Source organism: Podarcis cretensis, assembly GCF_951804945.1.
Source record: "Podarcis cretensis genome assembly, chromosome: 7".
NCBI lineage: Eukaryota > Metazoa > Chordata > Lepidosauria > Squamata > Lacertidae > Podarcis > Podarcis cretensis.
In genome coordinates this window covers 38226309-38298215 of record NC_137176.1, presented here as the reverse complement: position 1 = coordinate 38298215, position 71907 = coordinate 38226309, and the positions used below count along the sequence as shown (strand labels likewise).

Genomic DNA, 71907 nt, shown 5'->3' with positions numbered 1-71907 from the left:
CATGGAACACTTGGAATATTGGAACTTAAAAGAAACAAGAAATATGACTGGGGCTTCCTCTTTGAGCATGGGAGATCAGTTGGCTTGTTGCAGCAGCTGTTACCAAGTATTTTGGATGGAAGAAAATTTGATGAGACTGTGCCAGAGCTCCTTCGAGAACTGAGGACCAACAAAGAGGGCTACCAACAAAACCGGCAGAGAGAGACTGACAGAGACTTGAAGGCCTCTGATGTGAGGAATCCAGGCTAAGAACTGTTTTGTGGACACTTATTTGGGAAGGGACAGAAACCGGGGTAGGGAGGGAGGGGAGAACAGAATTTTAAAACTTTTATGACTTTTGTGTTTGGCTATTATGACCTACATTTAATATAAAAAGGGGGAAATTCGTGGAAGGGAATTTGGGTCGACCTTAGAAAAGGACTTAATATTTATAAGAAAATTGGGTAAGTAAAATTTGGCCAAGTAATAAGAATTAATTTTAAAAATAACAATAATATGTTAAAGAAGAGAGATAAGAACCTGCTGAGCTAATTATTGGATTTGGGATGTATGAAGGGGGGGTGGGGGGAAGTCAGGGAGGGGGGTTAAGAAAGTAAGGTTATGAAATTATACATGTTTTATTTTTGTTTTGATCTGTGTGTTTTTTTAAAAATGTGAAAACCCAATAAAAATTACTTTAAAAAAAAAAAGGACTGCTGAGGAAGTGATTATTTCACTCTTATTACATACTTAGCACCAGCTATTATTTCACTACTAATTACCTAATTAGAAGAACTGTATGAGCTGAGCAGTGCATTGACCTCTTGTGGAGAGCTCAGGAGGGGCTCAAATTTGAGGACAAGCTCCATGCTGTTGTCTCCCTTTCAAGTGGCCAAGAGCAGCATAGTTGTTGCTTCATAGAATATCATTTAGAAATATAATTTCATTTTCGCAGGTGCTACTGAAGTAGACCATGCCACTACTAAACTTAACATTTTTAAATGACCCATACTTTTAGTTAGCCTGTAAAAGGTAGGAAGGTGTAGTAATGAGGGAGGGGGTTCATCTTCATTAAAAGTGGAGAATAGACTCAATTAAAATACCTGGAGGCAAAAGCACTGCAAGATCTCTTGCTTGGGTAGTGAGGTTTGCTTTGCTCGTTTATTTTAGACATATCAACAATGATGCATCGGGAAAACTCATCTTCTCTAATTTGACCCATTCCAAATGACGTAGATAAGGGCTAGTAATATTTTGGCCCTACAATGTTGTTGCACTCAGCCAGCATGGCTAATGGTCAAGGATGGTGGATTACTATCTGATTGAAGTAAAGTAATTTCGCACTGCACAGAATAGGGTTAATGGTGGACCCAATAATGGGATTTCCCAATAAAAGGAAATAGTTGTTGCCCAATAAATAGTGGTTGATCCGATAAAGGAACTGCCCAGAAGTGCACTATGTAGCAGGGTGTTATGGGCCAATGTATTTTATTCCACATGGACATGAGACTTTATCCTCTAAAGGAACATTCCTTCATACTGCTAGGTAAAGCTACCGAATTTGGCTCCTTTGATTGTATTAAAACTGCCTAGTTTCTGTTTATTTCTGTGTGTTTTGCCTTAGGATAGAGTCATACTTAAGGAACAGCTGTCCTTGATGGTTGCAAAGATGCGGAATTGACCGCTGGGAAATAAATAATTTGATTCAAACCTGGAAATAGTGGGAAAGGGCTGGAGACCCTCCCCAGAAGCCAAAGAAGACATAAGTGAGAGTGGAGGAAGCCCTGAAGAGACCTGAGGTGCAGCAGGGATTTGTTTAGGCTGCTCCGCCTCCCCACCTAACAGCTGATGCACTTGGTAGTGCAGCAGCAGCCTTTTCCACACATCCGCCAGCTTCCAGCTAGCCCCAGAGCTTCAATTCCAGTTGTGGATATTTTTGGATACAGTATTTTTGGTCTGGATTGGAGAGGGAGCAGCAGAGGGGGCATATAAAGGGTGTTCCCCATTTACCCAATTTTCACTTATGCATGAAGGGACCCAGAACATAATCCCCATGTAGGTTGGGGGGGGACACACCTGTACGTCACATACATTATAGGAAAATACACTTGGGTCATTTCCGTAAGTTATGTTTGCAAATGTATGTGTTAAAAACATGATGTATGGATCATCCTTTAGACACTTCTAAAGGCCTGACTGCTATGTACCCTGAACCCAAGTGTTCAAATGCAGGCATGCAGATGCCTACCAGAGCAAGCAACAAACAGTAGGTAATGCATCGTTCCAGCATTGCCTATTCCATGCAGTGCTGGCCACCGTCAGAAACACAGCAGTGTGGACAGAATGGTCCATTGCTCTGAATCACAGTGACAGATCTTATGGCCACATGAGTGCCTGCCAACAAAAGATTCTAGGTGGAGATGGTTGCAGCTCTGCATAAAACACAACAAATGACTCTTATGTTGCCTCAAGGTGCTCTGCACAGTGAGAGAAAGAGAAAACGCCAGAACCAAAAACATCTGAGCATGGATAGGGGAGAAACTATTTATTAGCTCTCAAACAAAAGTTTGGAAAAGCTACTCAATAAAGGTCTGGAGGATTCAGCTAATAGAGTGGTGCATCCACTATACTAAAAGGAGAGGAATTTCCTGTGTTCTGCTTCAGAAAAGGAAACCCCAATCAGTTCAAATGAGATGATGTGTGCAGGGAAAGAGGGTTCTCAACTAATTAAGCGTAAGGCATCTGAAGGAAACAAGAGTTCATCCATATATTGCTAGCATAGGTGCCAACTCCCTGGGGCCCTGGGTGCCCAAACACCCACAAAATTCCCCATGAAGGGCCCGGACACTCACAAATTTTGGTGCCAGGGCCATGCACGCTGCCGCAGGCATCCAGGGTCATGGGGTCAAGCTGACACTCCTGATTGCCTGAGAATCTTACCAATCTGCATAAAGGCTTATTCGGTCAGGCATTGAGGCATATTCAAAAGTATATTAGAGCAAAATCAGTAGAAGAGCTGATGTCAGAATCAGGCCCTGCTATCTATTTCAACCAATTATGCTTTTTTCTCCAGCATATAAGAGCTGCCATTTCAAAAGCATTCCTAAGAATTGTATTAAACCATAGTTACTGCGAACATAACGAAAGAAAGTGGTGGTTTTGTACTGCCTACATAGGTTTTACAGTATTCAATGTATGTTCAAGATGTGGGTTCAAATGTGTGCATTAATTAGTTTAAGATTTAGCTTATTAATTAGTTCAGGGAAATTTGAATCTGTAAGAGCAAATTTTACTTGGTGGGGCTAACGATTAAAAAGGTAGAAACTACTTTGGTTCTAGTGTGTTATTAATATAGGAAATTTTGCATCTGACTAGACTTGCAAAGCAACTTGGGAGGGGGAGAAAAGGGTTAGATTCCCTTGTCTGGTGCCATAGCCCTGATCCAAATCCCTTCCCTTCCATAGATGCTTTTAGTTTAAAAAAAAAAGTCAGGAGAAGTAGCTACCTATTTCCGGTATCACTTCTTTGCTCATGTTTGCCAAATGCAACCTGAGTTTACTAGTATTTTATATTCCAGATGAAATACCGGGGAAAATAACAGCCTGTCTTTCCGAAATTGAGGAGTAGAATTTGTTTATTAAATTGTTATGTTTTCATGCTTAAAAGAATTACATCCTTCCTCAAAGGGGCTTCTGCATTGCAACTTTGGGGAATAAGCAAATTTATGTTTAATTGATTAAGCAGCTAACAGCCCTTAATCAGTAAACAGCCCTGCTAATTAGAGCTTCCTTTGACTGAATTGAATAATTTGTTTTGCACATCCTAAAACCTACCACAACAGAGAACTTCAAAGGAAAATGTCATGTGTGGATTTCCTTTACATCTAACAATGCTGAATACATCTTCAGCACTGTGGAGTTGCAGTTATAGGTTTCTTCTTCTTTAATTTTTGCCGGTCTTCAAATTAACCAACACACTATGATAGATATTCTCACATATGTAAACATAATTTATATTTCAACTTTGGGGACTGATTACTCCAATGTAAAGTCCACAAGAAATTCAAAACTGAACACCGTGTCCCTTGTATCAGAACTGAGATCCATAATCCATTGGGCAGTGACAAAGGGTTTTTTTAAATTTTAATTTCCCACTTGCAACAGAAAGTGAGTGGTTATAAACCTAGCATTTTCCATAGGCTCACATATTAGTGAAATGCAGTCAGTTGCCTAATTTATGGGTTTATCTGATATTGTTCTGACCCAGACAGACTTAAATCCTCTGTCTGATCAAGACATTTGCCTCAACAGTGAAAAGTAATTTCCTCAGCCACAAATACACACACAGTCCTAAATTGATTTGATCGTTCATTTCAAAGTCCCTATCAAGCGCTGGAATAATTTTACAAATTCCACCATCTACTGGCAAGTCTTTGTAATTGCTTCAGTGGATTCAGCACAAAGCCCCTTGACAATCTGCCACCAGCATCACAATATTGCTTATAGCTGATAAGTTAACCTGTAGAGCTCATACTTCTGCAGGTCACACAAGCGCAAAGTGGCAGAGGAACTGCCCTGAGCAACAAAGGTATGGAAAGCTGCAAATCAATCCAAAAGCAAGCACACATCAATAGCTGTTGCCATGGTAACAGGGAGGCACAAGCAGAATATTATTTCTATTCATTTACAACCTGGCTCATCATTCCTAGAAAGAGATAGCAACAAGCATGAAACATGCCAATTTGCTAACGCCACTCCAGCCATTGTTTATTCAATGCCTACAATCAATCATTTTATACACACACACACACACACACACACACACACACACAAAGGAAGACAGTAAGAATACTGCCCTGGCGATATCATTGATGCTCAGGATACCTAGTGCAGCAAGCGGTCATTGTACTTCCAATTTGGGGAAGCTTTTTGAAAAGCCAATCAGAGTGGTCAGTGCCGAGTGAGGCAAGCCAAGCAATTAGGGTGGAGAAACATGCAGCTTCCAAACCTTAAGGCTGAGGTGGAAGAACTTGGGCAACCTTCCAAAGGCTACCTGCCAGTTGTGGGTGGGGCCAGGGGTAAAAGTAGGTGGAGCAACAGATGCGATTCTTAACCTTCATACAGTAAGCAATTTTCCAACCATACAAAAGACAGAAGTTCTGGGCACATACCTCTATCCAGGAAAGCTCAGTCAGTTACAGTGTGATGCTTGTTATGTATTGAAGTTCTCACCTTGGCCACCAGGGGTATTGTGTATATAAAGGTAAAGGGACCCCTGCCCACTAGGTCCAGCCGTGGCCAACTCTGGGGTTGCGGCACTCATCTTGCTTTATTGGCCGAGGGAGCCAGCATACAGCTTCCGGGTCATGTGGCCAGCATGACTAAGCCGCTTCTGGCAAACCAGAGCAGCGCGCGGAAACGCCGTTTACCTTCCCGCCAGAGCAGTACCTATTTATCTACTTGCACTTTGACGTGCTTTCGAACCGCTAGGTTGGCAGGAGCTGGGACCAAGCAAAGGGAGCTCACCCCGTCGCGGATATTCAAACCGCCGACCTTCTGATCGGCAAGTCCTAGGCTCTGTGGTTTAACCCACAGCGCAACCCATATAGTTTTCACCCAGGTCCACGCAAGTTAACTTAGGCAGGAAACCCTGGGTAGTTGTTGTTACAATGTTGACAGCCGGCTGCCTATAAAAGCAGGCCGGCTGAGCTGTTCAGTTCATTTTCAGTTCCAGCTTATTATAAAGAACCACTTGGAGAAATCTCAGTGTCGTCTGCTATGTCCACTCACAACTTAATAGCGCTGGTAATGCCAAGGTTGCAGGTTTGAGCCCTGTAAGGGACAGCTGCATATTCCTGCATTGGACTAGATGATCCTCAGCTATGCTTTCTTTCTAGAAAAATAAGTGCCGGAACTCACCATGAAGCTGTTACAGTAAGTGGCACAACAACAAAAAGAGGTGCCAGTACTATGTACCCTTGCATACCCCCCTGGGAAAAAAACACTGATTCTCAGGATGCCTTCTACCTTCTACATCTATGATTCTTTGATTCTACAATCTCTGTATTAAGGGCAAGATTATAAGAGAGAAGAACATAGAGAAATGTTATGAAGATGGGGGCAATGAAAACAGGAGAAACTGGAACAGCAGTAAGGAAAGCCAGTAGCAGACAAATGTAGAAAATCCACATCCATTTGTTTATCAATGAGTGGGAAGAATAATTTCCCTTAGGACATGAACTTGTCGGAAACCAGCACAGCTATCAATTACAAGCCAATGCTTCAGAGCTCAGAAGTACTTTTTAAAAACCTTAAGCATTTTTCCTTGTGCTCCCCCTCCTGTACCAAAGCGGAACAAGTCTAGCTTGATTGTCATCTCTTGTGAGAGAAATGTTTGAAGAGGCCTGTGAGGAGTTCCGCCTGTTTCTCTCAATAGCTCCGAATGGGCCTGCTCTTCCCAGTACCCTTACACTGACACAACAAATAGTGGGTGAGTAAGTCATGAGAGACACACACTGGTCTTCCACGAGGACCATATTCATAGGCTGCACATCAGAGCAAAGCCAATGTACCGACCAAGCTTCATCAATCACATGGGGAGATTTCACTTCCATGAAAAAGCAATGCATGGCTGATCCCCACAAAAGCACTGGAGGAAGCACATCTTCATTTATATTCGAGAGTAGCAGTGTACATTTGTTATACTTATGCAAAGAGAACAGCTTATGTTCTGCAAAGATTCATTAAAAATAGATCACTGCAGACAATTAAAAACAACACTTCATGTGGCCTTTTCTTTGCCTCCAGGCAAGGCTTTACAATCTATTTATAGGACAGGAAATGTTAATTAGATATCATTTAGTGAAGTCCCATGGATGCAGCAGTCATTTTTTATGGAGATGAACTGCATGCTTCCCCTTCTCCCTTCCTCTTTTAAGAAACATTTTCTTGATATTAATACAAAGCAGCTAAACCTAACAAAAGCACAAGCGAGATAGAAAGCATTTTCATGTACAACAGAAGCAGAAGCCACCAGCCCAAGTGAAGTTTTGGTAGTGAAGCGTTGGGGAACCTCCAGTCCACCGCTTTCATGTGCTCCCTGCCTAGGCTTTTCTATCTATCCCTTGGAACTCTCCCAAGCTATGTACTTCAGTTTTCCCTGGCTTGAAAGCGTCACTGACTTGTGATCATCCTTCTGGATTGGCAAGATGTAGGGTTGAGAGCAGCAGGCAGGTAGGCAAACATAGAAGCTGCTGTGTGGCTGGAAAGTCACCATTGCTTCTGGCCCTGTCCACCATTGACATGTGGGCCCAGGATGTGGCACACAAATGCAGCCCTCAGCTGGAAAAAGGTTCCCCATCCCTATGATAGAAGAGGGGGAATAGAAATAAAACCGTGCACAATTACTTCACACGCCAGGTAAGAGAGTCTCTTCAAAAGGACAAGCGTGGCAGCAATGGGCAGATTAAAACCTGCAACCTGCATGTGTTGCGCTTTCTATGAGCAGTTACTTGCACTAGCTTAAAAAAACAACAGCTACTTAGTGCAATCCCCAGTCCTGCTCCACCCCCTCGTGTTTTGCCTGTCTGGAATGTGTCCATGAACTATAAGGAAGCCTCTTCTTTGTCTGATTGGAGGGTGGAGAAAGGTATGGATGAGAGAGAGAGAGGAAGCTTCTAGATTGTGCATGGCTGAAACGAAGCCTGCTGTACAAAGGTAAAAATCACATCCACTGCTCACTCACTTTTGCCTCTGGCCTCATCACAGGCATGTGTTTCCCTATGCAAGAGCGTGGTCCTCAGATTGAAAGCATTCCCCACCCCTGCAATGTAAAAACTGAAATGCAACTGTCCTCCCAAACTGCCACTGTCCTTATCCAGATTTTGTGATCCAGTTTCCCAACAACAACAAAACTCATCTAAAAAGTTATGCAAGCAAAAATGTATGCAAGCAAAAATGGGCAGAAAAATTGCTGAGGACAAAAAAAAAAAAAAGAATTTGCAAGTAGGTATGAAAATGCAGCAAACTAAACTGAAGATTTGAGAAAATCTTTGCAGATTCAACCATCCCTGTCCCCAACCTGTTTTCTCATAAACTTCCTTTTTTATTCTGTGGGACTTTGTCACTAGTAATTGGCTTTGGAAGGTTGAACCTAAGTTTGTAAAGCTTATGAAGGTACAAATAACTTTTAACTGTAATGATCCCTGACATGAAAGTGCTGTTCCATTAAATGAGACAATCCCCTCTAACCCTTTTTAATTAACTCTCTTTTTTCTGAAGTGCAACAAAGAAATTAGGGGAGGGGGGATGCAGTCTTCCTGGTCCTGCTTAAATGGGAACACCATTTTGAAATGTTAATCTCCAAGTGGCATTAATGCTTGCATGATCTCATTTGCTTTCTCCAGTGGTCTAAGGAAACAGGTGCTCAGTCTTTCTTCTGCTTGGTTGGCTAGATTAAAATACATAAAATGCAATGAAGAGATTAAAATTACTGCATCTCACTCAAAGCCATATATAGCTAAAATTGTCCAGTTCAGCAGGCACATGCCATTCCCCACAGATCAATCTGGCATTGACATGTGGCAAGGATTTTTCCAAGCACATCTGAAAAATACCAAGCAATGTAAAAATGAGATTAGGTGGAAGCCTCCGTTGGTAACCATTTCTTTAAATTAATGTACTCCAGTGCCCAAGCAGTAATAATAGGGAGATGCTAATGCTTTTAAAAAAAAAAAAAAAGACTCCACTTTAGTCAACTGTGGTCTATTTAAGGCTATAGAGAAAGAGGTGCATAAAACAAACCTTTTCTTTTATGGTCCAATAAGTGGTGCTGTGTTTCTAACACATGGTGATTATGAAGGCATTAGAACAGTTTCTTCCAAATCACCCCTCAATCTCTTAGATGCTTTGAAGCTGGGCTAAATGTGAGCTTAACTGTGTGAATACAATCATGGTGCACATTTGTTATGTAAAGAGCAGCACCACGGAAGCCTGAGGAGCCTCTCCAGTGCTGCAGTTTGCATTTCAAGGAAAACTTCCCTAAGTTGGCGCCAATGGAAGCTTCCCCTGAAATGCAAAAAAGCAGCCATGGAGAGGCAATGTTTGCAGGATGAGAAAACTTTCCTTTACCCCCATGGTCCTGAAGTCGCTCCGGCTTTCCCTTGGGTTCCGTTCACATAACAAAATACTTACATGTTTGACTGCATCTAGCTCGCCCGTTTTGCTTCTACATTTCTGAAGAAGAAGAAGAAGAAGAGTTTGGATTTGATATCCCACTTTATCAGTACCCTAGGGAGTCTCAAAGCGGCTAACAATCTCCTTTCTCTTCCTCTCTCCCACAACTAACACTCTGTGAGGTGAGTGGGGCTGAGAGAAGTGTGACTGGTGCAAGGTCACCCAGCAGCTGCATGTGGAGAAGCGGAGAATCAAACCCGGTTCACCAGATTACAAGTCCACCGCTCTTAACCACTACACCACACTGGCATATCTCCTCACCTTCCTCCAGTTTAACCTGGAGCAAATTTTGTGCTTTGTAAAGCACAAAGAGGGAAATGAAAAATAATTTTAGCTATTCTGACTATTGATACGACTTCTCTTTGCGGGGGAGCGTGTTAAACGTATGAAGTGTGTCCCACTGTGTTTCAAGGTTTCTCAGTGAAAAAAGGCTCTCTAGGTGAGAAGGGAAAGGCTTCCTGCCTCATTGTATGTGTTTACTCTGCCTGAGGAAAAAAATGAAAGGGTCAAAGGGTCAAAGAAGCAAACAGTAATACTAGTCATGTCTTCTGTAGATATTTGGAGACTTGCAATATTGGTGTCTCTTATTTCGAACGGAAAGATTTGATGGGGCAAAAGAATTGCAGGCGACAAGATGGATGAAACGCACAACTCAAGGTCACTTGACTCTTGGCAAAACAGATAATAGCTGATTCTTTGGGGAATGATAACTCACCTGGACACGAAGGAACATATTTCAGCTCAAATTTCCCTCTCCCCCCCCCTCCCCCTCATCTGACGATGTACTGTAATCGTATTATTTAAAAAATAAAAAAAAACCAGCAGAGTTATCTCTAAAAGGGGAAACTCATAGCTCTATAGCAATAATAAAGAACACACATTTGCTCCAAGATAGTTTGTAAGGGAAATGACTTAAACACATGTAACAGCGATGCAGAAGCGTTTCAGGAAAATGGAAATTGGCATATTTAGTGAATAAGATTAAAAGTCTGCAGGAAGAATGAACAGAAAATAGAATGCTTCCATTAGGCTACCTTAAGATCCCATGAGTTTCCCTAGAGGTGCTGCCAACCTCTCTTAAAAGTCCCACGGCTCCCAGAGTGTATGCAGCTATAGCATCTCTCATCCCACTGCTCCCTTCGCTTAACACATTCCCCCATTTCCCATAGCAAAACAGGATTCTAATAGTGCCTTAGTGTCGAGAGACATGGAGGGAATAGATTGTTTGTGATGCCATAAGTCTCTGTCCTAGTATTCAGTGAATCATTTCACTTCAGCTTAAAATGAATTTTGTAAATTCCTGCTGCCCTTAAAACAGTCTGCCTGGTATTATTTGCTTCATTGTTGAACCATTGCCTATGATGTTACAGAAATTGTAAGAGAGAGAAAATGAGAATATGAACTGAAATCGAAATCATTTCAATTATGGAAGAGTCATTCCACTCTAACTTCTCACTTAGAAACCCACAGTACTTTGAACTCTCAGCCCACCTCTGTTAAATGCTTAAAATATGATTAGGCCTGCTTCTCACTTTTGCATTCCTATTAATGTATGGCAGGTATGGTAAACCTTCAGCTCTCCTGATACTGCTAAACTGCAACTCCCATCAGCTCCAGCAAGCATGGATGGCCAATGGAGAGGGATAATGGGAACTGTAGTTCAGCAACATCTGGAGGGCCACAGATTTTCCATACCTGACGGACAGTTCCTTAAAATAGTAGAAATCAGGTGGAAGTGAATTTCCAGGAAAAGCTTTGCCACTTGATTTTGAAAACTGTATAAAATGAAGGAGACATAGACTGCAGCTGTAAGGTGCAATACAACAGAAACCTGTTCCTCTAAGTAAAATATGACCCTCAAAAAAACCAAAATACCAGCCACTAGCCATGTACTGTGTGTTATGGGCTTGAGGAAGATTGAAGAGGCATCTACAGGGCTTGCTTCTGCCACTGGGCACAAATGAGCTACTGGTTCCTTTCACTTTCATGCTTCTATGACTTGAAGTAGCCTCTTTTGTTTTGCTTTCATAAACACTGGTAAAGAAATGGAATCATTGGCTTGGATCCTGCATAAAAAACAGTAATATTTTTTGGCTTGGATTTCTGCTTATGCAATGTACCTTTCCTATTTCCACCACTGCACACAGCACATTCCACATGCTTCTAGTTTTTCTGCAGAGCCGGCTCACCCATAAGGTGGGGTGCAGCAGCCACCTCAGGCAGTGGAAGCACAAGAAGCAGCATCCCACCCGCCCGACCACTTCTATTACCAGTGGAACACTTGACAAGTTTCGATGAAAGAGGGCTTTCTGCCACAGAAGAAGAGGAAGAAGAAGAAGAAGAAGAAGAAGAAGAAGAAGAAGAAGAAGAAGAAGAGGAGTTTGGATTTGCTATCCCGCCTTTCACTCCCTTTAAGGAGTCTCAAAGCGGTTAACATTCTCCTTTCCCTTCTTCCCCAAAAACAAACACTCTGTGAGGTGAGTGGAGCTGAGAGACTTCAAGGAAGTGTGACTGGCCCAAGGTCACCCAGCAGCTGCAGGTGGAGGAGCAGAGACGGGAACCCGGTTCCCCAGATTACAAGACTACCGCTCTCAACCACTACAACACACTGGCTCTCACACTGGAGGAAGTGGTGGGGCAGGCAAGGGGCAGCACAGGGGGTAACAAAATGGGATGAGTCACCCCTGAGACTGTCCCCCCAACCCACCCACGCAAGTGGTTGTGGGGGGGTTACTGGGGAGGAGGGACAGGAAAGAGCCACACACACTACATCAACAGAGTGATGCTCATACCTTTCTAGATCCAGCCCAACCTTATTTCCATTTTTATATAAAAATACAAAAGCATTCTAAAGCGGAAGCGAAATGGATGGTTTTAAAGCCCTGCAAAGGAGATTACAACTATGCAGCTGGAGCTGCATAGAAAGGAATTATTATCAAATTATAATATTCCCTTCCATTCTTCTCCAAACATTCATGCATCACAGTACTCTCCTACTCTGTGGCACAAATTTAATCACAGAACATTTTAATCCATTTTATACAATGCAGAGAGATATGTGCCTGCCTTATTGATCAAAGACGCTGTGGATTTCTTATTTTTATTTTATTTTAATTTTTTAGATTAAAAGGGTTGAGTTGCACAAAGAAATAAATGTGAGCGGATTTAGACAGTCAGTGCTCTTCAGTAATACAGCATGCGCTTACCATTGTCAGTAAATCATGAACTCCAGCCAGATCCTCATACATTGCCAGGGTGGGGGTACAGGTTCTCTGCAGAAGCTGCTTAAAAGTTTTCAAGGCAATGTATACAACTCAGTGGGGAGGCAGACTTAATTAGCCTTCTGTTATATCAACCCCTGAGTTCCTCCAGCCTGATTTGCAACTGCAAGAAACTACAGAGAAATTATTTTATACTGCACTTAATCATGCACTGACATACTGATGGTCACCCCAGTACACAAGAGGTTGGCAACCTGTGGCTGAATTTCACGTGGCCTTCCATGAAATTTGCAAGGAGGGTAGAGGAAATGGCACAGAGAGGGAGGGGGAGGGGGAATTGATGCCCCGCCCCCTTCCAGTTCTGGCTCCACCCACTGCCATCATGCAGCTCCCCACAGGGAACAACAAAATGTTCCCCACCTCAGCCTTACAGTTATAGAACAGTTATACAGTTACAGAGACTACTACTATTAATTCCACCCTAACATAATAACCCATGCTATTGTCTACATTTCAGAAGAATGTTCTATCATTTGGATCACAGCATCCAAGTTTAGAGTTGCAGATGGACAACCTGGATGTAATTTATTGCTTACGAAAAGAACCATGATGCCTCTCTTGGAGTAATGGCTAGACTCTGCTTGTTCAGCAGATACCAATAGCAGTTAAAGCTCCAGTCCTTTAATTAGTCACTAGCTATGCAGTCACAGTTCACAGAATACAAAAACATTCATCGGTGGCCATTCTTTCTGATGTCAATCTGCCAGCAAGCTAGGATATGAATAAATTTCTGATGTAGCAGTTAAGGTTTTAATTAAAAGCACTGTAATGGCATCTGTTCACACAGCGAGCTCAAGGCAATGAAAAGTATCATTGAAGTTTGAAATGCAAAGGGGGAAAAATATTTTGGAGTAATGTAAGTGGAATTCAAAGCAATAGGAAGGAAGAAGGCACTAAATATTGCTACAGCTATTGCAAGAGGAAGACACCCTCTCCTGAGGCCTACTTATTCAATCAGCTTCCCTGGAAAAAGATAGCAGCTCTTTAAGGATCAAGTCTTACATTATGAAAACAGAATGGATCTGCACTCACCCTGTGGCCACCTCCTTCCACATTACATCAGCAGCAGTAAAAGATAGCAAAAAAATTGTCTACAAGGAGTCCAGCAACATTGTTATTTCACACTAGATTCTCCCTACTGAGTTCCCACTTCTTACTTTATGAATTATGCAGGTGTCCCAAGTAAAAAGCATGAGCCAATGTTTAAAGCAAGGATTAATGTCCTGTTAAACAGGGCAAGCTCAAGATATTTTGCTGCCTGAAACAAAAGACAGTCCCAACACATTCCCCCAAGTTGGTGTGGCTCGTCTGACGTCAACACAAAATGGAGCCTTCACTGTTATTGGCTCATTCCTGGGAAATTTTCTTCTAACAGAGATTCAGCAGCCTCCTTCTAGATCAACCTCAAAACGTTTGAAGAAGACTTTTGGTTGCCACCAGGCTTAGATGGTTTAGGTTAACTACCGTATTGGCCTGAATATATGCCTCACTTTTCCCCCAAATTCTGACCGTGAAAAGTTAAAGTGCGGCTTATATTCGCAACCTTACAGTATGCAGCCAGGAGCGCAGGGCAACAGTGCCAGGAATGCGGCAAAGTGGTGCCCCATGCGTAGTCCCCCATCCTCTCCCCCAAGGCCAGGAAGGGAGAGAGTGAGGAAGGGGAAAGGTCACTGCAGACAACACAGCTCCCCCCTCCCCCCAAGTATGCAGCCAGGAGTAGCGAGGAATGGAGTGGCTTATATTCGGGTATTTTTTCTTTTTTTCTTTCCCCCCTCCAATTTTAAAGATGCAGTTTATATTCGGGTGCGGCTTATATTCGGGCCAATACGGTATATAAAACACTGGTATTGTTTTCTCATTAATGTCAACAGCAATGAAACGCTGAAATGAAATGCAAGCATAATAAAAAAAATAAAGAGCCACCTTGCCAAATATGTAAAGCAGATAACAACAAACACATTTCCATTTACATCTGTGTTATATGGGGACATTTGCCTGATTGACTGCAGTTCTTAGTTGAAAGTACACTTAGCCACAAACACAGGGTTACATCTGCATGATGTGGGAAAGAAGGCCCTGAATGATATGAGACTGTTAGCAAGGATGTGTGACTAACACTTACTTTGCACACTGATATGCCTTTTCCAGAAGGAATACTAATCCTATGGGGGGAAAGTCACAGGCACCACAACAGAGAAGTTCCTTTAGCCAGACACATAGGCTTGTATGCCACACACCCTGCAGAATTTCCCTTCTCCTTCTCCTTTTTTCTAAACTAAAAAGACCCAAATGACCTTTCTTTACAGCACAGTTTATTCGACCCCCTTAATCAATCCAATTGACAGTATCCTTTTTTAGGTGAGGCAACCAGAACACTACACAGTCGCCCAAGCATGGTCTATCTATATGTTTGTATAATGGCCTTATGATAATGACAATGTCATTTCCTGTTCCTTTCCTAATCATGCCTAAAGAGATTTGCCTTTTTCACAGCAACTGCACACTACTCAACATGGAGCTATCTAGAAGTCCTTTTGGCTAAATAGAAGCCCTCAGTTGCAGCTGAAACATCATCTTTGCTCAAACAAGTGTCTTTGGGGAAGAGGAACCTTAATCTAATGAATAGAATTCAAGTATTGCCATCACCATAGCTTAACTAATTTGTGCCTGACACCCACACTCACCCAACTTTCATTGTATTATCGCTATTGTTATGTACAGGTAGGATTTATTAACTTCCTCAGGAATTTGTCTATCAAAACAGCTAGGAATAGGACAGATAAATCCAAGCCGTCAATTAATAAACCAGATGATTTTTTCCCTTTTTAAGAGACAGAACAGTGTACTGTTATTTTTAGAAGTGTGAAGATAAAAGGCCCTGCCATCATTAAGGGTTCATTGCTGCTGGTTATGTTAATAGCAGAAAATAACCCCAAGCTCTTGGTGGTGCATTAAAAATCATAATTAAATTTTGGAATCAGGGAGGAGGGTGTTAAACATTAATCTGCTGCAATTTTTCACCACCGAAAATGAGCTTTGAAGGAACGCACATGAAAATATTTCAGACTGCATTCAACATAATGCTATGTGAGCATTCCATCCGTGCAATGATTTCTACTTGCTCTCCTCCTCCAGCACAACCACAAATGTGTTCTAGGGGCTCCACCCATTATTATGACAAACTGCTGCAAGTAAAGGTCTACACTTACACTTTCTTGTCCTGGCCTGGGCACCTAAGCTTTTGTTTCACGTGCTTCGTTGGGCATCCTGGAGATTTTGGAGAAGGAGCCATGGGCATGAATAAAACAACAGTGAGGCTGAGTGTCAGGGAACTGCCATCGGCTCAGGGGCGAGAGGGGAAAAGCCGGATGGATTACAGAGAGCCCCCAAAGATTGTGGGAAGCAGCACCTCCTCAGCAGAGGAGAGCAACCACGCCTCCAGTGGAGAGGAGCTTCAGGGCTCAGAGGAGGCAAGACAGAGCAAAGCGGGGAGGAGAGAGGTCCTCCATTACCCACACCCTCCCTGCACAGTAGGCTTCCGCGCAGAGAGGGGAAGCGCAGACTGGGCATCAAGAAATTACTCTGCTGGGGAAGGTTTAAGGACTGCCCACTCACAGATTCTGCCAGTGAATGAGCCAGCCACAGAATAGTGGAGCTCTGCATGGTGAAGGTTTTTCGGCACAAATAACGAGGCTTTACAGCCGACCAGGGCGGCATTTGCCTGATTGCTCTTGAGTAACCCCCTGATATCCTTACACTCAGGTTCTCAGTTACAACCTTCCCAGGTGCAGGAAGAGCAGTTGGGAGATCTGGCCCCAAACCAGGCTAGCTTCTGTACCACAGATCCAGACAGACAGCTTTCACTGACTAAGGTAGTGCAGCAGGAACGCAGAACCCCTTCCATGCTGTGCTGCAGAAATGTTTGAATGACACCTGGAGAGGTTTTCAAAAAGGGCACAGCACCAAGGGAGATTTTTATGTTCTTGCTTTAGCATGCTGCCATTGGTTTTGCTGTTGCCTGGCTGCAGGTGTAAAGAAATAAAGAAGCCATAATCACCCAATGATGCTTCCAGGGCAGAGAAAGAAAAATCAATACAAACTTCCTCAGTACCGTACTTAGCTGTGTGGAGAATCATGTGCTGGGAGCCATCAGAAGCTGTAATGTCAGCATCGCTTATTACCAAGTAATAAGGTGGCCAACGACTGAATGCGGATATTCTGACAGCTATTCATTGTTTACTTTTTCCGTTCGCCCCATAATCAAACACACACACGCAGGGGTGAGCCTACAGGCTTCATTGTGAGAGACTAACATTGCTGGTGGTTGTTTTCACTTAACACACAATACTACTGGACAGCAAATCCTTTCAGAAGAAAGCCAGGCTAGTCAGCTTCCCTCGGAAAACACTTATTCTTTTATCTCACAGTGCCAAAGCAATTTCCCAGGGTTTCTGTTTAGCACAAAGCATTATTATTTTCGTCTTCCAACAGCTCTTACCCAAGCAATAGGGCAAGTAAGATTTCTTATCACACTTGTTTACACAAACAGAAAAAACCTCAGTTTGCGGCAAAAATCACAAGCTTGCTATTGCTATGCTGAATATGCAGCCTTCTAACGCATACAGGTAATCCCAGGGTGTTTTTAACAGCACAACACTTTCTTTCTAGTTGCCACATCTTCCTGCATATTTTTAAAATGAAATTTGAATCAAAATGGCTTTGTTACCTATAAAATAAGGTTACCAGATTTTTTTCAATGAATCCAGGGACACTTTTCAACTTCAATAGATTTTGTATGGGGACTGATTTGTAAATCCGGGGACTGTCCCCGGGAATGGGGATGTCTGGTAACCTTACTATAAAAGGCCTGAAGATCTTCTGCATTGTTGCCTGAAGGACACCTATTTGCCTGTTGCCACTGTCTCAGAAAGGAGGCAGGTAGAATTAGCAGACCCATGTTGGCTAAGGGTGGTGGTGATGGTGAATACATACTTTGTCCTCCCCAGCTTATTTCTGCTGCACCTGCAGAACAGCAGACTGTTGGAGAAGACAGACAGGGCAGCCAGCAAGCCCTACCCATGAAAAGCAAAAACTTTGCCATAGATGTAGCTAGATTCCTGGGAGAAGCCTATTTCTTTGGAGGCAACTGTTGGCAGTGAGCCAGCCCAGGTGGTGTGTCCCCGTGTATCACAAAAAGAGGAGTCACCCCTTTGGGTCATTGTCCTCCAGGATCTAATGAGGGTGAGAGGTTGTGGATGAGAGACTGGAGAAGTCAATGTGCATGAATTAACCTGGTTTCCAGATGAGAGATGCAATGATGGAGAGCTGCATCTGTGGTGACAGCATGCATGCAGCCCACATATGCACATCCAGTGTGATTGGTGAACATTTTGTGATTGTACTATTTTATCTTCTTTTGAAATTACTTTTGTCTTGTTTGGGGGGCTTTTTAATATTAATATGCTGTTCACTGCTTTGGAGGTATTTGGCCCAGAAAGTGGTACATTGATAAGCCATAACCTAACTAAATTAGTTCTAAGCTTAAAGACCCGAAGTGTCTAAATGATGGTGATGATGATGTTGATGATGATGATGAATGGTGATGATAATGAAAACACGTAAGAGAATGAACTTGAATTTGAACTGGAAATGACTCCAAGTTCTACCTTAAAGCCAACTTCATTCACTTTCAGTTCACTGTCAATTATGGGAACTACTTTCAGGTGTACCTTAGATATCTTTGAACTAATTCTGTTAACCTCATTAAATTAGTTCATTCCCAGCAATGCTCAGTGTACATATATGTTCTTGCCCTTCCCATTCTGAGATTCAGCATAATAGAATATAAGAAATAATATTCAAATATTTTCAAAATGTAATCAATTGATCATGAATTGATTAACTGGATACAAGCCAGTTGATCAATCAACCAAAAAAAAAAATTGAGCCAACCCTATTAATAAAAATTTAGCCTCACATTAATATTCAGTGTTTTCAATATTTTTGTGTTGCAGAGAAAATATATCTTCTTTAAGCTGCTGTCACAGAGTGGTAAACATGCTGCTTGGACCATCAGATACTACTTTTACCGGATTCAGTATAGCAGAAATGAAAACAGAAGATTAATTTTCTGGCCCACAGTCATAGCATCCCTCTGCTTTTCATTTCCCTTCTTTCTCCCTGAGTTTCAAACATGGTTAGGAGAAAAAGGTACAACAAAACCCTCCTCTGCAAAGTTAAAGGACTAAAAACCACCCCTCTGGCTTGGGCTGAATCAACTAATTTCTAGGCAATCCCAAGGTGATGTACTATAATTCTGATAATCAGTGATGGCTGGTGTCCATTGCAACAGGTAGGGTGGAAGGCAAGGAAGCCAACAGTAGGTGGAGCCAGACCCAACTGACACATGTAGTCAACTGAGTCTAGATTTATCCTCATCCTCCTTCCTGCTGAGTTTTACAAGGACAAAACTGGGACTAAAGAGAAAGAAGCAGGCAGCCAGGGCTGCCCTCTAGACTCATCGTAAGAAAGCAGGGGGAGTTGGCTGAGGTTGGTAGGGCAATGCCTCCTTGGACCTAATGGACCAGCCTCTATTGGTGATCATCACCTCTCTGATAGCGCCATAGAATTAGAGTTGTAAGCTTCCAAAAGGTAATTATTATCGAAATACCCATCTAAAAGATAGACTGTTAATTTATAAAGGTTGTCTAGCTCTTTGGGAGTGCTGATGGGTAAACTGTCATAAATTCTCTCATGCAGAGAGTGGGTAGGTGTGGCGCAGAAGGTGCCTGCAGAGGGAATGGCTCCAAATGGCTGAAATCCATACCACCCAATATCAGAGTGAGGAAATTGGGGCATGACCTTGACGGAGGCTGAGCCCCCTCTCATTCTGGCCCTGCCTCCCTCTTACTCTGGCCCTTCCCCCTCAGCTTCCTCCCACCTTTGCCCACCACCTCTGCCACCGCAGTCACCACAGCCGCAGTCTCCGCCACCACCATACTTCCAGAAGCCAATGGCACTTCTGGAAGTGCTGCCTCAGTTTCCAGAAGTAAGTTGGCTGGAAAACCACAACAGAAGGATGAAGAAGAGTGGGGGAAGTGCTAAGACAAGGCAAGTTGGCACATCTTTTGGTTCTGCACTCTGGTACAATCCATCTGGCTTGTGCCACAGCACAGGACCAAAAAATGCATGTCTTTTGATCCCACAATCTAGTGCAGTCAGAGCACAGGAGCCAAAATTCAGGATTGGGATCAGAAGCTGGGGCAGCTTTTGTAATTCTGGGGTGTCCTGCTTAAAACAGGACAGATGTGCAGTTTGGAAGTCATAGAACCTTGCCATGTGCTTTGGAGAATACATATAGAACATCATGCCACATGCTATTGAGTAGAAATATATCCACAATTTCTAGCATATTTGATTGGAGAGAGGGAAATGTGTCCAAACTGCAGCAGGCCAGTCAAGGCCCAGGTATGAATAAAATCCACCTAAAATCTTCTCAATATATCACCAAGGTCATCCATGAAGCCTGAACAGGTAGGTGGAAAAGTACAATAATACAACTGCTTAAGCTCTGAAGTGTGTTCAGTTTTCAAATTAGGAATTATTTGTGGGTATTCTAACAAAACACCATGAATGTGTACTCTTATGAAAAACACGATTACTATCATTCTTTATCAAAGTTCTAGACACAGCCTGATCACATGCCTGATTGCTCAAAAACTAGCCCAGCTTTTGTTTAATGAGATTTACTTCAAAAGAAAACAGGTATGAGACTGCAGCTTCAGCTTTCAAGCAAGTGATATCGCCTGCTTACTATCCTTGCTTGCACACAGTGCTGTGTACACATTAACAACTTAAAATACAGCTAAATCATTCTTTTTCTCAATTTGCATAAAAACTGGCTTGAGAGAAAATGCATCAAAATGCAGTATTTCATAAGAAATGACAGGATAGATTCAGGATAAATACGATTTTTGGCTAATGTCTTGTGAACACCTCTTCCCAAACCAGAGGGATGCAGAGTAGATGGGAGTGAGTGGATAGCCCAGAAAAAGCCAACACAGAAATCTGTTTCTTGTCAATAAAAGACAGAAATACTTCCGCAGTGCACATGAGTGGAATGCCGAAAGCTAGGATTATGCTTCTAGTTTGAGTAAATGTTCTAGTTAGGTGCATAACACTATGTTTGAATTGTTAGAGCAACCAGTTAGTATTGCATTCTTGTTCAGGAGATATATTAATTTCAAAATGGGAAATTTGATGTGCATCGGTGATTTAAATTGGTCTCTTTTTTTCCCTTGGTGATTTAAACAGCATTGATTTAAATCAAGTCACTCGAGCAAGCAGGCTTAGAAGGCCACAGGAAAAGCATACATATAGCCAGGAGACTTCCTGAAGCATATCACAAGAGTCAAAAGTGAATTATGGAAGGGAATAAAAGCCATAAAGCTACGCAGCGTAAAACCATAATTCTGCATCCAGAAGTAACTTCAGCCAGTTGCAAAATATTTTATTTCCCTTATGCCTCAGCCCCAGATGGTCACAGCTGCCTATCAATCAATGGGGACACTCTTTTAGTACTTCACAAACAACATTTTTTGAGCCGAGCAGCATTAGATTGCATGCAGCTGAATCGCTTAGCAGAAGTTGCAGCCTCCATGTCAGGAAAACACCACATTTGAAGAAAAGGACAAGAGAATAAAATGCAATATATAAGTTGTCGTCCAAAGTAGGGATATAGAGCATCTACCTTTGGATGCTGGGTTGATAGAGCATGATTTCATGTCCTCTGGCAGGAACTTCTGCCATCGCACCCCAGCTGCGACCAAGTTTCAGCCTCTGGTTTCATGCTGGTTCCTGCACTGGAGGCTAAAGCTAGTCACCTACTTAGCTTTACAAAGGCAACTGCACAGTTCCACTGGCCATCTTTTGAAGCGAGTGCTTTAATGTAAAGGACAATTGTGCAGCTACAGAGCACAAATGGACCTGACACCCACAGCAGTTCTTTTACATTATTTTTCTGGCACAGCATGTCTTGGATCAAGACCAACTCTGACTGAGTTGAACTATACATGAAGTTGAAGCCACTATAAATTACATGAAAGCTAAGCTTCAAAAGTACTTCAGTACTCTGAATTTTTTATAACTGATCAGAGCAGTTAACCAAAGCAGCAGCAAGTGTTCTGGTACAAAACTCCTTGAGCAAATTGCTCTGTTCTTCATGACCAGTCGTGTTGCCCTAAAGCAAATCACATTAAGGACAAACACAGCGTATTTATTACCACATCACCATATCAGTCCCAGGCCTTGCCCCACTTGAGAATGCGAGAACGTTGGTAAAAGTTAGTGGAGAAGTTGCAGGTGGCATGGGTTCTTGTAGCACCACCAATTTGGAAATATGGCTGGAAAGGATTTGAGAAAAGTGCAGGAGTTTGGTGCTGGGTTTCCCCAGATAGGGGAAAGAAATGTGAGATGACACAGTAAGCTGCCTTAGACTGAGTCTGACCATTGGGCCATCAAGGTCTGTAACATCTAAAGCCAGCAGGAGTTACCAAGCTCTTTGGGGCCTGTGGGCACACTTGCAAACATGGGAAAGTGTTGTGCGCACCAGACACATACCGCAACCTATTATATTGACTACAATACAATGCTTCTTCCAAGCCCAATTTCAGCAGGGGAAGTGATGGACAGAAGGGACCTGCAGGGGCTATGTCAGTGACCCCGGTCTACTCAGCAACTCTCCAGAGTTTTAGACAGGAGTCTTCCACAGTACTACCAGGAAATGCCAAAGTTTGAACCTGGGGTCTTTTGTATGGAATACAAGTGTTCTTCCATTGTGCTACAGGGGACCTGCAAAAAAGGGGGGCACCCATGCTGTCATGGACTGGCTGGATGCAAAGGGGTGGTGGGAGGCACCAGCTGGGGAACCCCCAAAGGAACTCCCAGGAAGAAGGCTCAGAGCCTGGGGATTGGTTGTGGGATGACAATGAGCGGTCAGAGGGAGAAGATGGAGCAGACTGGGAGGAGGAGGTGTCAGACGCTGAAGAGGTAACAGGGTTTAGTCAGCAGGAAGAGGATCACCACAATCCATGCCATAAAACCAAAGCAGAAGATATAATGATTCCATATTAGCAGTGTTCTTAAAACCAGCCACATCTGTGGCATCTCTGAGGGGACACACACACACACACACACACACACACACACACTTGTTTTAATGGTTTTGTCATCATATTTTGCATTGGGACAGGGAATCACATTATATATACTTCATTATTTGTACCTAAAAAGAGAAAATGACATTTGTTTCAGGGTTATTCTTTTAAATGCAATACATATTTTACACTAAGGTAAAGGTAAAGGTACCCCTGCCCATACGGGCCAGTCGTGTCTGACTCTAGGGTTGTGCGCCCATCTCACTTAAGAGGCCAAGGGCCAGCACTGTCCGGAGACACTTCCGGGTCACGTCGCCAGTGTGACGAAGCTGCTCTGGCGAGCCGGCACCAGCGCAGCACACGGAAACGCCGTTTACCTTCCCGCTATAAAGCGGTACCTATTTATCTACTTGCACTTAGGGGTGCTTTCGAACTGCTAGGTGGGCAGGAGCTGGGACCGAAAGACGGGAGCTCACCCTGCCGCGGGGATTCGAACCGCCGACCATGCGATCGGCAAGCCCTAGGCGCTGAGGTTTTACCCACAGCGCCACCCGCGTCCCTGATTTTACACTAAAATCTAATTATACTACTGGTCCCTAGTTAGTCCCTTTCAAATCTCTGGTTCTTTGGAGGGGCTATTCTACATGAGCAGGAACTGGATGAGGTGACCTCTGAGTTCTCTTTCAACTCTGATTCCACTCTGTAACTTCCAGAAGTTTTCAAACAATGTGTGCAGCATGAACCCACGTAACTCAAGGGCAGATGTATTTTCATCTCTGGCCTGTTTGCAAACCTCAAGGAGGCATTTAGGGGAAACTCAGGTATGTCGTCTGCTCTACAAACTGAGTGGATCATTTGTTGTGTGTAAAAATGACTTACTCCCTTGTCACTTCCTCAGAGTCATACTGCATCTCTGGGACTGGGCTACTTCATAGAGGCCAACAAGCTAAGTAAATCAGACAAGACCTGATAGACTGCCAAAGCTGAATGCAGAACAAGCCATTTCTTCGGGGGGCTGTACTGCACAGCCGAGCGCCAACTCTTTCCAAAGGGGAGGAACACACAATTGCAAACCTATCCGACGATGAAGAGTCCTTTTAATAAAAACTATAAACTGCCTGCAGAAATATAATGCAGGAATTCACAGTTAGCAAGACGGTGTTTTGAAAATAAAATCACTAAGGGGAGACAAATGAATCATGCTGATAGCTTATTTAGAACTGAGTAGACATGTTTAGAACTGTACTGTAGAGATGCTGGGTTATATATAAAGTTATACAAAGGTTAAATATAAAGTTATAAGAACCTTGCAAATTGGCTTAGAGTAACTCAGGTCATTGGGTTCATCTAATGAAGCATTATCTGACCAGCAGCAATCCTCCAGGTTTTCACGTAGAGGTTTTTCCTACTCTTACCTGAAGATACCAAGAACTGAACCTGGGACTCCCTGCATATTACTACTTATTCAGGGCAATGCCCCTTTGTATCAACTATTTTTAAACCAGAAATCAACAGGACTACCTGAAGTTCAGCATTTACCTTACTGACTTCTGGCCCACTTCATTAATATTATATATCAGGATTTTTCAACTGAAAGCATTACACGCCCCAATTCAAACATCAAAAGGCAACTAATTAATTTCGAATATTGAATAAAATAGATGAAATGTATTGCACTGAGCGTTATCCTGCCTAAGTTTTCTCCCAAACCTTGTTCAAGGAACTGTAAGCTTTTGAACTTCCAAATTGCGGCACAGCAGATTATTTTAAATACCCAAAGCTTTAAAGTGTTTTAAATATATATTTAAAAAGCATCGGCTCCAGTGGTGGCATATACAGCATAAGCAGAATGTCCAATGAGTGTCAGCATTTTCACAGCACCAACCCTGGGTCCCCCCAGGACACTATTTCAACCTTCCTGAATATGGTACCCTCCGGAAGTTTGGGGCTACAACTTCGAAAACAGCTGTGAACAGGGATGATGGGAAGTGTAGCCCAAAACATCGGAGGGCACCATACTGAGGAAGGATGCACTGTTTCATGCTGTCATGTGGATGGAGTTTCTTTGGAAAATGAGGGAGCTTATATGAAACACATTGTCCCCACCCACACTTACCAGCTCTCCTGTGACATTGTTGTCATGCGTTACATGGGTGCTTCCATAGCTCAGAGCACCTCTCCCAGTATGAACCTACCAGACCCTATAGTCTTCATATGAAGCCCTTCTCCACCTGCCTCTGAGGGAGGTACAGAGAGTAGTGACAAGGGACTCCCGCTTGTGGAATGCTCTCCCTAGTGAGGTCTGCCTGGCACCATCATTAACCACCTTTCAGTGCCAAGTAAAAACATGTATCTTCTCCCCTGGGCATTTGACAGATGTTTTGTGCTGATAAAAACTTGCTGTTTTGCCGAGTCTCTTCATGGGCCATTGTAATAATTGTGTTGTACTGTTTTTTGTTTATATGCTTTACCTTTGACTCTTACAATTTTTTTTGCTCAGTCAAATAAATTGAAGTATCATCATCAGTGGTCTCTAGACAATATGGCTGGAAAAATTGCCTCACATTCTCTAGCCTATTTCCATATTTCCAGGAATCCCTATTAATTAAAACAAATATTTTTAATTTATCATTTTAATTTATCAATACTAGTTTGCATAAGGATGAAAAATGTTTGATCCAAAGTAACGTAGCCTGATTATAATAATAATAATAATAATAATTTATTATTTGTACCCCGCCCATCTGGCTGGGTTTCCCCAGCCACTCTGGGCGGCTTCCAACAGAGATGAAAAATACACTAAAATATCACATATTAAAAACTTCCCTGAACAGGGCTGCCTTCAGATGTTTTCTGAATGTCAGGTAGTTGTCCATCGCCTTGACATCCGATGGGAGGGCATTCCACAGGGCGGGCGCCACCACCGAGAAGGCCCTCTGCCTGGTTCCCTGTAGCTTTGCTTCTCGCAGGGAGGGAACCGCCAGAAGGCCCTCGGAGCTGGACCTCAGTGTCCGGGCAGACCGATGGGGGAGGAGACGCTCCTTCAGATATACTGGACCGAGGCCATTTAGGGCTTTAAAGGTCAGCACCAACACTTTGAATTGTGCTCGGAAACGTACTGGGAGCCAATGTAGGTCTTTCAAGACCGGTGTTATATGGTCTCGGCGGCCGCTCCCAGTCACCAGTCTAGCTGCCGCATTCTGGATTAGTTGTAGTTTCCGGGTCACCTTCAAAGGTAGCCCCACGTAGAGCGCATTGCAGTAGTCCAAGCGGGAGATAACCAGAGCATGTACCACTCTGGCGAGACAGTCTGCAGGCAGATAGGGTCTCAGCCTACGTACCAGATGGAGCTGGTAAACAGCTGCCCTGGATACAGATTTGACCTGTGCCTCCATGGACAGCTGTGAGTCCAAAATGACCCCCAGGCTGCGCACCTGGTCCTTCAGGGGCACAGTTACCCCATTCAGGACCAGGGAATCCTCCACACCTGCCCGCCTCCTGTCCCCCAAAAACAGCACAGCAGCAATTTAAATAGAAGAGGACACCCAGAACCCTCTGAAAAAAAATAGATTTTTATAGACAGCTTAAATCCCACTTGCTAAATATATTGAACTGTTCACCCTACTGAACATATTCACTGCTTTGTTAGAAAAAGAATTGGAATGCATAGAGCCAGTTGGACAGAATTATGCAGATCGCTATAAAATTCAAATTGGTCTTTTTATGGAAATGGATACAAAACCCCTTTCATATTATATTTTAGCGGGCTGTTTATGGCACACCTGGGGACATGTTTTCATTATCTGACTGCCCTGGTCAGAATTTTACTAAACTGTCCATAAATCCATGCCCAATATTTATAATAACTGCTCATCTAATTCATATCTCAGATGGTGGGGTGCAGGCATTTTAAACACAAAACAACAACAAATAGAATTAGCTCAATCCAAAGTCCATAAACCATATTGGTTGAAGCAAAATTCATTTTTAATCAGGTGTATCCAACAGAGAAGCATAAATGAGAAATGTGTGTTCTTTACAAGCCTTCTGTTTTACTGGGAAAATCAGCCTGCCTGCCTGCCTGCCTGCCTGCCTGCCTGCCTGTGAAGAACAGGCTATATCAGAAAGGAGAAAGTAAGGTAAGGTGGGTTTTTTAAATAAAAAAAAGGCTTGCAATAACAGCTACCTGTGGCATAATTGGTACAATCTAAGGTACTAGTTCAACCATAATCAGTCTAATTGGCTTGCAGCCCACATATCTCATGACATCTCCTTTGATCTGCCATTTATTTACTTATTACCTTTAAATCCCACCGTTCCTCCAAGGAGCTCAATGTTGAACACCCAACAGGGAACTTCAACAAGTCATGGCTCTCTGCTGTGTGTATCTCATGTTTACAACAGGGGTGGGCGACCTGCGGCCCTTGTGCTAAATGTGGCACTTGGCCTAATTTTATGCAGCCCTCAGCATACAATCAGTTCAGATGAGAAAGAGTGGCCTGTCCCTCTGCTGGCAGCTTGTCTGTCAGGGTGAAAGAGGGAGAGGGAGAAAGAGGGAGAGGGAGAAAGATGGCGGTGATGGAGACAAAGAAAGGGGGAGAGAGAAGGGTAAGGGACCACCCTACCCACTCGCAGCTTTGGCCCTACCAAAAATCAGTCCAGAGCTAGAAAACCACAGCAGTTAGACTTGCTTCCTGTGTTGAGTCCAAAGCTATGGCTTTGGAGAACTCCCTGGCAGTGCTATTTTTTCTAGAAAAAGAGGTGCCGGAATTCACCATGAATGCCTCCCTTGTTCTCTTATAATGGCAATGGCGCCCACCTGAGAGGTGTCAGAACTGAGTTCCGGCTGGGGGAAAAACCCCTGCTCCCTGGGAACCTAATACGGAAGCAAAAACTGTTGGAGTGTTAATGGTGTGAGCCCTTCCACCTGATGTTCAGCCTGTGTGTGTTTGCGTGTATATAACATTATATATCACAAAGACAACACAGTCTCCACTTACCTTCATTCCATGGAAATCAAACCCAAGGCTTATGCTGGAACCCCTCTGTTTCTTGTTGCTTGGAGACTGGCGTGCACATAACAATATAATGTGTGGAGTGTCAGGAGTGCATGCAGGAGCCAGGCCCTGTGACCAGTAGGGCTTCACAGGACTGGGGCCTTCCTCAGTTTGATCTGAAGAGGCAAGGCGCGGCCACACAGGTGAGGCCGCTTGGTAACTCACTACACCTGGTGGCAAGAGCCAGGAAGGGATATAAGGTCAGCATTTCCCTTCGGCTCTTTGCCACAGCAACACGCTTCCTGCCTTGCTGTGTTTGGCTTCTTGTTTCCTGATCCTTGGACCCCGGCTTCTTGATCCTTGGACCCTTGACTTCTTGACTCCTTACTTCCTGAACCTCAGACTCCTGGCTTCTGGACTCTGGTTCCTGTTCCTACTCCACCATCTTGCCCCTGGTCCTGACGTCCTCAGCCAGGACTTCGATCGCCCGCAGACCGGACCGTGACATGGAGTGCTGCCTGAAACACAACAAACTGTTCTACATGTCACTCTGTACATTTGAATTGACTCCACATGTTGGTGGAGGTGAGAGAAGCACACACTTGTTTCTGTAGCTCCAGTAGCTCCTTTCTATGTGCACAGGGAAATATCGATTAAAAGTTTTTTAATGCTACACTTGAATCATTCATACCGGCTGGTCTCCAAAAGCAGTATGTCAGGCCAACACTATCTACGAGTGGAAAGCAATCTGAATAATGATAAATGAATGGGTGACAGCAATAAGCTAGGCAAATTCATTTATAGCCTCATAAGTGAGAATAATTTAATTTTTTTCTGGAAAATTAGCATGTGGTGCTGGAGAAGAAATCAAATTGAATTTCTCCTCAGCTGTAGAGCAACAGCTTATATTTAGGAGTGCATGCATTTGGGTAAATTATTATGTAATCACATGAAAGTATCTATTTTCTTTACTGTTCAGGGTAGGCATTTAATTTCATCTTAGATATTAAACTCTTCAGTGGCAAAGAAGTCTTCGCTCCAGTTAAAGATGTCATTACATGCACTGTAAAGTGAGAACAAAAAGCCGATTTATTCCACCAGATGAAATAGCTTCCTTTCCTAACCTTGAGAAAATCTTTAGCAGGAATCAGCTTGCTAACTTGATAATATTGCCTAGAAGACTCAATTTTTAACCCTACCTTCCTTTGTTAAGTCCATAGGTTCTGCATCATTTCTATGATGGTCTTTTTAATTTGTTGTATAAGGCCTCTTAGGTAGTCCTACATTTAATCAGGAACATAGGATATAAGTACTTTAAAGAGCTCAATCTCACACTGAGGAAACACCAACTGGGGGACATACAGAATTTGGTGGAAGCCGGAATATGCCAACAGAATGTCAGATATTTGATTTGATTTAATATTTATATTCCCGCTTTTCCAACAGCATGTGTCGAGCTCAAAGTGACTCACTATAATTGCAATAACATTTTAAAAAAAGATATACCACTGCCATGTTAGATCCACCAACAGAACACTTTGGATACACCAATGTTTCAGCCACCAAAAGCTTCAATGAGGCGGGCAAAGAACTGAGGGGAAAGCTGTTCCCCATGTCGACTACTGCCTCTCCCATACTGAGAGCAAAGGATGTGGTGTAGCCCAGCACCCAATTACAGCACACCAGCACCAGCATATTCGCCCCAAACTGGGAGATGATAACGCAGGTGATTGGATAAGCTGCATGAGCCTATTATCTGTCCCTATGTTGTGTGTGCTTAGAACTCACAAGGGAAAACATTGAAGATGGATAAATAATTTTATATTAAATAAATAAGCAAGGGAAGGTGGAAAGCGCGTACTGCAAAGCAGAGTGGCTATGGCTGTCTCCCATCCATGTCTGCCCTCAATCTGGGTCTTTCCTGAAATGTATGGCTCTAGCAGTATTGTGCCCCTTGCACTGGTTGCTGGAGAGCATCTTGGCTGAATGTGAAGTCTTGGTCTTGACCCTCGATGAGGAACCTCAAGCCTGGGAGCCAAATGTGGCCTCTCTGTCTGGCTCTTGAGACTCTTCCCAGGCCGCACACATCCCTGCTTTGCACCCTTGGCTGGTATTTTTGCTTAGCTTGCGTGTGTCCCTGCACTCTGATAATTCCTTATGCTTGCCTGGGTGGAGGGAGATTGCAAGTGTGTGTTAGAGCTAGCCTTCTGAAGAAAGATAAAATGCACAGTTGTTGATCTGCCCACTTTCCCCTCTGGCTCCACCCAGCAGTGGCATGTGGACTACCTAGAAGGTTTTCTAGAAGGTTCCATTTCCCTGGTCTTGACCTCCAAAGCCATGACTAGTTTGTGGCCAGGTTGCTTGAAGGACCAGATTCACACATACAAATCTACTCAGATGCTGAGATCAGCTAGGAAGGCTCTGCTCATAGACCAACCTGCAAGATAAATTAGATTGGCAGGCACAGGAAACAGGGCTATTTTTTAGGCGGCCCACACTTGTGTGAACTCCCAGCTGTTGAGCATATTGCCCCCCAAATGCAGACCTTCCAACAGGCCTTGAAGACTCAATTATTTCAAGTTGCTTGCTCTCAAAGGTTTTACAGCGCGGCTTGTTTGAGATTCTTTTCAAGTGTTTCAGCTGATTTCCATAGTATACTGCTGTTTTTAAAGGGTTGCTTTATGGTAATTGTGATACTGTGTTTCATGAATTTGTTTTACATCAGCCAGTTTTGTGAGGTCTTTCCCCTAAAAAGCAGCCTAAAAATATTTAAAGGGGAGGAAGGAAACACCCTCCGCTCCCAACTGTGGGGAGCACTATTCTTCCACAGAGAAGATGCTCATCACCAGCTTGCAGGTCAGTAGCCTATTGGCAAAGGTCAGGCACTCTGCTCCAGCCATTGCTCTCAGCTTTGCAAATGTGTGGAGCAGAACAAGCTGCCAGCTTCCAAAGGGGAAGGGATATATTTACTCACAGTCAGCGTTGTCAGACAAGTCAATAGATAAAGGTCTTCTCAATATAGAACTGCAGCATTTAGGCATATTTCTCTTGCTCTATTTGCTGCAAGGGCTCAGTCCAGGCACCCAAGTGGGGATCTTGCAGCCAGCCCACTAGCAGGCCAGACTTCTTGGAGGTGGTTGCACAGAGCTGGTTTCCCAAGCATTTTATAAAAGGTAAAGGGGGGGACCCCTGACCATTAGGTCCAGTCGTGACTGACTCTGAGGTTGCATCACTCATCTCGCTTTATTGGCCGAGGGAGCCGGCGTACAGCTTCCGGGTCATGTGGCCAGCATGACTAAGCCGCTTCCGGCAAACCACAGTAGGGCATGGAAACGCCGTTTACCTTCCTGCCGGAGCGGTACCTATTTATCTACTTGCACTTTGATGTGCTTTTGAACTGCTAGGTTGGCAGGAGCAGGGACCGAGCAATGGGAGCTCACCCCGTCACGGGGATTCAAACCACCAACCTTCTGATTGGCAAATCCTAGGCTCTGTGGTTTAACCCACAGTGCCACCCATGTCCCGCCATTTTATAACCAACAGCTAATCCATTCTGCGGTAAGGTTTCACGAATGCTGCAGATGCAATTCTGTAGGTGGAAAAGTGGATCACCACAGGTGCAGCTTGTTGTTTCACGGTGAGAAGAGCTGCAGCCAACCTGCCCTGCCCCTAACACACACACACACACACACACACTTTTTTCAGCACAGTTATTAATGCTACAGAGGTTCTGCCCTCTTTTGCTTTTCTGGCCACAATGGCTATGTGTGGGAAACCGCCATGGCAATAAAGGCCATGGATCATTTTTGCCATGGTGCACATGAAATCTAAAACCCACCACTGGATTGCATATTTTACGCTTTCCCTGTCCTAGTCCCAGAGGAACAAAATGCCAAGTGACATAATATACGTTTGTCTTACTAATTTGAAGCAAAGCAATGGAGGTGGAAGAGGAGAGAGAAGGCAGGATTTTCTGATCACATAGAGTTTGGGGGTGGGGTGTTATACATACAGAAAACTCTCTTTGTGTGTGTAGTTATCCATGCTGCTCCTAAACTGGAAGATGTTCCAGAGACTTTAATTGAATTGCATATTTGCTTATGCATGCATTTGCTTGATCACTATATTAGTCACAGTTGCATTAGGGTTCATGCTCACAAGAAGAAGCCAGAAAATCAATGTGCACAATTAAAATAAACTAAAGGTACCTTCCCTCACAGAGCAATCATGTCAAATTCCACTCAATTAATGCTCCCCATACTGAATTTAACGTATTGCCAAGCCCCTTGGTTAACTACCTCTGTAATGAAAGTCTCCATGGAAAAATGGCTTAAGTGCTCAAAAGTAATGAGAGGAGAGAATGGCCAGTGTGAGAGATGTGCCATATTTCCTTTCCTAGCAAATCTCTGTTGAATAATTCAGCATAAGATTCATGCTCTCCCTCTTTCTCATATAATTTACTGCATATAACCTGCATATATTTCAACTTCTCACTACTTACTTATACATATGCATACATTTACAAGCTATACCTGGAATGAGGAGATTAGTATGACCTAGTCAAAGTGCTTTATCATACCTGCACAGTTATTCACTGCCATATAGTTAATTGATCAGTAAACTTGTTTTACAAGCTCCCCTCCCCTACTATTATATTAGAAGTTGCAGTAAAACAAAAGTGGGCAACCTCCAGCCCACCAGATTCTGTTGAACTTCAACCCACCAGCCCCAGTCAGCCTGGCCCAATGGTCAGGAACAACAAGTTTTTAATGTTTAACCTTTTATTGTGTTTTTATATGTCTTGGAAGCTGCCTACTGTGGCTGGGGCAACCCAGCCAGATGTGCGGGGTATAAATAATTAAATTATTGTTGTTATTATTATTAGTTGTTTGTTTGTTAAATTTGTATACAGTTCTTTGTCCAAAGATCTCAGAGCAGTTCACAGCATAAAAATACAAAATAGAAACACAAACTACATGATAAAAACAAGAACAGAACAATAACACACACACACACCCCCTCTAACAAACACATATAAAAGGACATAGAATGTTAATCAGTCAAAGGCCTAGTTGAAGAAGAACATTTTTGTCTGGCGCCCATAGATGTATAATGATGGTGCCAGGCAAACCTCCTTGGGGGAGCATTCCACAAATGCAGGGCACAACAGAAAAGGCCCCTTCTTGTGATGCTGCCATCTGGGCATTTTATGGAGGCGGCACACAAAGAAGGGCCTCAGATGATGATCTCAGGGTCCTGATTGGTTCGTATGGGGAGTGGTGGTCCGTCAGCTATTGCATTCCTGAGCTGTTTGAGGCTTTACTGGTAAATGCCAAAACCAGCACTTTGAGTTACAGTCTAGCAACACATGGACAGTCACAGTTTCTTCAGCCATCCAATAAAAGGTACATGTCTTCCAGTGACAGAGGAAATAATTTCATTGGGTGGTGCCCAAGTAGGCAAACTTCTCTGGCCAGGTGATGGGTGCAAAAATGCATATACTAGGGAAATGTGTGCACATAAATACATGTATTAGTTAAAATTACATACAAAAATTGCTTTGCAAACATGTGCATAGTAGGAAACATTTGCACAAAAAAGCTTGACAAATTTTTCACAGGAAGTTCTGTTTAATACAAAAAAAGTGCACACTGATGCGGAGAAGCTTAGAACAGAATTTAAGATGGGGGAAATGAGCAACTGAGAGAAGTAAAAATTGACATATTTACCCATCCCTACTTTTAAGTTATAAAACATTCTGGAACTAGTGGCAAGATTCAAGAAGTGTAGCCTGACTATCACATGCTGGGGATAGCACTGCATTCGGAGAAGCAAGTACTTTTCCTAATATAAACCTAGGAGCCATCATTATGATTATTCAAGCTGTGAAGGCCTTGTCATTTTTCACATGAATTTGAAGCTGCAAGTTATCATTAGAACGGCAAGGTTTGCCATTGGTGGCAGGAAGTACAGAGAGTGTAATCACAAGCATGGTGTGTAATTCTTGGGTTCCTACCAGGATGGCCACCAACATCCTGCTGAGAGTCTAAAAAGAAGGTCAAGATAGGTAATATTTCTTCCTCCTCTTGCCTCTTCTCTTGAGGCGAAAGCCTTGCCGCCTGCTTTTCATCAGCCGTATCTGAAAAGTCCTGTGAGAACAATTGTAAAATTTGTAACATCCCAACTGTGACTGGACAGCATTGCTCACAGCATTTAATTCTCTGGATAAACTGTGACTTTGTCATGACACTGCAGTAACTTGGTTTCCACACAGCCTGCTAAAACCCTGCACAAGCATTATGCTTTGAGAGACATCACACTCCAGACAAATCTGCAGATCTATCGCACTTAGCTAGATAAAATAAGTTGTCCTGACAGTCAACAAGATTTTGGAAATGAAAAATAGACTGCAGACACTACTGGGCCCAGGCAACAACATAGATCTTAAAATAAGCTTATGATGCTGAGATTCCAAAGGTCACCTGGGAAGTTTCAAAGAAGCTACAAACCAAGGAGATTCAAACCAAACTAGAGAGAACTGCTTAGAGGGGAGTGGGACTGTGGCTCCTTCCCCCATTCTTCTTCATCCTCAATGGCTTCAATTCAGAAAATTGGGAAGGAGAGCCGACTCACATATACATTCCATGCTGACGCTCCATATGGACAGTGCAAATAGAAGAGGCATAGATACCATGGGGCAAGTCTGTCAGTCCAGTATTTCTCAAATTTGGGTTGCCAGATGTTGTTGGACAACTCCCACCATTCCTAGCTACCATGACCAGTGGTCAGGGATGATGGGAGTTGTTGTCCAACAACATCTAGTTGTTGAGAAAGTTTGAGAAAGGTTGCGCTAGCCTCTATGTAGTATTATTTATTAAATTTGTATACCGCCCTTCATCCATGGATCTCAGGGCAATTCATAACATAAAATGCATATGGTGGATGTGTTGAAGGGTTACTTGTGAACTGCTGTAGAACATGGCAGATCTCCAAATGAACTGTATGGACCTCAGCATGAAAACTGAGGCACATTTTTAGGAAGTGCAAGGAACAGCATCCAGCATACAAGGGGGTATACTCAAGATGTACGTAACTTGAGTGGTGAGCCCGTTATAGTTCGATCTACACACATACCAGGTTTTGGTCAACCAATTTAATAAATAATAATAAATAAATATTAACCAACACCACCCCTCCCAACTGCAGCAAAAAAAATGCGTGTACGTACATATTTGCTTTATTTATAAAAACAAAAAAGATGAAGAACAAAAAAAATAAACCAAATAAACATGCCTAAAACATCAAGTCTGAACAGGGGAGGTGGCAAGGGGGCAGAAAGAGATAGAAAATTGACACCGTGCTGGCTTTGGAGGAGGAAAAGTGGCAAAATGCCTACACTGGACCCTGTAGCTTGGGTACAACTGTCAAGAGACATTGCTGGCAGATGATGATCATGTTAGAAGGCAAGCAAATTAATGCAATCTTGACACTGTGGAGGATGTAACTATGTAACTATGGGAACAGAGTTGGCAAATGGGTTTGTTTGTTGCAAGGTTTGGTCCCTAAGGAACAGGAGAAAGTCAATAGGTGAAGCTTTCTATCTCCATGCTAAGAATTGCATGTTTTGAATTTCTGTCTGCCATGAAGCTGCTAAATTAGGGTTATCAGAATTAGGGTTACCTCCTGTGACTCCCGAGCCTTCCCCAATCTCCTGCCCCCTTCCCCCTTTGTTCTGACAGAGCGGGGGAGGCTCGGGAGTCACAGGCGGGCGGCTGTTGCCCAGGAGGGGCGCAAGGTGCACAGTTTATCTGCCAGGCAAGGTACAAAGCCCTTCTTTCGCACCCTGTGGAACATAAATATGCAGAGTTTTAAAAAAAACTGGGCAACTGCCGCCTGTCCCTGACTCCTGAGCCTCCCCGATCAGTCAAATCAAAGGGGGCAGGAGATCAGGGAAGGCTTGAGAGTTACGGGTGGGCGGTGCGCCATTGACCAGTTTTTTTAAAACTCTACGCATTTATGTTTCACAGGGTGCGAAAGAAGAGCTTTGCACCTTGCCTGGCAGAGAAACTGCGTGCCTTGCGCCCCTCCTGGGCAACGCCCGCCCGTGACTCCCGAGCCTCCCCTGATCTGTCAAAACAAAGCGGGAAGGGGCAGATCATCAAGGAAGGCTGGGGATATGCATTTGTGCTTGGGCCCAGGGTCTTTTGCCTCACCATCCCCACTACTGGTATGCCCCACAGAAGACCTTAAGGTCCATGAATAATCATAGTTTAGAGGTCCTGGGCCCTAAGGAAGTCAGATTATCTTTTTTTATATAAATAATATTTATTAAAATTTTAAAGGTTACAAAAAGAAAGAGTAAAAACACCTTATCAAACAAGAACAAAACAACGCATCACAATACGGAAGAAGAAGAAGAGAAGAAGAAAAAAGAACACAGCTAATCTTCCCATAACTTGTCTTTCATTTGCTTGTTTCCTTGACCTCCTCACACCTCCCTTTTTTGTATTCTAGTTCAGTTAACTATTTCAGCAAATCCTTTCCATCTTTTCCACTTTTTGTTCTGTAATTTATCTTAATATAATGTAACTTTACTTTCCCTCCTTTCACCAATTAACAGTCTATTTTTTCCTAAACCCTTATAACATTTCTGCTAAAACCACATAACTTCATTCCAACATCCTTCTAACATTCATTAATTTTACAATGTTTCTGTAGATAGTCTTTAAATTTCTTCCAATCTTCCTCCACCGACTCTTCTCCCTGGTCTCGGATTCTGCCAGTCATTTCCGCCAGTTCCATGTAGTCCATCACCTCCATCTGCCATTCTTCCCGGGTGGGTAGATCTTGTGTCTTCCAGTACTTTGCAATAAGTATTCTTGCTGCTGTTGTAGCATACATAAAGAAAGTTCTATCCTTCTTTGATACCAATTGGCCGACCATGCCCAGGAGAAAGGCCTCTGGTTTCTTCAGAAAGGTATATTTGAATACCTTTTTCATTTCATTATAGATCATCTCCCAGAAAGTCTTAATCTTTGGGCATGTCCACCAAAGGTGAAAGAATGTACCTTCTGTCTCTTTACATTTAAGGAAGTCAGATTATCCTCCAATAGGGCTAGGGCCTTCTCAGTGATGGCTACGACCTGGTGGAATGCTCTGTCCCATGAGACCAGGGCCCTGCAGGATTTAACTTCCTTCCGCAGGGCCTATAAGACAGAGCTATTCCACCTGGCTTTCAGTTTGAACTTAGCCTGATCTTTTATTCCCTTTCCTTCCCTCCCCCTCCCCATTTTATGAAGATTACCCGCTCTGGGATCCCACAGCTAATTCTCCCCTGATCTCCTCACTGGCCCAAATAGGACTAATTTAGCCAGCTAGCCCTGGTGATCTTCTAATGTTTATTGGATGGATTTTCCCCCTAAATTGATTTTTGAATTCTGAATTTATTGTTATTCACGTTTTATACTGTATCAATTAGGTGTTTTAAATTTGTTGTTAGCCGCCCTGAGCCCGGTTTTCTGAACCAGGAAGGGCGGGGTATAAATAAAAATGTATTATTATTTATTATTACTGACTCCCTGTTGCTGCTCAGCTTAAAAAAAAAAGTGTCCCTGGATTCATTGAAAAAAACTGGTAACCATATGCTCTATATACATGGTCTCTCTCTCCCTCAAAGGGGAAAAGGCAGGTAGGTAAGGGGTTGGGGAGAATGCTGTTTGAACTTTAAAAAGTAATTCAAAACTAGCCCTGGCAGCAAATACAAACTGAAAAGAAGAAGCCTAATCATGACATGCTTCACAGTTAAGAAGCATTTTCCAGTTGTATTGTACTGTTCTGCTAAGACCAAGGAGTTCATGCAGTCACCAGACCTCCAAGGTGGAAAAATATAATATATGGATGGCTTGAAAAAGGAGCTGGGGAATACCACACACAACTATAATGAGGCACTCTGCAAAGTCAGAGTCAATCCTTTGAACTTCAGGGAATCATAATCCATCAATCTGGCTTCCGAAAGATGGATCATCATTTGTTTGGCGAACATGCAGGATCAGTTACAGGAGTGTTCTGGGAATTGAAGTTCAAATGATCTTTCATGTTAGTCAAAACAATAGCTCAAAGTGACTTTCCCACTTACAAATGGATTGTACTTTTTACTCAATGCTCCTGGTGCACAGTTCTTGTTAAAATAAAGTGAGGCAAGGACCACATGAAGCCTTTAGCAACTTAGATACGAAGTTCCCTTTATTGTTTTGCATTTTTTTAAAAGCGAAACCCATCTGGCTAAAGGCAAACATAAGATATGGCCATAACAGCTAAGCAGCTACAGCAGATGTTGCAGAGACCAGTGAAAAGTTACACAAAACCTGGCCTGATAGCCTAGAATGTCAGTCTGTATAACAAGTTTGCCCCCCACCTCAAAGAATTGCAAAATGGACATAGAAGAATTGGGATCATAGTGTGGGTAGTAAACCCTTCATCCATGCTCACCCCCAATAACTGGGGGTGCCTGCTACAAAGAGAGGAAACCTTTATGGGTGCCAATGTGATTTTTCCTCCCACTGCAAGTAGCAGACATGGGGAGAAGATTCTGATCAGGATCATGAGGTCAAAGGGTTAATCGCCTCCACTTCTCCAGTGTCATCATCCTGATCTAGCTCAGGGACTCTTGCACTGTCTATTTGGCCTTTTGCTAGTGGCCACCTTGGGAGTAAGCAATTTCATAAATTAATATGTCGTTTGGAGAACTACAGTGTCTATCCTTCAGCTTTTGCCAATCTGTTTCATGTGTGTTAAAATCACAGCCTTTCCCACCAGAACAGAAGCACAAACCTTTCCTTACCTTGGCACTGCTGCCATGCAATTTTGTATAGAAGACTGGCAAAATTAACAGCATCTGGCCCTGATCACAGTTAATGCAAGGTGCATGAATTATAATGAGCTGAACAAATTTCAAGTGGTTCTTGGTTCACTGAGGGCATAGGAGGAAATGCCTTTTATGGTAGCATCTAAAAAACTATTTCATTCATCTCCCATTCTTTCTCCCAAGTTTTGGTCAGTAGGCAAGATAAAATGCATGCACATGCAAGCTTTTCTTTGCATGTTTGAGGTTTTTTATTTTCTATTTTAACATCAAATTTACAGGGTTTAGATACAGGATTTCAAGGATGAACCTGAATATGAACATTATGAGGTTAGTAAAAGCAACACAGCTATAAAGAGACCTACCATTAAGTGTCTGATCATCGGTCCTCAAATGCCCGTTCTTGCAAGCCTTCCTGGTAGCGTGTATACAGAACAGTAGGATATGATGCTGGTAGATGATGTGTTCTCATTCTCTCTTTCTGACAGAGGAGGAAGCACAGCCAAAGCACTCTGCTCTTTTCATAGTAGAAGAAACTGCACAGCACTATGGTGCTTCAGGTAAAAGAGCTGGCAAGCAATTATGCAGCACTGGGTAAGATATGTATTTATTGAAAGAGCTAAGTTTCCAGAAGCTGCTTTTAAAAAGCTCAGACCAGGGAGTGAATGCCATCAGCTCCTGAAGAGCCCACCAATGTCCTGAAACAGCTCTGCTGTTCAATTCTTTTGCCCTGTAACTTTACTATTATCATTTAAAATAGCAAACCGCTTTGAATGCTTTAGCAGAAAAGCTGCACCAAATTCAAGTAATAATTTGTCATTCAGCTACCTTTGTGGAGGCTGAACAAAGTACAAAATCCATTTATGCAGCAAGTAGTGTAGGAGTTTCTAGCTGTTTTTCACACCTGACACCAGTGCTATTTTTCTAGAAAAAGAGGTGCTGGAACTCACTAGGAATGCTTCCCTTGTTCTCTTATAATGGCAATAGAGCCCAACTTAGAGGTGCTGTAACTGAATTCCGGCGAGTTCCAGCTGAAAAAAAAAAAAAGCCCTGCCTGACACTATTGGTATGAGCTTTCAGATTCAAGAGATATACCGCATGTCAGTTTTCCATGCCCATTGCTGTGTTTCTTGGCAAAAGAGACAGAAGTTGCCCTCTCCTTTCCCAATAGCAACTTCTGTGGGAAAAGGGTTGGAGGAGGCTAACTGTAGCAGCTCAGAAGTCAGGAAAGGGTTTTCTAACACGCACAAAGCATTCTCCTTTATTATTACTTCAAAACCTTAATATGCCACAACAGCAGCAAGAATACTTATTGCAAAGTACTGGAAGACACAAGATTTACCCACCCGGGAAGAATGGCAGATGAAGGTGATGGACTATATGGAACTGGCGGAAATGACTGGCAGAATCCGAGACCAAGGAGAAGAGTTGGTGGAAGAAGATTGGAAGAAATTTAAAGTTTATCTACAGAAACATTGTAAAATTAATGAATGTTAGAAGGATGTTGGAATGAAGTAATGTGGTTTTAGCAGAAATGATATAAAAGATTAAGTAAAAATGGATTGTTAATTGGTGAAAGAACAGAATGCAAAATTATAGTATATTAAGATAAATTATTAGGATAAAAATAAAGATGGAAAGGATTTGCTGAAATATCTAATTGAATTAGAATACAAAAAAGGGAGGTGTGAGGAGGTCAAGGAAATAAGCAAAGGAAAGAAAGTTATGTAAAGGATTGATTTGTTGTTGTTGTTTTTAATTATCTGTATCTTTTTTGTATTTTTTTTCCTTTGTTTTTGTATTGTTCTGTATTTTTTTCTGTTTAAATATGTTCTTTTTTCTTTTTGTAACCTTTAAAATCTCAATAAAAATCTATTGGGGAGGGGGAACCTTAAGAGATGTGTTTCAGCAACACAAACAAGTTCTAGGATTAATCAAGCTTAAATTAAGCTATACCTGCTTTGCAATTCTGCAGAACTATAGCTGGAGCATTTCCACCTCTAGGACTAGGCTAACTTGCCAACACTCTGTCAACTATTGTTTTGAATTCTTTGCCATCTTATGAAATATTCAGTTCCAGACTCAAAAATGAGATCAAATAGGATCTGAAGCATTCTGTAGGGTCTGCCTATTTCCCTCCCGCTGACAAAATGACAGAGAAAAATGCACCAAGACAGAGGCAAAGATTCTGGTCAGTTTGTTAAGTGTTCTGCAGATGAAAAACCAGCTGAAATCTCATTGCCTTTTTGAATTCAAAAGCACTCACCCACTACTGAAACTAATCCTCAGGACAGTAATCAATGCCATCGTCAGTAAGTTTATTGTGCTAGCCAAAGGCTATGACAAAAGCATAGAAACACAATTTCAGATACAAAATATAAAGGAAAATACATGAATATTTTCCCGTATGAATTTTTGTCTCAGAATATATCTGAAATTGTTTTCATTCATCTCCACCACTCCACTTTTCTCATATTTATTAATTTATATACTGTTTTTACATTCCAAAATGGCTTCTGAGTGGCTTACACATCTTTCCATTGAATTGGAAAAAAAATCTCACTAGTCCTTAAATTTAAGTTCAATGACAGAATGTGCATGCATGAGAACTACTGCATATGTACAGATTATATTTGGCTTATATGACTCCAAGTGGAGGTTAAGATATAGATTCTATGAAATTATTGACCTATGGCTATTAGTCATGTTGATTAAATGTAAACCTTCATATGCAGAGGCAAAAATCCACTGAATACCAGTTGCTGAGTTGCCTTCGAGTCCTGCTGGTGGTCTACATGCAGCATATAATGGTCACTGCTGAAAACACAGGATGATATTCAATGCAAGTCATATTCAGAGGAGGCCCCCTGGAGTTAATTAACTTAGGCTCATTAATTTCAATAGGCTTACTCCAAGGAGGACTTAGCTGAATACATCCCACAATGTTGGACTAGGTGGAATCATTTTGGATTTACAATGATTCAATGCTTCGAAACATGCCTAGGTTTGTATTCCAACAAACAAAGATAATAGTCTGTAAACAGTACATCAGAAGTCATCCTGTTTTACTAAAGTAATCAAGGCCCCCACAAGAGTCTTTGTAACATCTTCCACTAATATCTCTGTTAAACAATATATTCTTACATTATGAGATACTGTTTCATGTTTATTTGTAAGTTTTTGGACTACAACTTCCATTAGCCATGCTGGCTGGGCCTGCTGGGAGTTTGGGTTGAACAGCAGCAGGAGGGCTTCAGGTTAGCCACTCCTGTTATTAGGATATTGTCAGGGAACTGCCATCAGGAGGGCAGGTGGTGGAAGGGCTCACGGAGGTTAGGAGAGACTCGGCAGCAGAGGAGGGAACCAGCAGGGGGAGAGAAGGAGCTCCAAGGGAAAGTGAGTCGGAGGGATGGCTCAGAGAGACTTCCAGCGAAAACAGTGGGGAAGTTTCAGGACCTCCTATAGGGACACCCACCCCTCGCCGGAAACTGTCGCGCCGAGAATCCCGAAGACGCGTTTCCGTTAAGGAGCTTCTATGTTGGAAGCGTTTCCGCAAACGCCCACTCCACTGTCGGATTCTGCCAGCGATTGAGGGAGTCATGTTCAAGGGGCTCCGCTATAGACAGAGCTTTGATAACCAAGCCAAACTCTGAGGGACTAAGCTTTACGCACAAGCAGCTCATCATCCCATCACAGCAATCCGACAGTCCCTGAAAGCCGCTTGTGCAAGGAGAGGCATCATGAGCAACCCGGAGACGCAGGAGGAGCTGGAGCGGGTCCAAGCCTGGAAGAAAGGTACAGGGTGTTGGAAGTCCAGCTAGCGCTGCAAACGGCGAGGCTCGAGGAGAGGCGGGCTCAGGATGCAGAAAAGGGGAAGACCACCCCACTCGCAAGGAAGGTGCCAGGATTGGTACAAAAGTTTGGGGGTGATCTCAGAAACTATCAAGCCTTTAGGACAGAGATGCAATACGCCCTCAATCTGCAGTTTGATGACTTTCCCGATGAGGAATCGAGGGTAGTGTTTGTGATTGGGCATCTCGAAGGGGGGGCGAAGGACTGGGTGAGGCCCCTGATCGCAGCGAATAATGACGCCCTAAAGGACTCGAGAAAGCTTTTTCGCGCCATGGATCTGATGTTTTCCAGCGAGATTGAGCAGGGAGTGGTGCGCAGACAGTTAATGGCGTGTAAACAGGGGAACCGATCCGTCCGTGAGTACTGGACTGAGTTCACCATGTTGATCCATAAATTGGGGTGGGACCTGTCGGCGGAACCGATACAAATGCTGTTCGAAGAAGGGCTGTCTTCGGCGGTGAAAGATGAACTTTCCCGGGCGCCCAGGGCGGAGTCTATGGACCAGCTGACCAAATCCGCGCTGGCCATAGGAGCACACCAGGAGGCGAGAGCTTTGGAGAAGCGGGAAGGGAAAGGGGAACGTTGGAGTGATTTCCGCATTCCAGGGATTCCAGAGCAGCATTCCCCGCCAGTAGAGCCGATGGAAATTGGAACAGCGCGCGCGCGCGGAGTTTCAAACCCCAACGAAGGGCGGAATAAGGAGGGAAAGAGCACCAAGAAATGTTTCCTCTGCCAACAGCCAGGTCACTTTGCCAGAGTCTGCCCGCAAAGGAAGGAATGGCAAGGGATGGCAGGGGCTGTTGGGGGTGAGGAAGAGGGGGTTAAGGAGCAAGTAAAAGCCAACGCCTGGCTGCCAGCATCGGGGCACAGCAGCCAGGCCAAAGAGCAGTGAATGTGCCCACGCCGGAACCCCCAAGGCCAGCGCTGGTAGTAGAGGTGTTGCTAGAGCTGCCAAACGGACACCCACTAAAGATAAAGGCGCTATTGGACTCAGGCAGCTCCTGTAATTTTATGAGTAAGGAGTTTGCAGCAGAACACCAGATACAGACTATCCCTTTAAGTAACCCTTTGCAAGTGACCACGATTGATGGGAGGGAGCTGTTGGGGGGAGAAGTTAACCAACAGACCATCCCAATGATAATGAAGGTGGCAAGACACACGGAACTGATAGCGTTTAATGTGGCCACCCTGGGGGGAGCGCCTATTATTTTGGGGATGAGCTGGCTAGCGCTACATGATCCGCTAGTGGGATGGCATCAGCGGGTAGTGTCCTTTGGGTCAGCACATTGCCTAGAACACTGCAAGGAGGGGAAGGCTCAGGGAGGAGCCAAGGCCACTCTAGCAGGGACGAAAGTAACAGATAAAGGGAAGGTGCCCCGACAATACGCCGACCTGGGTAACGTCTTCAGCGAAAGAGAAGCAGATAAACTGCCCCCGCATAGACCCTTTGACTGCCAAATCAACCTACTCCCTGGGGCCCAGCTGCCAGTGGGCAAGCTGTATGCCATGTCAGATAGGGAGATGCAGGAGTTAAGGGAGTTCATTGACAAAAACCTGAAACGAGGTTTCATCAGAGAGTCAAGAGCGGTGGGGGGCAGCCCAGTGTTTTTTGTGGACAAAAAAAACATGGATAAACCCAGGCTTGTAGTGGATTACAGGGCCCTGAATGCCGTGTCAGAACCCGTGGCTTTCCCCATGCCCAGAATTGATGACATTTTGACCCGAGTGAGGAAGGGAAAGATTTTTACCAAACTGGACCTGAGGGGGGCGTATAACCTGATACGGAAGAGGAAGGGGGATGAATGGAAAACCACCATGTTCACCCCTTTAGGGGCTTTTGAGTATCTCGTTATGCCCTTCGGTCTACAAGCAGGCTCAGCCTGTTTTCAATCATTCATGAACCACGTCCTGGGACCTTTGCTTTACAAGAATTGCGTGGCCTTCTTAGACGACGTGTTGGTATACTCAGAGAACGAGGAGCAGCATGTACGGGACGTCCGGGAAGTACTGGGCAAGCTGCAAGCAAACCAGCTGTGGGTGAAACTGGAGAAGTGTCAGTTTCATACCAAGGAGGTGGAATTCCTGGGGTACCGCTTGTCAGACAAGGGATTGGCCATGGATCCCGGCAAGGTTCAGGCGGTACTGGAATGGAAGACCCCGAAAACAAAGAAGGACGTGCAAAGGTTCCTAGGGTTTGGAAACTTCTATCGGAAGTTCATCAAGAACTTTGCCCACTTGACGGCTCCCATCACTGATTGTCTCAGCAGCAAGAAGAAATTTGTTTGGACGGTAGAGGCACAGCGAGCGTTCAAAGAGTTAAAGAAAGCATTCGCATCTGAAGAACAGCTCCTGCATGTGGATCTACAAAAACCGATGAGAGTAGAAACTGATGCATCAGACCGGGCGGTAGGGGCGGTGCTTCTGCAGCCGGGGAAGAGTGAGTCGGAGTGGAGACCGTGTGCCTTCTTCTCGCGAAAGTTGAATAAATCCGAGAGGAACTACACCGTGTATGACCGAGAACTACTCGCCATCCATGAAGCGTTCCGAAGATGGCGGCACTTACTAATTGGTGCACAACACAAAGTCCAAGTGTGCACTGACCACAAGAATCTAGAGTATTGGAGAACGGCACGAGTACTTAACCAACGACAAGCGAGATGGGCCCAGGAGTTCTCCAAATTCCACTTTGAAATTTGCTACGTGCCAGGCCCGGAAAACGTCAGGGCGGACGCTCTCTCTCGAAAACCAGAATATTTGGAGGGGGAGGGAGCGCCAGAAGAGAGACATATCATCCCAGAGGACCACTGGGTGTGTGGGGCGGCAGTGGTGGGGCAAAGAGAACTGGTAGAGGGAACTGAGAATGATGAATACGCACAGGATAAGCTCAGAGGACTCCGGAGGGAGGGAGAGAACCCAGGAGGTTTTGAGGAAAGGAATGGGGCATTGTATTACAAAGGAGCACTGTATATACCCGAAGGAGAATTGAGGGGGAGGGTACTCAAACAGTTGCACGACAGCCCCACAGCGGGGCACTTCGGGCAACACAAAACCATGTGGTTGGTTACCAGGGAGTTTTGGTGGCCCAAGGTGTGGGAAGATGTACGGGAGTATGTAAGAGGGTGTGACCGATGCCAGCGAGCAAAAGGGGAGAGGCGGGGACCGGCGGGGTTATTGGAACCACTACCCACACCAGAACGACCATGGGAGGCAGTATCCATAGATTTTATGACGGATCCGCCGAAATCCAAGGGAAAAACAGCCATAATGGTTGTAGTAGACCTGTTAACCAAGATGTGCCACTTTATAGCATGCTCACATGCGGTCACGGCAGAAGAGACAGCCAAGTTGTTTGTAGAACACATTTTTAGGTTGCATGGCGCCCCCTTGAGGGTGGTCTCAGACCGAGGGAAACAATTTACGTCCAGGTTCTGGAGGAAGCTCATGAGCTTACTGCACGCAGAGGTTAATTTTTTGACTGCCCGACACCCAGAAACCAACGGGCAGGCGGAAAGAGCAAACAGTATCCTCCAACAATACTTGAGGTGTTATGTCAATGACAGAGAAAATGATTGGGTAGAAAAGTTGGCTCTTTCAGAATTGCCTACAATAATGCGGAGAATGTGTCCACAGGGATGAGTCCCTTTTTGGCCAACTATGGGTGTCATCCCAGGGCATTTCCAGGGGAAGGAGGGGAAAGATGGAGCGTCCCGGCAGCAGAACATTTTGTAGAAGAGATGGAAGCGATCCATCGTCAGCTCCAACTCAACCTAGAAAGGGCCAAAGAAGAATACAAGAAGCAGGCAGACAGGAACAGAAGGGAAGGTGAAACCATAAGGGTGGGGGACCAGGTGTGGCTATCGACCCAAGGGTTGCCGTTCAAAGGGGGTTGTAAGAAATTGAGACCCAAAAGATTGGGACCATTTGAAGTCATACAACAGGTCAATCCAGTGGCGTTCAAACTCAGGTTACCGAACCACATGAAACTACACCCAGTATTCCACAGGTCATTACTGTCACCGTACGGGGGGGACGTGAAGGGGAGGTCACACAGGGACCAGTCATAGAAGAAAGGGAATGCAACAGCCACGTGGCGGAAATCATTGACTCCAGGTGGAAGGGTAACCAGGTGGAGTATTTGGTGGCTTGGGAAGGGGAACCAGAGTCAGAAAACACCTGGGTAACTGCAGAGGAAGTCAATGACGAGGTTTTAATAGAAACGTTTCATCAACGGTTCCCAAGGAAACCTCAGTCTGTAACGAGGTTCCGGAGGGAACACTTTGGCACCACCAACGAGGAAGAAGAGTTCGAAGGGTTCCCAGAATCGGAGCTGGAAGAAGGAGTAGACTCCGAGGAGGAGGAGTACTCGGGGACAAGGGACGGCAACCGGTGGAGGGAAGTGTTCGAGTCTTCGGAGGATGAGGGAGGTTCTTTCCGGGGTTTCGCACCCTCACCGCCCGTGGAGGAAGAGGCAGGAGGGGGTGAAGGGGGCCCTGGAGGGGAGGTGGATGTCAGGGAACTGCCATCAGGAGGGCAGGTGGTGGAAGGGCTCACGGAGGTTAGGAGAGACTCGGTAGCAGAGGAGGGAACCAGCAGGGGGAGAGAAGGAGCTCCAAGGGAAAGTGAGTCGGAGGGATGGCTCAGAGAGACTTCCAGCGAAAACAGTGGGGAAGTTTCAGGACCTCCTATAGGGACACCCACCCCTCGCCGGAAACTGTCGCGCCGAGAATCCCGAAGACGCGTTTCCGTTAAGGAGCTTCTATGTTGGAAGCGTTTCCGCAAACGCCCACTGTCGGATTCTGCCAGCGATTGAGGGAGTCATGTTCAAGGGGCTCCGCTATAGACAGAGCTTTGATAACCAAGCCAAACTCTGAGGGACTAAGCTTTACGCACAAGCAGCTCATCATCCCATCACAGATATGTTCCCTTATCTAACAAGAATGCTTAATTTCTGCAGGAACACACATAGTCTATTCAAAGACAAAGTAATTTATTTTACATGTTTACAGAAAATAAACTATTCTTTTTAATTCACACAGCTAACATAAGAGTTTTTGTTACATGTAAATTATGGTACATATTTTTAGAGACAGGTAAAATTCAAAATAATCATCTTCATGTAAAGCAACTCTGTTTAAAAAACTAAATTCAGTAATTTGTACCAAACCAGCTATTAACTTTCTCGGTGCTCAAATAAAGGACCAGATTGATTATACAGTATTCATTTGTTTCTTCCATCCACACCAGCTCCATATGTACTTTTCCAGTCAAATCCATGTAATTCAAATAATAACTGGGTCCCAAATACTGATAGAGACCGGATGACTTGGGAGATAGCACCATATTGACTGGAGCACTAAAACACCAATATGGTTTTTGTGAATCGTCCAGAAGGGTCACATCCATAATGAAACAATTCTAAAGCATGCAATAGACAACGAGAAGGGGAAAAAGTAGAAAGAAAATCAGTCTCCATACTCTGCACATGATACCAATAACACAATGATTATTCATTCAAAGGTGCATCTACAAAATCCTTATTCCCACAGAGCTATAGCTGGCTTTTGTTGCTACACAGAATATAGCAGACAGAATTAGCTGTAAAATAGTCCTTCTAACACAAAATCCTAATAACCCAGATACACTTCAATTAATTAAGTGTGACAAAATTAAGGTAGGTCATCTTTATCTCCTTTGATTGTATAACAGCCAAGGTCAAAGACTTGTATTTTTAAAACAGCAATATTTTTAAGGTGTGGCTGTGGCAATCATGTTATTGTCCTATTGTTTTTGTTTATAGTTATCAACAAAACAGCACAGAAGATATTTACATCTTCCTTCTGAATCACATCATAAATCAGCAGCAGCGAACTCAATAAGGCCTAATTTCCCATTAAGCAGATGTGTAGAGGCTACACAAAGGTGTCACCAAAAACAAAACTAGCAGTATTTGCTAGACCAATGATTAACTTCTAAAAATATCCCTCAACCCCAATCTACCACATTACGGATCCCTAAATTCCTTTACCAGCTTTCCCTTCTCTCTCTCTTTCCACCCCCCTCCCCCGCATTTTACCTGAACATTGCCTTCAAAAACACCTGTCATCCAAGATAAGCCAATGTTTCCAACAAGAGGTAGATGTTGGGCCGTTTTTTTGTAACTTATCACAGTAAACCTCAGATATCCATTTCTAATGTAATCTGTAACAATCAGCAAGCCATAAAAAGATACCTCATATCAGATTAACAGTAAGTGGAACATTCTTCACTCTCCTCTAAATAAGATTTATGTCATCTATGAATACAAGATCCAAAATGAGTCACAGCCAGTCCACCAGACAGCTTTCTGATTGTGACATGGACATAGAGGTTAAAAGTGTATAACTTAAGACAACACTAACAGCATACTCATGATCACAATACCTCAAGAACCACCTTTCCCAAAATAAACCTACCAAGACCCTCTGATCATCATCTGAGGCCCTTCTTTGTGTACACCTCCACAAGAAGCCCGGAGGGTGGCAACATGAGAACAGGCCTTTTCTGTGTCCCCCCCCCCCCCCATTTTTGGAATGCTCTCCTCAGGGAGGCTCTCCTGGCACCATCATTAAATATTTCCTCTATAACCAGGCTTCTGGCCTTTAGTATCTGTAGTCTTTTAGAAGTGGGTGAGATGTTTTTAATGTATTTCTTTTTTCCTCTTGGTTTTAATGTATCTATATTTGGGTTTTTTGTCTGCCTGTTTGGTTGGTTGTCCATTGCTTTGGGTTGCCTAGGGCAAGATAAAGCGTCTAACACATTCAAATTACTGTTAACAACAACAACAACAATGTGTTGTTGTTATTACTCCAACTATTAACACTGTAAAGGTCAGGGATGCTCAAGATGATGTCCTGAGGCCTGAAAGATTCCTAAGGCACTATGGCTGCTAAACTGATCAAACTGTATTATGCAATCTTCTACATTTATTTTCTACCCCTTTGCTAATAATCTTTACACTGCTCATCTTTTAATGGCCTCCGGACATATTAAATGCTCTTAGATAGCAAGTTGAACAAGAAATTCCACTAATCACCCCTCTTCACTATGAAAACTGACCATTTATGTCCACTTCAGTTTCTTTATCAATTCATCTACAGTACTGATTTTCCAAGAAGATGATTTTTGTGCTATAGCTATTAAAATTGTTAATAACCTTTGATGAGGGTCTATGTCAAAAGTTTTCAGAAGTTAATCTGCATAATAATCAGCTGATTCATCCTTACCCAAAATATTTCTTATTATAAATATCAGTATTGATACTTCCACAGTGTTTCAGGTTCATCTGCATATTTGGCTGACATGTTATATTCTAAGATGTAACCTTATCTTTTAGGTTATTGCCAACCTCAGAATTACATGACTAAGTGGAAACACAATGAAACTGTGCGGTATGAAACATTCCTGTTCTGTTTTCCGTTCTTTTATGTCCTCTCCTCCTCAGGCTCTATTATTTACTTCACCACCAGTCAGATAGCCGCAAAGAAAGTTCAATTTTCACTGGGCTGCTTTGGGAGTTATTTCCAACCCTAGGTTGCACCCTCCAGCACTATTTTGTATGTCTGAAAACCTGAAAGTTTCTGCAAGCCTACTGATGCTTCCATCTTGTGCATGTATGATGCCATTTTGGCTACATAAAAGATTCATTATCACAAAACTGAATTTGCCGTAAGTAGATATGAGAATATAAAATGTCAAAATATAGAGTTAACTGTGTCTCCTGCCTATTATATTTCCTTCAGTCTAGCCCCAATGCACTGGTCACCATTTTCTGATACCTGAGCAATTGGAACAGAACAATATTCTGCTTGATGAGGGATCATGAGAAGAAAGGAAACAGTATCTAAAACAGGCTTCCTCAACCTCGGCCCTCCAGATGTTTTTGGCCTACAACTCCCATTATCCCTAGCTAGCAGGACCAGTGGTCAGGGATGATGGGAATTGTAGTCTCAAAAACATCTGGAGGGCCAAAGTTGAGGAAGCCTTATCTAAAATAATGGTGTGGTATCAGACATTGAGATCTCCACTCAGCTTCTCTCTACTGAGAAAGGCACAGTCAGTAGTTCTAGAAAATAATTTATTTGACGAACACTTGGCCTATCCTTCCTACTTATTAGATACATGCAGCAAACAACTAAGGAATTTTAAATTGTTAATGTGCAATGGTCAAGAAGGTTTCCTGCAAGGCCAATCAAAAGTTCCAATAAAATCAATCAAGGGGTAGAGGTCAGCTAAGAAGCCATTGTGTAAAACAAAAATAGTTAACTGCTACTATCAAATGAGCAGTACCTGGCCAAAGTCACATCTATCATAACCATGTCCCTTCCTATTCATGTCCCTTCCTGTCCATGTCCCTTCCTGTTCGCCCCCAGGGAACAGCCAGAGAAATCTACAACTCCTGCCTTGGGCAGGGATCCCCTTGGCTTCCCCAGGCAGCTGCAATCTTGCTCCACTCAGACCAAGAAGAGACAATGTGTCCAGGTTGGAGGGGGGGGGGGATAATTACAGAGAAGGATCATTCTTGTGATTAGGAACACATACTAAAATTAGATCAACAGAAACCATCTTAAGGATGCCTTCAAAGTACCTTTTTTACAAAACAAACTACGAAATGTGCCACACATGTAAGTATTTCCTCTGCTGTGTAAGTCAATGTGCAGCTGATAGCCATGCATGCCATATTCTGGGTCAATATCATCCAAGATAGCCTTATCTGGGGCTGCAGCATATCTCCTGAAACAAAGAATAGGAAAGAAATAAGTCATAGTGTATAAAAATATGTTAAGAAAACATAAAACAAAATGCTTGTTGTGAATTTCTTCCCGTTTTTCATAGCTACTTTCAGCTTCAAATATTCCTACTCAGGCTGTGTTGTCATCTGAGCAGCCTTTAGAAATTAGCACATTTAAGCAGCCTTGATTTAAACATATTTGTAAGTGAATTTCTCTGGCAGTTTTCAATGATGTTTGAACTGGATAACAAGATCCCAGTAACACAGATTAATTTCTAAAATACTTTTCCTTGTGAAATCAGCTTCAAAATGCATATGGTGTTATCCCATGTACTGTCATCTTGGTTTTGCTTGAATATCTGTTACAGTAGTTTGGTCGTTCTTGTATTCAATTCTAGTACACACTAAACTGTAAAGCAGCAGGAAGAGAAGACAACATATTCTCTGTGGAGGGTCACTTGTCCTTAAATATGGAGAACAGCTTCTATTTACCCCTGCTGATTTATATGTGGAAGGGTTCCTGTTTTACTCCCACTCCCAACACAAAACCTTCTAATAGCTGCCACCATATAGCTATACTTAAACTATAACCCGGTAGTCGTTATGCTTTATACATTGTACAAAACCAGCCAGGTATGCTTTTAAGTAAATAAAAACCAAGATGTTCTTTCTGTATAAACTATAAAGGGAAAATAAGGTTTTATAAATGACAGTTGCTTGCAAATACATACACTTACATAAGACTGACTTGGAAAGAATAGGTCCCATCCCTATCAAACTTAATACCCTTAGTCACTCAGTTCTCTCCACTGCCAGGTACAGAGGACTTATGCTGGTTTGCTATGAGCCGGGCATGCAAGCAGTTCTCTCTCTGGTCAGCTCCAGAAGCAACTTGCTGAATTCTCTCTCTCTGTTAACAACCAAACCTCTCTGCCAATCTTCAGCTTAAGCCATTGATTCAGCTCTACTGTGGGAGACTATACTTCCAGGCTTTCTTTAGCCTCAATAGCCCATCTTCCATTTGTCTCAGCTCTAGACTTCAGATTTCTCTCCCAGCCGCTTCTTCTGGTTCACAGTCTCAGTCAGTTTCACTATTTCTAAACAGTGATAGGACTGGCCTTTGTATGTTGCAGCCAGCCTACTTGTCAATCAATCAGATTTGAGTGACATAGAATTCTGTGTCTTCAGACCACTTTTCAGGTCCAATGAGTGACCTAGAATTTCTACCCAGTAAGCCAACCAGAAGTGAAATTTTACAATCCTCTCAGTATAAAAAGAACCCAGCTTTTCTCAGACCAGTCTTACACAATTAACTGCCAGCCACCAACAAACAATCATTATTTCAAACTTAACCTTTCACATAGCCCCAAATAATACATTATATATTAAACAAACACATTCTAAAAGGTGATTTCTTCAAATCCTCTGCCAAAATAAAAGGGAAAACACTTCTAGAAAATGGGAGAACTGAGTATATAAAACTCAACTCTATAATCATTTATACCGTATTTTTCGCTCTATAACACGCACCTGACCATAACACGCACATCGTTTTTAGAGGAGGAAAACAAGGGAAAAAACATTCTGAATGAAACAGTGGATGTATCATTTTTGGGCTTCATGCTGTGGCCACAGACATGTGATCTGATGGTGAATTTGGGGTGACCCAATGCAAAGATCCTGAGAATCCCTGTGGATCCATGCTTTGTAACCACGTTTTTGCACCATTGCAGCCCCAGGCAACAGTGGGTGCGTGATTTTTTTGGTGCAGGCTGTAGCCATGGACATGCTATGTGATTTGATGGTGAATTTGGGGTGACCCAATGCAAAGATCCTGAGAATCCCTGTGGATCCATGCTTTGTAACCACATTTTTGCACCATTGCAGCCCCAGGCAACAGTGGGTGCGTGATTTTTTTGGTGCAGGCTGTAGCCATGGACATGCTATGTGATCTGATGGTGAATTTGGGGTGACCCAATGCAAAGATCCTGAGGATCCCTGTGGATCCATGCTTTTTAACCATGTTTTTGCACCATTGCAGCCCCAGGCAACAGTGGGTGCGTGATTTTTTTGGTGCAGGCTGTAGCCATGGACATGCTATGTGATCTGATGGTGAATTTGGGGTGACCCAGTGCAAAGATCCTGAGAATCCCTGTGGATCCATGCTTTGTAACCACGTTTTTGCACCATTGCAGCCCCAGGCAACAGTGGGTGCGTGATTTTTTTGGTGCAGGCTGTAGCCATGGACATGCTATGTGATCTGATGGTGAATTTGGGGTGACCCAGTGCAAAGATCCTGAGAATCCCTGTGGATCCATGCTTTGTAACCACGTTTTTGCACCATTGCAGCCCTAGGCAACAGTGGGTGCGTGATTTTTTTGGTGCAGGCTGTAGCCATGGTCATGCTATGTGATTTGATGGTGAATTTGGGGTGACCCAATGCAAAGATCCTGAGGATCCATGTGGATCCATGCTTTTTAACCACGTTTTTGCACCATTGCAGCCCCAGGCAACAGTGGGTGCGTAATTTGGGGGGGGCAGGCTGTAGCCATGGACATGCTATGTGATCTGATGGTGAATTTGGGGTGACCCAATGCAAAGATCCTGAGGATCCATGTGGATCTATGCTTTGTAACCACATTTTAAGCGGGGAGCGAAGGAAAAACAAAGAAGGGACATGAGAGGGGTGTGCAGAGAAGCAGCTGGCTAAGAATGCAGGAGAGGGATTTAACGGAGGGAGGAAAGAAAGGCAAAAGTTTTCCCCCACCAAAGCCAGCCATCTCTCTCTCTCTCTCTCTCTCTCTCTCTCTCTCTCTCCCCCTCCCTCCCTCCCTCCCTCCCTCTCTCTCCCCCCTCTCTCTCCCTCCCCCCCTCTCTCTCACTTCCCCCCTCTCTCTCCCTCTCCCCCAGCAGCACCCGAGCACAGAGAGGAATTCCCCTCTGCTTGCCTGGAGGGGAGGGGCTTTCCCTGCTCTTTGTTCCGTTTCAGCAAACACAGCAACGAAACAGAGGAGGATGAGCAGTAAGACCCTGAGGCAGAATGCAGGAAAGCAGCCGCTTCCTCTTTTCAGTTTTCCCTTCTCCGTGAAGTGCTGCGATTTGATTTTTGCCTGATTTTTCGACTCCAGGGACCACACATTCACTCTATAACACGCACAGACATTTCCCCTTCCTTTTTAGGAGAAACAATCTGCGTGTTATAGAGGGGAAAATACGGTAATTAAAGGTATCAGGCAAATGTTTAATGGAACCTCAATAATTTAAGTAATTTAATTAAACATTTTATATGCACCATTAAAGCCACAGATTGTTGTGCTTTGTAAGTCAATTATTGGGCACTGCCCAACATAATTCACATTCTTGTTGAAAAGGAATCATATTTAAGGGAAGTTATGTTTCAAGAGAACTTAAGTCGTAGAGCTACACTCAGCATCCATAAGACAACTAAAATTGGCACTTACACTGTGGCAGAGCCAAGGGTGCTTCTTTCAATGAGCTGATGATAATGAAGACATGCCATAACGAAAGCAATTTCACTTTTCTAAAAAGTTAATTATAGAGAACATATATTTTCAGCATGAAGTATTTAATTTTCCAAAAGGATTTTTGAAGAGTAAAATCCATTTAAGCTCATAGAAAGACTTGTCCTACTCCAGATTATAACCATGTATCACTGGCATTTTAATATACTATTTTTATAACTTAAAAGCAACAGACTACAATTCATGTCAATTGCTGTACACAGTTCCCATCTATTATTTAAACGCCCGAACAGGCTACAAAAGGAGCCTTTGAAGGATGCAAAGTGTCATAATAACATAACCTGGCTGGATTAGGCCAAAGGCCCATCTGGTCCAGCATCCTGTTCTCACAGTGGTCCAGCAGATTTGTGGGGAAGTCCACAAATAGGAATCGAGTGCAACAGCACTCTCCCCTCTGGTGATAGTCCTTTTTTTGGTACTCAAAAAGAAAATTAGAATTAAAAATAGGAAAATACTAGAGTTCTTTGTGTTAATAAACTGGAAATCTGATCCAAAATCCACTGCCTTAATAAATGGAACTCTATGAAATCCTGATTAAGAAAATTAAAAATATACCTTTCCAGAATTATTCTACAATGGCAAAGTAAAACTAGGAAGGGCAAGCAGCTTTGTTCAACCCCAGTATAAGGAAACATGTTGTCCCTGAATTCCTTGTACTTCTAGAAGTAATTCCATCTACCATAACACAATCTTCATACACCTTTCAGCAGCAGCCACATTGTATAATTTATCAGTACATTTTGGAGTAGCCATACTATTAACCAAATAACAGATAAAGAAGGCAGAAAATAAAGAAATGAATAATCTTAAAACAAAGCCTTAACAGCTAATTAGCATATGGAATAAGAAACTTGAAACTAGTTTAGGTTTTATGACCTGCAGTATTGTTTTCATCTTGTAAAGGGGGATATGTAAGTTTACATATAAGAAAACAAAATAAGAGCCACTGCAGAAAGCATCTTATTGGGGGAGTAATCTTACCTTCCAAACTCCCACCAAGAGTCCTTGATCAAAACAGTAAAGTTCAACAAGGGCATCACAGCCAATCATCTTTGCATTTTCTGTCAGGTTAGCCAGATCATATTCAGAAATTAAAGAACGTTGCAAAGGCCTTTCAAGAGACATCGAGTTAGTTAAGAAAAGAACAGGTATTGTTAATATGAAAGTTTGATTAGTTTTGTCTTTTCCAAAACGCTGACAATCAACTAAAAAGCTATTGCACATAACTTGTTTTTGGAACAAATTATAAGAACAATACTGCAACTATTACTGAAGGGGTTTCCAACTTCCCCTTTGTTGGGTGTCAACTCCTGTCCCCTCCAGCTTCAAAGTCTAAGGCAGGGTTGTCCAACCTATGGCCTCCCAATGTTGCTGGACTACATCTTTCCTCAGCCACAGGCATTGCCGATAATCAAGGGAGATATAATCCAACAACATCCGAAGGGCGACAGGTTAGCCATTTTCTGTGCTTGTTTTCTTATTGCACAAGCAATGTGTACATGGAGGACATGAGGAGCACTGGAATCAATCACCGTCTGATGCCAAATCCATGTGTCAGGGGTTCAGGAGCAGAAGCACAGGGAAGAGGGGAGACGGAGAACGAAGGGGAAGAATCTGAGGGCAACGTAGGAGAAGATGACAGTGGCCCGAGAGATTCCATGAGCCTCTCCAGCGAATTGGAAGATTCACAGAAGGGGGCGCCGGTGGCCAGGGCAAGGGGGGTCCCCAAGGGGGACGCCCCAGAAGCAAGGGGCCAGCGGGGACTCCCAGAGCAGCAGTTGGAAATCAGGACCAGCTTCCCCACCAGAGCATAGTGGGGGGGAAGAGTCACAGGTATCGGGAGTAGCGTCTCCCCCAGCAGGGAGAGGAGAGGAGTCAGGGCTGACCACGCCTCCATCGGAGAGTCAGACAACGGAGGGTATCCCGGAAGAGGGAAGCAGTGACAGAAGTAGTGTAACGGTCAGGAGGAAGGTCACTGGGTTGGCGCGAGAGGCAAGTTCAAATGTACAGGAGCGTGGGACAGCAGAGAATGAGGATTGGGAACCGGGTCCTAAAGCCCGCCGGAGGCAGGGGGAGGAGCTAAGCGACTCAGCGTCTGAGGAGTCCAGAAAGGGGAATGCCCCAGCGGGCAGGAGGACCCAGAGGAGAAGAGAGCAGCGGAAAAGGTGGAGCAGGGCTAGGATCTTAAACTGGTGTAAGAGGGGAGGAGATTCAGACGGGACTTCGCCAATCTAGGGTTTAAGATGTAGGGCTGCGCGCTGCGGCTTTAAAATGGAAATTGAACTTCAATAAAGACTTTTGTACATTACGACAGCCTAGCGTTGGTCCTCTGTGAGCTGGGACCTAGAGGCAGCTCTGACACCATGGATCCAGATATCTCCTAAGCAAGCAATAATAAGCAATCACCATACTGCTATGATAAATAGCTGTATGCATACATCTCTTTGCCTTCTGTGTTAGATATGTTAGTCCAGAACACACTGCATATGGAACTTAACATGACCCTGGACTGTATTACTGTCTGCTACTACATCACAATTGACTGTCACTGGTTGGTAACTGATTTGCAAAGTACAGTGCGGTGGTAAATGTCCTTCTACTACAAGCAGTGGAAAATAAGAATTCTAAAAAAATTGAAAACAAATTATTCATCAGGAAGCTTCAGAATCATAGAATCATAGAGTTGGTCTCTTCCAACTCTATGATTCTATGATTCTATGATTCTATTCTATGACAAGGGCCATCGAGTCCAACCCCCTGCCAAGCAAGAAACACCATCAGAGCACTCCTGACATATGGTTGTCAAGCCTCTGCTTAAAGACCTCCAAAGAAGGAGACTCCACCACACTCCTTGGCAGCAAATTCCACTGTCGAACAGCTCTTACTGTCAGGAAGTTCTTCCTAATGTTTAGGTGGAATCTTCTTTCTTGTAGTTTGGAACCATTGCTCCGTGTCCACTTCTCTGGAGCAGCAGAAAACAACCTTTCTCCCTCCTCTATGTGACATCCTTTTATATATTTGAACATGGCTATCATATCACCCCTTAACCTCCTCTTCTCCAGGCTAAACATGCCCAGCTCCCTTAGCCATTCCTCATAAGGCATTGTTTCCAGGCCTTTGACCATTTTGGTTGCCCTCCTCTGGACACGTTCCAGCTCAATATGCTAAGAACACAAGTTGGGTGGCAATCCTAGCCCCCATTATCCAGAAGTAAGATCCACTGAATTCAACAGGACTTACTTCTGAGTAGATGTGGTGAGGATTGCACAATTAAAGAATTAACTTACCTATTCTTAGGATGAACTTCGCTGTCACTCAGAAGTATAGGTGTCACTCCAAATATCTGCAAACCTGACAAAGTGTCTAAACAAGGCCACTTTAAATAATTCCAATACACAGTAACAGATGTCTCATTATAAGAGATGTCTGTCTGTTCCAGCACATGTTGCTTTCCATTTCTGTCCTTTAGTATGACCATCCATTTTAAACCAGAAATCCTGTTATTGGGAAAGCAAAAGGCAGAGTGCAAAGTTTAAGGTAACAATCCTAAGCAAGCCCGGCATCAGTTAAACTGGTGTAAAGTACAACAGATCCAAACTCCACAGCAAGGCTACTGCTGGCTAACCAGTCTATAAAATACTGTTGGTGTTACACTACCCTGTTAGCTGGTTTAATTTACACTGGGCTGTCAGGTCACATGACCAAGGTGGGTGAGCTTAGGATCGAGCCTCAATCCTCTCTGTTTAGTCCACCAGGCATGTCTCAGCTGGAGGGTCCTAGCTAAGCCAGGATGGGAGGGATATGTCAGTATATCTCTGGCTGTGCCGAGGATGATGGAGTTAAGTCAGTGTAGCCTGGCTGTACTGGGAACCTCCTGACTCATCCAGAGAGCTTCTGGATCTGCTCATCGCAGTTGACCTTGCTGTAGGATTGCTCCCTTAGAGTGTCACTTCTACATACAGATAAAGAACATTAAAATTAATTATAATCAAAATGCTTGGAATTTCATAGAAGAGAGCCACATTTCCCCCTTTGTTTCTAAAACAGAACCTATTTGTTTTCTCCAAAACATGCTCTACAAACAAAATCCAAAGCTAACAATATTATCTATATTCTTTCAATTTTATTAACTTCCTACCCGGTAACTAAATATTAATCATAGTATCAATTTTACATATATTTATCAAATGATCCATTTTTTTCTTCCTTTACTCACAAAGAAAATAGTCATTAAAATATTTAAAATGTCCATGTATTACACATTATATAAAACTGCTCACTTGATAGCTTCTTTGGTTTTCAGTGGAAGGCCAGTACAGGCATTTATTGGCTTCAGAAGCTGAATCAGATCAGCTTTGCCAGCAGCTTTTTTTTTCATGATGTACTCTTTCTTCCAATATCCTAACTCCCTATCTTGCAACTCTGGAAGATTCAGAGAGACAGCTGATTCCTGGGCAGATTCAGTCCTCCATTTTTTTCTTTTAGGCAGAAAAGACTTAGAATATATTTTGAACCAGATTGTACTGGAGAAAAATACAACATAAAATAACATAAGAATCACTGAAATATTTAAAGAGCATGCTGTTCTGAGATAATGTTTAAGCCATCATTAAGTATCAGGAGGCAGATTCTATCTTCTACCAAAAAAATGCCAACACTTTGAATGATCTTAATGTAGCTGAACTGCTACAAATTTTGTTAATTAGCACTCATGATCCAGCTTTATGTCATTCTCTATTAATGTTAGACTAAAATTAACACTAAAATTGACTATTGGATGATAAGCGCACAACATTATTTATTCATAGACTCAATTTTTATCCCACCATCCTTCAAAACAAGTCTCAGGACAGTCATCAACAATTGAAAAGCTAACAAACACAATCAATATAATCAATATTAAAAGAGCATAAATGACTACAAATTATTTATGATTGTTCTGGATTCCTTAGAATAAGATATTAGGTGACCACCTAAGAAACTAAATTAAAAACCCCAACAGTTTCTTAACAAATTATATCAAAGGGAATCCCCCGTGTCTTCTGCCAGCCAATCCAACATCAAACAACATTACTTTCATAGCAGCACCTGTAAAAAGGCCCAAGTGCCTAAGGAGGTTTGTATTTTGAATTGTACCCAGAACAACTTGGGAGCCACTAAGATCCAAATGGCACATACATAATCACTGTTAAGTATAACCTCCCTGCACACCCAGTGGCCAAGAATTACTAAGGCATTTTTTTCTGATGCACGGAGGGGAAATAAATGCCTAAAAAGCAGTTAAGCATCTGATATTTATAGACCTAACGAAAGTTTACTGGCATACACACGTGTCCTTGTTTACTATTATACTTTTATTCACTTATTATCCTTAATCCTTTTTCAAACCACATCCTCAAGGCCAATGATGGGAAGGGGGAGTACTACAGTATACAGAAAATATATACAAAATATTATGAGCATGTAAATGTGTAGTATTTATTTACAATATTTATATACCATATTTCTACCATAACAGTTCTCAAAACAGTAGATGAAGCAGAGGTGTTTCTGATGCAGGGCAGCACTTGCTTTATTCCCCAAACTGGGGCAAATCACATTCAGACTGATTCAAACTGCCGCATAGCTTAATAACACTATATAAGCTCTTTCATGTAAACTGCTGTAACGATGAGAAAAAATTAGTACAGTACGTTGTACTTGCTTGCTTTCTCCCAATGATCAAACATAAAGGGATAATATAAATTAGATTATAATGACTGCTGTCATGTTAAAAACCTCTGGCTATATTTTACTGTCCCTTACTTGTCATTGGACAGATGATAAAAACTTTTATTCACACAGCCAGTACACAGCAGTGACTCTGCATTCAGGTAGGATAATATCTTCAGTAGTATCTCTGATGGCATTCTGGAGGATGAAGATGAAAAAGTGATGCAGTTATTTGAGTGGAAGAAACATGCAGCAGCATATATCAGAATGAAATCTATCCCTGCTTCATAAATCTGGAACACAAAAATCTGTCTACGTGAATACAAAAGCAGAAATAACCTGTAGAATTCCATCATTACACACAAACATAATATGAAGAAGGTAAATGTAATTTAGGGCACAATGGGCATCTCTCACTCATTTAAAGGAACTTAAGTGGAAAAACTTTTCATTCTAGTGATAGAATCAGTGTCACTCCTGCTTGCACACAGAAGTCCAGAAGAGTTTTAGCAGGTGGAAATATATACCAACAGTTCACGACATGGATCAGCACTGTTCCATGGAAGGTGTCTATGTCAGTGCAGAAAAGGTCCCTATTGTGTGAGGGGAAATATGACAAGCACACTAGCTCTAACTCTATGGTGTCTATCCCTGTCAACCTCCCCAAGTTGGAGGCAAACATCTGTAACACAGAGTCTGTTCTATTAATATAGGCTTCCTCACATGAACTCAGGGTTATAAATTATATAGGGGACCTACTTGAGTAGAAAAGGCTCCTCACCCCAGAAGTTATCCCTCCAATTCATGTAGGGTGATAGGGATGCTCATCCCCACTGTCTCTCATCATGTTATAAACTAAAACACTTGACTAGGTCTCAGCTGTCTGCATCATGTAGCACCGATCCACACTGTACATAGGATGACCAATTTCATTTCATACATTATGACTACTACACTGAGCCTCAACCACACATATAGGTTTCTCAGCAGCTTCCACATTTCTACCCTCATTTATGAAGTGGTACAAGCCTGATTGTTATTATGAAAATATATGATTCGTTATTAGGGATGACACTGCCATGAGCTGTTCAGATACACAAAATTAATTTAGCATTTTCAATGTACAATCACCAAAAGAATTCAGTTTACCTTCAGGGTCATGTGAAAGAATCTGTGGTTACACACCAAGACATGTTTACAATTAAACCAGTTCTTGAAATCTTGAAATGTCCAGCTAAGTATTTAAAAGATAAATACTTGTCTACAATCCTAAGCATGCTTGCTAGAGAATAAGTACAACCGAATTCAGTGAGATTTACATACAAGGTAAGCATGCATCTGTAAAGCATCAAGAGTATGTTACCTGTCAAAATCAATTGCAGAATTTGACTTGATACTAGTAGACCTCGTACACATCCTATGAGTGTGTGTCTTTTTGAGTTGCATGGCTGCTGGGTAATCCGACATAGCACTATAAAAAACAACACATATTATCATCATCATCATCAGGGGCGGGAATCTTAGGCCCAAGGTCAAATGTGATCCTCCAAACCTCTCTCTCAGGTCTTTAGTCCCAGGCCACAGTTCTCACCAGCCCAATTTCATGCCCTCCATGAGTGATTTTGGCCAGGCTGGGATGCATCCTTGAACTGTACTGTGATGATGCCACTTGCCTGCCTGGATGGAAAGATTCGATGGGTGTATATGCAAATCTAACTTTTAGATAGAAAGTCGCATACTATCCAAAGGTAAAAATCACCTGTTGCTCCACTCACTTTTACCTCTGTCCACTCCCACCACTGGGTCCCCAGAAGATTGCCAGCGAGGGGAATACAGCCCAATAAGCTTGCAAAATTATTTGTTTGCTGTTGTTCGTTGGGTTTTTCATGTTCTTGCCCTCTTATACTCTTATAAATCCCACCAAGTTAAATGAGTCTTCCTCCCAAACGAGTACAGGATTGTGGCCCAAGGTTTGCAACACTTGAAAAAGTGTTAAGTATAGGCTGTTTAACGTTTTCTCTACCATCTTTCTTTTTTATTGTAATTATGTTGTCGTGCTGGTGTTGTTCAGCATGGTTTTGGTCTGAAAACCAACCCAGGAGTATTTATGGATGAGTCGCTACATCATATTACAGTGGTACCTTGGTTTACAACCATAATCCGTTTCAGAGGTCTGTTTGTAAACCAAAACAGGTTGTAACCCAAGGTGCGCTTTTGCCAATGGGGCCTCCAAAAAAAATTTGTTCGTAATCCAAAACAATGGGTTGTAATCCAAAAAAAGGTTGCAAAAAAAAGGTTGCAAACTTCCAGGTTTGACGTGTTTGTAATCCAAAACATATGCAAACCAAGGTACCACTGTACTACAATTCCTCCTAAAAAAGGAGTCAAATTCAAGAATGAAACAGCAACACTACCAATCAGCTTAAAAGGGACACATAATGGGCACATAACAAGCAGAAAAACAGGTAAGCGCCCCCTCAAAAACACACACACACACACACACACACACACACTTTTCCATTGACATAAAGACTTAGGCTGTATATTCTGTGAGAGAAAGCGAGTAAACCTGCCTAAAACTGTGAGACTCAAGAAAGGCACCGGGGGATCTGGGTTTAGGGCGTTCAAACAAGACGCCCCGTGATCCCCCACCCACCCCAGCGGTAGCGCCTGAAGGAGCGACTAAGAATGGCGACCGCGAGTCGACGCCGGGAGAAGGGATGGCGTCGGACAACGGGCGCGAAACCCCTAAGCTGTGCTGCCTCAGAATCCAACCGCGTCCTGTCGCCATGGCGACGTCCGTCGAAACAGGGCGGGGGGTGGGATGGTCCTTCGCTACCGCCCAGTCAAGGCCGCGAGCGCGTCTGCAAAGAACGCGACGAAGCCGAACAAAAAGTAGCCCCGGGCAGAATTCTTCCGCCGGCGCTCCTGAATTTATTCCCCACAAGCAGCTTCCTTCCCACACTTGGGTCAATGTAGAGTATCTAAGGGGCGGGTCGTGGCGAGACGGACGCGCGTAGGGCGGGGTCGCCTGTTGCCAAAATAAAGGAGAAGGCCGGAGACGCGTTCTTTGCTGCTTTTGTCCTGGGGGCGGGGAGAGTTGGCCGATAGGGCTGATCCTGATCTATCCCAATTCCCAATGCACGTTTCCTCAGAAGTTTAATGGCCCCACTCCCAAGTAAACGTGCACAGACAACCAAATTTACTGGTAACCTCAATCTTTAGGAAATCCCGTGCATGTTTTCTCGGAAGCAAGCCCCACACTGTGCCCTCATGGGGCTTTGCTTGCGTGTTGTCAAAACGTGCAAAGGATGGCATCCTTACAGCGCAATCCCGTAAGACCCAGCTAGATTATTTCCTGTTGCCTGGGAGTTAAACCCCGTTGAATTCAGTAGAACTGATTTATTAGATCAATGTATAGGATTGCTAGCTTTCCTTATGCCGGGCACAGTTTGGGGGGGGGGGGCATTCTGCCACGTGAGCGAGCATCCGCAGCCCAAATGCAGGTTTGCTTCTTGCACACGAAAGCTGCGCCATTCTGAGTTGACGGTAGTGCACGCGTCTTTCTTGCAGACGTCTGCACACATAATGCTTGCACACCACGAGTCTGACCTTCCCAGATGGCGGGCTAGTGGCTATTTGAAGATAGCCCTATGAAGTTTTACAGAACCTGCTTAGAGGGCAAATAATTATTTCTGAGCAATGCATGCAGCATGAACCTAACCTTTTATTTATTATGCAAACGATAAAGGGTGGACTGGTCCCAGAGCACGTACGCTCAACATACAGTAGAGACAGACGCTTTCGGGAAGGAGGAGGCTTCCGGCAATGTAGTTCTGAGCAGCGAGGCTAGGCGCGAGGCGCTTTGCATTGTGGTAGTTGTAGTACTTTACCGGAGTAGTCGGGCAGCTCTGCTACCCTGCAAACTACAGTTCCCAGAGGGCTTTGCAAACGCAATGGCGGGGCAAATAGCTGCCATCAGCGGGTGAAAGGGGTCGTGTCTCCCTTGGGCTTGTTAAAAGTGCATCAACAGGTAAAAGCCCGACGGAAAGATTTGGGTAAGATGTATCTTTCTAACGGTATGGCTATTTTGCATCGAGAGGAAACTGAGGGACGATGAATCCGATCCTTTACACAGGACGGGAGCATATTTAGTGTATGATAGACCTTGTATTTGGGGTTCTAGAGTGAAGCCTTGCTTCGCCTCGCTATGCTTTCTTTCATGCGAGGAATCCCCTGCAGTGGCAAGCTCCTGGGGTCCTGCGCGAAGTGGGGGCTCCTTGCACAGCATAGGAAGGCGCTTCTAAGGACTTGCGTGTGCATCAGGCTCGGGCAAGGGTCGAGAGCCGAGCGATCCGCCCCGCGCCCGGATGCAGCATTTGCGAGCCCAAAGCGACACATCTGGACTCCCGAAGGGGCCCGGAGAGCTGGGAGAACTGAAAACAGCGGCAGGCAAGTGTCTGTGCAAAGAGGCCAGAAAGAAGAAGCATCGCTGTCAGCTGCTCAGAAAGGTAAGGAACGGGAGGCTCCAGCAACTGCCAAGATTACTTGGCAAGTAAAATTCGTTTCCCAAACTACTGCAGTTCTCCAACTTTTTAGGTATATCTGCATATATATATATATAGACGTGTTTCTGTTGAACCTAGTGGTGTTTTTTCAGTCCATAACCTGAAATATTCTGCAAAACTTGCACTGCTGTCCTAACCCTACTTACCTGGGAGTCAGCCGCCATTGAATTCAGCAGATGTTGCATCTGAGTAGACTTAGCTAGGATTGTACAGTACTGCTCAAAGAATTGTAGAGTTGGAAGAGACCACAAGGGTCATCTAGACAACTCCCTGCAAAGCAGGAATATTTTGCCCAATGTGGGGCTTGAACCCACAACCAAGAGATCAAGAGATGTTCTACTGGGATCTCAGATTATTTGGGGATTTGTTTCTGAGACAATGTTCGGCAGTTGTTTGACTGGAGGCCCTTTATGAATGGGACAGGCAGAGTGAGACTGCCTTGTGCAACTGATTTTGGCTATCATGGAAAGGCAGCAAAGTGTTATTTTATTATTATTGTATTTTTACATTTAAGGGAGAGATGCTTGTAAGCGTTTTGTCTCATATGACCCAATAACTTGATTAGCCTTGGATACCATACCATGCACCTTGGTTTGGGACGGGGGCACCATTTGCTGTTCTGCCTCAGGGAGCAAAGTGTCTTGGGACAACCCTGAGTGTGGTACAATATCATTAGCTGTGTTTGATTTATAATAGAGGTTGCTCAGCACTCAGATTTGTGTGGAAGTGGGATTTTCTGCTTCAGGAGTCCTTTCACCAAGCTGGCTGTGATTGCTTCCTAGTGAGCGGGTGTCTGTGCATGCTCTAAGACCATGGTGGGCTGATTGCAGTATTATGTGGTCTACACATGTTTTTTTTCTGGAATCCCTGTGATCCACAAGTTTTTTTTACATTTACAAAGCTAGAGTGTGTTCCCAAGATCTATTGACAATTAGCACACAACAAATCAAGTGATCTTGAATATGTGCTTAAGAAGCACAACATAAGAAGTGCGTTGGTGGATCATAGCAAGGCCCACTAGTCCAGAACTCTTTTCAAGAACCCCAGAATTATGGAATCTTCATCAGAACTTATAACTCATAAATGTACAAGATCCTATGTCAGTTATTCGTGCCATATGGATGAACAGTCCTTCTCGGGCATACAAAGCTTCCTAACCTGCTGCACCATAGCCGATAATTTTTTGCCACTGGCAAGCCAGGGAGTGATTATTTATTTACATACTGGGTTTAGTGTCCTTGCAGCTATTTCTCTTTCCAAAAAATAAGTTATTCTGTGAAAACACCTAGACATTCAAGCAGTTGCAAATCATTGTGGTTTGAATGCCACCAACAGCGTTCAGAACTAGTGCACAGATAATGCTCTTCAGGCATTCTGATTATTTGTTAATATGGGAAGGGAGTTCTAAAATGAGTGGCGAGCCTCAGGGACGGATTTAGGGGAGCGCAATTGTTTCGGTTGCAGTGGGCACGGAGACTTGGGGGTGCCGCAACTATGATTTAGAATAGAGCACAAGAGGCAGGGGGTGCCAAATTTTGGCATCGCACAGGGAACCGCTGAAATTTGAGACCCCAGGGTCCGCCACTGGGAGCCTCCATGACGGCAGGAGGTTCCCCAGTTCATAGTGTCACTCCTGGTGAGCAAATGGAATGGCAATAGGGGCAGCAGTGCTAGCACACTTATCCCTACAAATAGACTCTTATATGCTGGATGTTCAGTTAGCACCTAATTAGAATGTGTGACCCAGGGACGCAGGTGGCGCTGTGGGTTAAACCACAGAGCCTAGGACTTGCCGATCAGAAGGTCGGCGGTTTGAATATCCGCGACGGGGTGAGCTCCCGTTGCTCGGTCCCTGCTCCTGCCAACCTAGCAGTTTGAAAGCACGTCAAAGTGCAAGTAGATAAATAGGTACCGCTCCAGCGGGAAGGTAAACGGCGTTTCCGTGCGCTGCTCTGGTTCGCCAGAAGCAGCTTAGTCATGCTGGCCACATGACCCGGAAGCTGTACACTGGCTCCCTCGGCCAATAAAGCGAGATGAGCGCCGCAACCCCAGAGTCGGCCACGACTGGACCTAATGGTCAGGGGTCCCTTTACCTTTACCTAGAATGTGTGACAGGACTATGGCTTGGGCCTCATGAGTTCCTCAGGCAGCAATCTTATGCAGAGTTTCCTGTGCAAAGCCTTTGATTTCAAAGGATTCCATGCCTAACTCTTCACAGAACCTTCCTGTAAATATCAGTGTATTTGTTCTACCATTTAAATACATTGTGCTCACTGCATTATTTATATGTTTGGAGTTTTTAATGTTATGCATAAAGCACTTCATTGATCATTTTTACATTTTTATGGGTTTCCCATTCAACCATAAGAACAATAATCTATTTTGTAAGGCATTTCATAAAAATTAAAAGCCTGGCTGGATTTAATGAACGAAGGCATAAAATTGGCTGCTATATATGCAATTGGCTATAGCATTTATTTAAAAAAATAACTGTTTTGGAAGATTTCTCCACAATCTTTATTCAACTTTAGCTTAGCATGTGAAAGGTTGAGTGGTGGGAGACCATTGAAGCTGGAGACAGGTTAGAATTGGGTCCTTGACTAGTCCAAAAGGATTTGGTCCAATATTGATTAAAGTATGGCTGAAGTATTTTTAATGACTTTACATCATGAGTACAACAGTCATAGACTGTTGGTGTTTGAAACCAGCAGAGAATCGGTGGTGAGAGAACAAGTTGGCCCAATGCCCCTGAGCATGAAGCAACGCAAATTGGATCAAAAACAAATGTTGTAAACACTGTATCCACTCTAGTAATTCTCAAGTTCTGCACTGGAGCTCTCTGCTGAGCTGTGCGAGTACTGCTCGAGAATGAAAGTGAAATAATTTGTTGCTTATTTTATTAAAATATGTATATATCACTTGTCCATTGTTTTTTTCCCCCAATAATATTTATTCAAATTTTAAAAGGTTACAAAGTAAAACATAACATATAAAAACAAAACATATCCAAGAAAAAAAATAAAAATAGGAAAATAAAAAAGCAAAAACATCTAACAAGGAAAAAAGAATACAAATCCAAAAAACAAAAAGAAAACAAAAGAACAAATTAAACCTTAAAATAACTCCCTTTCTTAACTTAACTCCTTGACCTCCTCACATCTCCCCTCTTTGTATTTTAATTCATATAGATATTTCAGCAAATCCTTATATCTTATCTTGTTATACTGTAATTTCCCATTCTTTCTTTCACCAATTAACCATCCACTTTTACTTTATTTAATCTTATTTCTCATTAAAACTTATATATCTGAACTTATTCTTGAAACGTTTCCCCTAGGGTCAGAAAAAATTCCATTCCACGATTTTCCCATCTCTCATTAGAAGAAAAAGACAAATCGTAATATATACATTTTAAATTCCCAATTTTCTTTCACCAACTCCCCTCCCCGGTTTAGGCCTCTAGCAATAGTTCCATCAATCTCGGAAAACCATCAACCCGGAGATCTTAAGTCTGAGGCTCTTAAATCTCTTTCATGTCCCCTCTGCCAGTCTTTTTGGTAGTCTTTGGTATTAAAGAACAGATCTTGGGGAAGCTCCAACCCATCGGTAGTCATATTCCTTCTTAGCAGGTATGCCAGACTTCCGTAGTTAAAAGTAGGGCCTATAGGATATTCCAAATCTTGTTTCACCACTTGTCCATTGTTAAAAGCTGTTTAAATAATAATTATAATAAATTAAATATGTGTTGCATAAATAATAACTCTCAATCAGTACTAAAAAGCCACTGAAAGTCTTGTGAAATCTAGCCTAAATAGACCTTGTGAAAGCAAAACCTGTTCAGCTAACCTGTGGCCCTCCAAGATGTTGTGGGGCTACAGTTCCCATCATCTCTTACCATTGGCTATGCAGGCTGATGCTGAGGGGAGTTGGAGTCAAACAACATATTGGGAGGGGGGGCACAGGTTAAACACCCTGGCTGTTCCTTGAAAGCAAACCATCACTAAATTTCCCATGGAAAGAGCGGGAATGAGGACTTTAGGGGTTAGAAGAGATGTAAAATCCTTTTAATGTTCCATTATTCTGAAAGCAAAAGCTGTTTTGACTCAGTCTTTTATCTGTCTCAATTTTAGAGGAAGCATTTAGGAGCTTTGGATCTATGTGCATAAGACATTGAGGTCTTAGAATTGTAGAATTGGAAGGGACCCTGAGGATATCTAGTCCCCGGGGTCCCTCTATGATTCTATGTTTTTCTGCTTCAACAATATTTCATTATGTTCCTATCATTTTATGTCATTGTATTTTGTGTAAATTATTAAAAAAATTAAATAGAACATTTTCTATTTACAAAAAAAAATTAAATAGCTATCTTTCTACCAGTTGGGGGAGGGGCATGGACGCAGCCAGGATTTTTGTTAGGGGGCAGAACCTCAGATTTGTATTGATTTGTATTGGTTTTTACTTACTGGGGGCAGCTGCCCCTCTTGGCTACGCCCATGAGGGGGGCACAGGAAGGAAACAAGGTTGGAAGAGGGCCACGGTTGGAAAAAGATTGAAAAACCTTGCTCTAACCAACAGAGCTATAGGAGACTGATAATGTATAACTACCGTTTCGTAATTTTTATTTTTTTGGTCTTGTTTTCTCTTTCAGTGAAAGAAGCTGGGCGAGATTTCACCTACTTAATAGTGGTTGTGATCGGCATCAGTGTCACAGGTTGTTGAGACAGGGGAAAACATATTCCTCACTGTTTTAATTGCTGACCACTTCAGCAGAAAGGTTCATAGTTCAACTACATTTTATTTTTCCTCTTCCATTTCAGGTGGTTTATTCTATGTGATTTTTAAGGAGCTGTTCTCTTCCTCCAGCCCCAGTAAAATCTATGGAGATGCCCTGGAGAAATGCAGAGCTCACCCTGAGGTTTGTTTTCACGTCTTGAATGTTCTACTTACCACAGAGCCCTAGCACATTACAGAGAATTCTGAGGCATCTTCTGAGGGGCAATCACTCACTTTGCATTGGGTACTGACTAGCCCATGCACCGCTGCCCTGTATTAACTGGAAATGCTTCTTAGAACATTTCTAACATTTCCTGCTGCTGCATGCTTCAGGGAAAGATCAGTGATGGTGGGTGAGCTTTCAGTGTATCATAAGAGTTGGGTGGGGTCTTGTAGGCCATCCACTCTTAGCTGAGCCCAGAAAATCTGGCACTAGACCATTCCCAGCAGACGGCTGTGCAGCTTCTGCTTGAAGATTTCCAGAGAGAGAGAGAGAGAGAGAGACCGCCACCTCTCTAGGTAATGTGTTGAAGAAGGTTGTATAGTATTACTGATTGAACTGAGGGAACTGTGCACCTAGTGTTTGATAGAAGATGAACTACTAAGCACCCTATCCTGTCCTTGCTAATTAGGTAATAGGTGTTTTTGGTGAACCCATAAAAGGTTACGGTGAAGCAACGCGCCGCGGGAGAAGACAACTGGTCAGGTAACTGTGAATCATCGCTTACAGAAGCACCAGCTCTCTTTTGCTAACATTCTCTGTGGATTGTTACTTACTCTGTTCATCTCACTTGACACGTGTCATATTCACTTGTCTTGCCAAGAAGGTAAAAGGGAAAATACCTTGGGGCCTAGACTAGCAGCCTGAATTTAAGGCCTACAGCAAAACCTTTCCTCTCTTTTTTTTCTTAGCCACATTGAGTATGTAAAAGATGGGCTGAAATACATGCGCCTAAAGTTTTACATTGAGGGCTCAGAAAAAGGAAAGCAGGGAACAGTTCATCTGGAAGTGAAAGAGGTATGACAGCCTCTGTGACCTACATCAACCATAATCTTAATGCTTAGGTTAGTGTGTGCAAGGAAATTAATTCCCACCCCCTCTCTTTGCAGAATCCAGAAAGTGGAAAATACGAGTATCGTTACATATTTGTGGATATTGAGGTCTACCCTAGAAGAACCATAATAGTTGAAGACAACAGATAGAGAAACAACTGAAGTGACCTTTCATTGCAGTTCGTGATACTGTAGTTTACAAAAATGGGAGTAATGAAGAAAAAGTTGTCTGAAAGGTCATTTTGCATCCTCACAACATACCCGTGTGAAGGCAGTGGAGCCACTGAGGTTATATGTAATTCTGCCGGGTAAATACTGGAAGTAGGTAATCATTGTTGTTAATAGAAAATGCAAACTGGGTTGACGCAGTTAATATAAACTGGCAGCCAGCTGTGGCAGCAGCAAATATGATTTAGCAAAGATTGTTTGTGGTGAATCACAGTTTTATACACGCAGTCTTCTCAGGATGAATTTTCTTTGGATTTGGATTTCATGCAAGTGCTACAATAAAGAAGACATACAAAACATACAGAATATCTTTGTCCTTTTGTGCACAGAGTTCACATACATAAAAAGGTGTGTGGCTTCTGTTTCTATATTGTTTACAGACTGTAAGGCAGAATGTCACAGATTATAAATTGTTTCCTAGTAGGATCTAAGGCTCCTCTGAATGTTCTACTTTGAATCTTGGGGTTGAAAGGAATACCTCTCTGTTGTGAAAAATGTTGCCTTTTTTTAGGCATGGACGCTGCTGTAGTTTGGTTGCTTTGCCATCACGTTGCTGCCACTCCCACCCCCCTTTTTTATTGCTGCATCATCTTCCTCAATCACATCAGCAATACCATTAGGTCAGGTATCATTTAATAGTCAAGCTGACATCAGAACTATCCGTAGCCAGCTAGATTTCATTGGCTCTTGGATTGGTTGTGATCACAGTCAGTCAGGGAACACATAGTGCACAGGATGACATCACAGCTCGATGCAGTCAGTTGGACTTGGCTTATATGCTGATGTCACTGAGAGGAAGAGCCAGAACATGTTCACCCATTCTTAATGCAGCCACCAAATAAACTCCACATGTTTTGATATGGCTGAAAATGTTAGCAAAAACCATTCCAAACTTCAGCTCAGTCCT

General features: G+C 43.2%; 2 protein-coding genes across 5 annotated transcripts; one reads left to right on the top strand and one right to left on the bottom strand.

Annotated features, from left to right (window-relative positions):
* Positions 1-47327: 47327 nt before the first annotated feature.
* FBXO15 (F-box protein 15) lies at positions 47328-63345 on the bottom strand. Of its 4 annotated transcripts, XM_079982946.1 has the most exons (11): positions 62948-63040; positions 61931-62051; positions 61742-61849; positions 60472-60576; positions 58947-59189; positions 57954-58163; positions 55648-55777; positions 54586-54665; positions 50981-51126; positions 48431-48555; positions 47328-47772 (listed from the first exon to the last, which is right to left on the bottom strand). In XM_079982946.1, exons 3-11 carry the CDS (start codon positions 61843-61845, stop codon positions 47503-47505), a joined length of 1413 nt encoding a protein of 470 aa, XP_079839072.1. In that variant the 5' UTR covers positions 61846-61849; positions 61931-62051; positions 62948-63040; the 3' UTR covers positions 47328-47502. The 4 variants fall into 4 exon arrangements, with proteins under 4 accessions (XP_079839072.1, XP_079839070.1, XP_079839073.1 ...); XM_079982944.1 differs by lacking the exon at positions 61931-62051 and having other exon boundaries at positions 62952-63345; XM_079982947.1 differs by lacking the exon at positions 61931-62051 and having other exon boundaries at positions 63035-63153.
* A 956-nt stretch (positions 63346-64301) lies between these two features.
* TIMM21 (translocase of inner mitochondrial membrane 21) lies at positions 64302-71306 on the top strand. The gene is made up of 6 exons (XM_079983009.1): positions 64302-64889; positions 69595-69657; positions 69764-69861; positions 70352-70425; positions 70632-70737; positions 70830-71306. The coding sequence occupies exons 1-6, from the start codon at positions 64589-64591 to the stop codon at positions 70920-70922; spliced, it is 735 nt and encodes a 244-aa protein (XP_079839135.1). The 5' UTR covers positions 64302-64588; the 3' UTR covers positions 70923-71306.
* The last annotated feature ends 601 nt before the right edge of the window (positions 71307-71907 follow it).

Excerpts from the sequence above, each read along its gene's own strand:
- TIMM21 (XM_079983009.1), top strand. The coding sequence starts at position 64,589 with ATGCTTTCTTTCATGCGAGGAATCCCCTGCAGTGGCAAGCTCCTGGGG. Across the intron at positions 69,658-69,763 it reads GATCGGCATCAGTGTCACAG|GTGGTTTATTCTATGTGATT; the intron begins GTTGTTGAGACA and ends CTTCCATTTCAG. Across the intron at positions 70,426-70,631 it reads GGGAGAAGACAACTGGTCAG|CCACATTGAGTATGTAAAAG; the intron begins GTAACTGTGAAT and ends TTTTTTTCTTAG.
- FBXO15 (XM_079982944.1), bottom strand. The coding sequence starts at position 63,169 with ATGGCGACAGGACGCGGTTGGATTCTGAGGCAGCACAGCTTAGGGGTT. Across the intron at positions 61,850-62,951 it reads CTTGAGTCTCACAGTTTTAG|TGCTATGTCGGATTACCCAG; the intron begins GCAGGTTTACTC and ends TGTTTTTTATAG. Across the intron at positions 47,773-48,430 it reads TTTTTGAAGGCAATGTTCAG|AATTGTTTCATTATGGATGT; the intron begins GTAAAATGCGGG and ends TGCATGCTTTAG.